The 72,089-nt window shown below is 38.0% G+C and overlaps 1 protein-coding gene and 1 pseudogene across 1 annotated transcript; both read left to right on the top strand.

Moving 5' to 3' along the window:
- The first annotated feature begins 13,318 nt into the window (after nucleotides 1-13,318).
- Nucleotides 13,319-14,300, top strand: LOC101596178 (probable G-protein coupled receptor 141). The gene has a single exon (XM_004668851.2). It carries the CDS (start codon nucleotides 13,319-13,321, stop codon nucleotides 14,234-14,236), a length of 918 nt encoding a protein of 305 aa, XP_004668908.1. The 3' UTR covers nucleotides 14,237-14,300.
- A 37,429-nt stretch (nucleotides 14,301-51,729) lies between these two features.
- On the top strand, nucleotides 51,730-52,618 carry LOC101595888 (annotated as a pseudogene).
- The last annotated feature ends 19,471 nt before the right edge of the window (nucleotides 52,619-72,089 follow it).

Below are 72,089 nucleotides of genomic sequence, written 5' to 3'. Positions count from 1 at the left end.
GTTCTCATTATCATTTGACTCTATAAATTTTTTGATTTCCTTTTTGATTTCTTCATTGACCCATTCATCATTTAGTAGTGTATTGTTTAGTTTCCATGATTTTGTGTATGCTCTATAGCCTTTCTTGTTACTGATTTGTAGTTTAATTCCATTGTGGTCATATAGAATGAAAGGAATTATTTCAATTTTCCTGAATTTGTTAAGATTTGCTTTGTGTCCTAATATATGGTCTATTTTAGAGAATGTTCCATGTGCTGCTGAAAAGAATGTATATACTACAGCCTTTGGATGAAATGTCCTGTATATATCTGTTAGGTCCATTCCTTCTATGACCTCGTTTAGTCCAGATGCCTCTCTGTTTATTTTTTCCCGGGATGACCTGTCAATTGATGAGAGTGGGGTGTTAAAGTCACCCACCACCACTGTGTTTGATGTTATCTGTGACCTTAGTTCTAATAGTGTTTGTTTGATGGATTTGGGAGCCCCCATGTTAGGTGCATATATGTTTAGGATTGTAATGTCCTCCTGTTGGGTTCTGTTTGGGTATGAGAGGGAGGTACAGTGAATAACAGGATACCTTAAGCTCTAGGGAGAGTTTTCTTTCACTGTGTGGCTTCTGGGATAATGAGGTATGTGACAGTTTTACTTCCCTTCAGTTGCTTGTTTTGCTTATTCCAGAAATTTGTCTATAAGAACAAGAAGTAAAGATTGATAACTGATTGAAGTCATCTGGATATAAAGTAGTTTAAATCAATTTTCTAGGAATAGCTTAAATTAGAAAGCAAGAATCAACTTTTGACTTTAAGCAATACTTTATATATTTTCATGTAAATCAATTAGATACTATAAATTTATATCCAAATTATAAGCCCACTCTTTCTTTCTTGTTTACCACCTTTGGGAAATCAGGCAAAATATGTAAAATGCTTAACTCTCAAAACATTTTTCAAGGTTATTTATAACAGAAGTGTTAGAAATATACCAGCACTAAATAAAATATGAAAACCTCCACTTTGCTAAATAACTGTGGAGACATCTACTAGACGAGATGTTATATAGTCATTTAAAAGTATAGGTACCTCAAAGCTCTGTACTTTGATATATTGCTAGTGAATAATACGAGTTGAAAATTGAGATGCAATAGACTATAATTAGCACAGATGCATAGAAGGGTACTGACAAGAGATAAGCTAAGGTATTCTATCTATTACCTGTCTATCTATTTTCATCTATCTAATTATCTAATCTATCATCTATGTATCTATTTATCTATCATCTATGTATCTCTCTATCTATCATCTATGTATGATCCATCTATCATCAATCTACCTACCTGATGACATGTTGCATAGACTTAAGTTTATAGGCTTAAAAAACCAGAGGTCCTGAACAACTGCTAATTAGAGTCTGTTAGCCAGCGTGGAAATTTATAGGCTGTGAAACAACTCAGTACATGCCTGGGTCTGTAGATGTCAAAGTTCCATGATATAGATAAAAAAAATCATGTCTTCAAAATGTAGAATCAGAACCCTGGTCAGCTAAACAAAGAAGCTCAAAAGCTGAAAATACCCTGGGCAGGGTTACATTGTAACAGAGGGAAGATGGCACTTCCCCAATGTGAGAAATAAGAAAGACATTTAGTCTTTTCCATCACAGGGTTAGGTAAGATAGGGAAACATTTCTAGAGAACGCCATTTAGTGGAAAGCCCCTCCTGAGGCAACAGTTCTACAACCAAAGCTCAGCCAGTCATGTAAGAATGTGAGGCCAAGCTCTGAGTAAGCAGAGTGGAATCCAGGACCCTGTATTATTATGAAAACCCAGTGGTCTGCCCTCTGGGTGTGCTTGCTTGCCTGTCTTTGTGGCTGTGTAAACTTCTGCAGAAGAAAACATTGCCTTGCGGTCACTCTCAGACCCCAGACTTATTTCTAACAGTGGGAAAAATTCTGCTCATCATTTTTTTCTTTCTTTCTTTAATTCAGTTGCATTTTATATAATAAAATAAAAATACTGAAGCCCTGAGGAAAGAAAAGTAAAGGAAGTCCTTTGAGGTTCTATGAGGAAGTATAGCCAGTGTCAAAGCAGATGAACAAATGTTGGTCAGACACAAGAATCACCTGGTGTGAAGAAAGGAGGGTGATCCACTGAGATTCAGTAGATAGAGCTCAGAGGGAGTTCAGTGAAACAACCATGTGCCAACAGCTTTCTTTACTGATTTCTTGTTCTTACTTTGTGATGTTTTGGTGCTGCAGAGACCATGGAAAGACTTGAAGGTGGGACAAGCACAAGAATTCCTGAATACAGTAGTCCCATCTTATTTCTGGGGTTATACTCCATAATGCCTACTGGAAAGCCAAATCTGTAGGAAGTACCAGACACTATACCTCAGTGCCTTTTTCTTTTTTTTTCTTTTTCTTTTTTTAATTTATTAGTTTTCTTTTCAGTAAATACAGGCAGTTTGGTACCATTATTTAGGCTCATCTGTGATCTACCCCCTCCCATTAGACCCTCCTTGTTAATGAAAATGGGTCGTGCATTGTGGAGTTAGCCCCCAGTTATTGGTATGATAAATGTCTCTGCAAATCATGACCCAACATGTGACTCTGACATTCTTTCCGCCCCCTCTTCTGCAAAATTTCCCTGAGCCATGTTGGGTTCATTTTTGGTCTGCTTCAGTGCTGAGGTGTTGGGGGCCTCTGAGGTTCTGGTTCTCTGATTTGGTAGGAATTGATTTTTCTCTGCGTTGGTCTCCTTCCCCTTTGTGCTGGTATCCGGTTCACAGGAAAACATCACCCTTGCTTATTTCGCCAGTTGTCCTTAGTTTCAGTTGGGCCCCTTTTGAGGTATGTTGGGGCCGCTGTCTTCTTAGGATCTGCATCTATCTTGTCACCATAATTTCTGCAGTTCGAATCATGACATTTGAACTATTTCTTTGTCCTTCACAGTTTCATATACAAAACACTTTCTTATGTTGGATTTGAGCTCCCCCACCTTGGCATGAAATACCCTTCTATCCTTAAGTCACTAACAGTTGCCTTGTCAGTTAAAGGAAGCACTCTACAGCCCCTATTTGGCTTATCTGAGTTGCTAGCTTGGGCTTCATGGCCATCTTTAATTAAAATAACACTAAAGTGAGTGCAAGCAACTTTAGATCTGCTAACTAGTGGCTTTTCTGTGGCTAAGGGGCAGTTAGGGTACATGGCATGGACTTCAACATGCTGGGAAAAGGATGACTCATGTCCTAGGATGGAGGAGTGAGATCTTATTGTGCTTTTCACAATGGCATGTAATTTAAAGTTTACATTTAAAAAATTTGGACTTTTCAATTGAACATTTTTGGACTGTAATTGTCTGAACAATTGAAAATGTGGAAAGCAAAACCATAGGAAAGGAGGACTGAGTGAAGTTTTGTCTGTCTGAAACCCTCCTCTCTTAAATGTTTATGCAAACATGTTTATTTGACATATGGTTTATCTGTTGCGTGAAGTTAGAGAACTCAGTAATGAGGGTGTCAAGTAGGCCATGGCAGCCCTGCACACTGTAGATTTCTGGGCATAATACTGCATAGATTTTTTGTTTATTTATTTGTTATTTGCACGTGTGTGTGTGTGTGTGTGTGTGTGTGTGTGTGTGTGTGTATGAATGGACCAGGACTTCCTGTCATTGCAAAAGAAAAAAACTAGCCAGATGCATGCACCACCTTTTGCGTCCAGTTTTATGTGGGTGGCTTGGGATCTAAACCTGGGCCAGTAGGCTTAGCAAGCAAGTACCTTTAACCACTGGGCCATATTTCCAGCCTCAGTATTACATCTCTTAAAAAAAAAAAAAAAACTATAAGTTTTTTTATTTATTTGCAAGCAGAAAGATAAGAGAGAGAGAGAGAGAGGAGAGAGAGAGAGAATGGGTGTGATAGACTATAGCCACTACAGATGAACTCCAGATGCATGCACTACTTTGTGCATCTGGCTTATATGGGTACTGGGAAATTGAATCCAGGTCATTAGGCACTGGAGGAAAGTGCCTTAGCTGCTAAGCCATCTCTCCAGCCTCCGATTTACTTCTTGACAACACATCCCAACCACTGGACAAGAAGAGGACTGAGGAACATCTGTGGGGATCAGAACCCACAGTGCATCTCAGCAACTCTGATCTGTTCGAAGCTCCCCCAGAAATGGAAAGAACGCAGGGACTTCTTCGTGTGGAGAAGAAGGGCAACTAGCATACCTTATGGAGCACAGTGTCTTGTTCAAATGCAAAGCCTGTGATTTTCCAACTCATGTGGCTTAGTGGCCAGCTTCTACTTCCCTTCCAGGTAACAAAAAGGTACAGCCACACCAGTTACAAGGACAGCATGCTTAGCTTCCCCATTGACAGGAAGTAATAGCTGAACCAGAATTCATTTTTTTTAATGGAATGGAATTTTAAAAAGTTGCAATTATCTATTTGCAAAAAGAGAGACTGGCATGCCAAGGCCTCTTGCTTCTACAAATAAACTCCAGGTGCATCTGGCTTTATGGTGGGTACTGGGGAATTGAATCTAAGCCATTAGGCTTTGCAAGAAAATGCCTTTAAAATACTGAGTCATCTCTTCCAGCCCTGGGATTAAAAAATATTTTATTTTTATAGAGAGAAAGAGAAAAAAAGAATTGGCTGGCCAGGGCCTCAGCCACTGCAGTAGAATTCAGGGCACTTGTGACACCTAGAGAGCATGAGACCTTGTACTTGTCTTATCTTTGTGCCTCTGGTTAACATGGAATCTGGAAAGTAAAACCTGGGTCCTTAGGCTTTGCAGGCATGCTCCTTAACCACGAAGGCATCTCTCCAGCCCCCGGGATTTTTGATTAAGGGGATAGATCTCACCTCACTGAAAGCTCCTCCAAGCTAACTTTTCTTTTCTTTTTTTTTGAGGTAGGGTCTCATGCTAGCCCAGGCAAACCTATAATTCACTGTGTAGTCTCAGGGTGGCCTTGAACTCATGACTATCCTCCTACCTCTGCCTTCCGGGTGCTGGGATTAAAGAGTGTGCCACCATGCCCCACTAACTTTTCATTTTTAATCATTGATGCTGAAGACCCAAAAATTCATTTCAAACATGAATAAGTGTTCGTGAAATTATGAAAAAATTTTGTAGGATGGGGAAACTTTTTATATGCTATGTAGGTATAGAAGCCAATCAAATGGATATTTAGAGGTTGTTAGATCTGCTGACTTTTATTATTTCCTCTTTAAATATATCTTTTACGGATGTTTGCTTGTTTTGGTCCTTGCTGATTTTGGAGAGATTTGTGTGTCTCATGTCATTCTCATAATGTGTAAGTCACATATGCAACTTCTGTTCACCAAGTTATTGCTCATTAAATGAGTTGAAACTTGTACTTCTTACTTTCTTTACCCTTAAATAATAATGTTGGTCCCCCTTCCTGGTGAAACTAAAATCTTAGCATGCATTTTTAATCTTATTTTTTTTCACTAATACCATGTTTCAGTCAATGGATATTTTGGTTTTGTGTAGTTATTAACATTTTAGTTTTGTATATCACTTATACTTTGGCTCATTAATATATATTTTTTATAACCTATGTATTCTCTATAAGTTCTTTTCCATTTTTCTAAAATATGCATTAAAAGTTTTGAGAGGGGCTACAGAGATGGCTTAGTGGTAAAGAGCTTGCCTATGAAGCCCAAGGACTTCAGTTTGAGGCTCAATTCCCCAGGACCCATGGAAGCCAGATGCATAAGGGGGCCCATGCATCTGGAGTGTGTTTGCAGTGGCTAGAAGCCCTGGTGTGCCCATTCTCTCTCTATCTGCCTCTTTTTCTATCTGTCTGTCACTCTCAAATAAATAAAATAAACAACAGAAAAAGAAGTTTGGGGAGAATGTGAGGTAATTAAACTGAGGGTTTATGTATCAGAAAATTACTCTCCTCTGCTCTTCTCAATACTAGTTTAGTTGAAGGCCGACTTCTAAATTAAAAATATCCTTTCAAAACCATACATATTTTAAACATGTCCAAAATCTGATGACAATTTATTTCTAATTTTTTCTAGATTATCTGGTCGTTCTACATGACAGCTTATAAGATATTGATTCCATTCATTCAAGACTTGCTTATTGAGAAGATATAAACGACTGAAGAAGTGACCTGTGACCAAAAGTATAAAGGAGGCAAGCAAGTTAGCAAGCAAGCATGCTATGTAGCTATCTGGGAAAGAGCAGACCTAAAGAAAGACCTTCACATACAAAGGCCCTGCTTCAGAGATGCCACCACGATGCGTGAAGAAAAGCAAGAGGTAATCAAGTTAATTTAGCAAATATAAATGAGGGAGGACATTGTAGAGGTGAGATTTTAGGCATAGAGGGTAGGAAGCACATGTACTCCACAGAACTCTTCAGAGTCCTGAAGCCTTGCAGCTTCTCCATTCTTCCCTTATTCCTGTGAGAACCTGACTTGAGCAGAGAAAGCAATGGATGAAGAAGCCTTTAGAGTTTAGGTTCAAACAACTATGTCTACTCTGGCTGAATCAATGCTGTCATCTATATCTTCCTATAGAAAACACAGTACAACAAACTTTGGCCTGCAAGATCAACATGACACCAATGAGATCAAAATTCAAATGAAAATTTTTTGTAGATTTCAGTGTTTCTCCTTCAATTTGGCATATGCAATTTTTTTAGTGTGTTATTGGCCCTGCGTGTCTGCCTTTTCTTATAGATCAGAGAAAGCACTATTGTGACTGTACAGCTTTAGTTTCATGTGAGGAATATACACTCAGGTGGGGAGGTCACTGGGTTACTGTCTAATTCTGCTGGTGTGACATTGCTGCCTAGTCATTGCCACATGGGAGAATGCTAATTAATGCACATGAGAAAATGAGTTACCTCTCTGAGGAATAAAAAGGGAAAGGTTTTCAGGGGCTGGAGAGATGGCTTAGTGGTTAAGCACTTGCTTGTGAAGCCTAAGGACACTGGTTCAAGGCTCGATCCTCCAGGACCCACATAAGCCAGATGCACAAGTTGGCACATGCATCTGAAGTTCATTTACAGTGGCTAGAGGCTGTGGTGTGCCCATTCTCTCTCTCTCTCTCTCTCTCTCTCTCTCTCTCTCTCTCTCTCTCTATTTGCCTTTTGTCTCTGTCTGTCTGTCGCTCTCAAATAAATAAACAAAAAAAAAAAATTTGAAGAAAAGCTTTTCAGGCCAACCAATTGAAAAGTACCAAAAATCTCTAGAGTTACATGATGTGTGTATCAGAAGACTTCTTGGATACATATATTCCTTTTATCTGAACCCAGGCCCAGACTCTCATGTCATCTTCCTTAACACCTTTTAAAGCAGATAGCTTCTCATGGTTGGGACAGAAAATTTGATTAGAAGCAGCTAGTGGAAGAAAAAGGTTTATTTCCAGCTTACAGTTTTGAGAGAAGTTTTATCATGCCAGGAAAGCATAGCAAGAGCAGACAGCCCATCAAACATCACATCTTCATATCAGCATGAAGAAGTAGTATGGGTACTGAGCTTGGAGCTGGGCTATATTACCCCAAAACCCACTCAGTGACACCCCTCTTCCCAAGGGCCCTAAAACTTTCCTAAATTGCCACCATCTGGAGACCAAGTATTCAAAGCACATGAGCCTATGAGGGACATTTCATTCAAACCACCACATCTGTGATCTCTAAAGGATTTACTGTCCCACTGTCTTCTTCCTTGGCTGGTGAGCCATCTTAGAGATAGGTGTTCATCACACAGAATGAAATTATTTTTCAACGCAACAGTCAGAAAGCACGTGCCTTCTGAAAAGAGGAAGGAAATTTTTCTTTTTTAAAAAAGCACATACTAGGGGCTGGATAGATGGCTTAGCAGTTGAGTGATTGCCTGTGAAGCCCAAGGACCCTGGTTGGAGGCTCGATGCCCCAGGACCCATATAAACCAGATGCTCCAAGTGGTGCATACATCTGGAGTTCATTTTCAGCGGCTGGAGGCCCTGGCATGCTCATTTTTTCTCGCTCTCTCTCTGCCTCTTTCTCTCTATCACTCTCAAATAAATAAATAATAAACAGAGAAAAAAGTACACACTAGTCAGAAAGTGGTTTTCAACTTCTTTTTTTTTCTCATTTCATTCATTACCCAGGTCCATCAAAGTCTGGCTAGTTGGGCATAATATAAAGTGACAGTGGGCCCCCAGCAGGCAGATCTGGAGAAAGCAGGCATAGCTTAGTCATGGGTTGTTTTGGCTGAGCTCTATGGGGCAGAAGGGAGAAGCTGGTGGATGGGGCTAAGCATCTGGCACAGTGTCCTTAGAGTGGGCAATGCAGTGCAAATGCAGGCAACATGCTCCATCCAGGAAGCATATAGAAACTCCTCATCAGTGTGTGGGGGGCATTCTGATGAATCCTAAGGTTTTACATTGAGGAAAAGACCATCATCTGGAAACTACATTTTTACAAAAACAAAATACCCAGAACTTAATATTAAATTATTATCAATTCCACAAATCAAAATCATAGAAAACCAAGAGAAAAAAATCCACAGTTACCAGTGAAAAGGCATTGAAAATAAAATGATTAAAATATTTAAGAATTAGAAAACAATGAAGATTAAATAGATTATGAGAAAATTCTTAATAAAAGTTAACTCATAAATCAAAATGACTACATATTCTAGAATTGAAAACATTTCATAGCTGACATGATAAACTCAGATGGCTTAACAGACATACTGCTTATCATAGACATAGTGAATAAGACCCAACTGAAGATATCCAAACGGAAGAAGAGATGACAAAAGGTTATATAGAATTCAGCAAAAAGTAGAGGTGAAAGATAAACAGTAAAATGTTTATATAAGTATAATTGAGTTCTGAGAGGACAGAACAAGTTGGGAAAATAATATTTATGGGAGTAATGGTAAGAATTTCCCTAAAGTGATTATGATATCAACCCATAAATTTAAGGAATGGAGATCCCGAGCAAGTTAACATGGAAAAATTTCACCAACACTAAATTGTGATAAACACAAAGAAAATCTTTTCACTTTAAAATTTGTTAAATTTTTACTTACTTACTTACTTACTCATTCATTTATTTATTTAGGGGGGGGGGGTCTCCAGCCATTGCAAATGGACTCGAAATGCATGAGCCACCTTGTACATCTGGCTTTTGTGGATACTGGGGAATTGAACCTGGGTCCTTTGGCTTTGCAGAAAAGAGCCTTACCTGCTAAACCATCTCTCCAGCCCTTTAAAAATTATTTTATTTTAAACTATTTTTTTTCTTTTCAATAAAACAAAAACAGCATACAATGTTAATAAATGTAGGAGTTAAGCTGATGTAAAGCTAGAATATATTGTAATAACATCTTCAAAATACTGGAAGAAAGAGTTATCTCCTACTTTTTTACATTGAAATGAAATTTAAAATTAAAATGAACTTTAAAATGAAAGTGAAATTTAAAATGAAAATGAAATGAAAACATTTTTAGATGCATACACATGAAAGCTGAGAATGCTGGCTTGTACTTGGTAGAAATATTAAATGAAGTTTCCAGGAAAAGGAAAGCTAGCCTGAATAGAAGCCAGGAAGAGTAAGAAGTAAAGAGCAACAGATAAGTACATTTAGTAAATAAATATAAATAGGTAAAAGTGAGACATTAATGGTAATACTGCATGAAGTAGAAGGTGAAACATTGATTATGATACCACATGAGGTAGAAGGTGAGACATTAGCAGTAATACTACATAAGGTAGAAGGTGAGGTATTAATGGTGATATCACATGTGGTGGAAGCTGAGACATTAGTAATACTACATGAGGTCAAAACGTAAGTAGAATTTGCCCATCATGTATAAGATGAATAGAACCAGAGGCTATAGCAGGGGCAAAGTGTGGGATCAGACAAGATGGCTTGGCTGCCCTGTCAGGAATACTCAGCATTGGTTGACAGAACCAATTCCTAGTATAAATGTAAACCAGAAGAGAATAATGCCTGCTTATTTCATGTGGTCACTGTTGTCCCCAGAATTCCCTCCTTGAGGTAGAGTTTTTCAAATTTGTACCATTCTTTTTCAAGAATACCCAATAGAAAATAATGTGAGAGGATTATGATCCAATTATATTAAGTACATGTATGAAAATTGTAAATAAAAGGGAGACAAAGATAACACCCAGTGGTAGCTCCTGAAGTATATTTCATGACCAAAATCTATTATTATACTGTAGATAAGTTGGGAAGAATATGTTTAGCTATTTTGAAAGCTAAGTGATACCCAACCCTGCAGATTTTCACTTCTGTTAAGTGCTGCTTACCTAGGTGGTCATTAGTTATAGATATAAGAGAAGAGCATGGTGCTTAGGAACCCTGGCCCATAGACATGGTTTGAGAACGGACTAAGCCACCAGCCATGAATGGCGAGTCAGCCAATCAGATTGTTAGGTATGCTTCACTTCTGCTCTGTCAATACATCTTCCTTGCTATTTGCATTTAATAGTCACAACCTTAGAAATATCACATAATAAAGGCTAGACAATATCAGTCCTATGATAATGAAATGATCCTGATTCACTGTTGTAAAAGTAGGAGCAGAGGTTGGAAGTATCATTTGGATTATTATCCAATATTTAAAACCAGTGGTTTTCTCTTTTTAATCATATGACTAGTCACAGCTGAATGAGAAGGCATTGTGAAAGATCTAAGTTGTCAGGTCAGATGCAGTGTGGGGGTGCTTTGCTTTATTCCTTTTTGAGAAGAAACTGAGTTTGTTTTTAATTTTATAGGCTGCCCTCTATCTTTAGACTGATCTCAAAACTTTGGATTAAAAGCAGGTCAACTCAAGTTTTCTAGCTAATTTAAGAAAGGGAAGACTGGCTTTCAAAATACACTGATCTATAACCATATGAGTAGAACCAAGTTTGTTCATGGATTTCCTTTCTCTTTACAGAGAGAAAGAGAGAGAGTGATATTAAATGATTTATCCTATACAGGGCTCAGTTTTTCCATTTAAAATTCAATGTTGCAATGAGAGTTAAATTAAGTAACACAACATATTGTAGTCCTGGCATATAGAAATTTTTTATCATGTGTTTCTGATATTCAAAAGGCAAAGATCATGGTAGTTTGAAAAGAACAGTGACTCTAGACAATGAGACACTATTGATTATACTCTTGTTTTTTCAGAAACCAATCTGATTAGGCTACCAGCCAAAGGAAAAACTGAACAGACATTGTGGAGGCATATACCTTCTTGACTTATGTGAAGACACAAAATAATTTCTACTAGGTGTACCTACTCTGTTACAGAGAAAAAATAAAAGGCAAGTAGAGATATTGCACAGTATAACCAAACTATCTGTTTCAAAGTTCTTAAGAAAACAATTAATTAATTGGTTCACAATTCTCAAAATATTGTGTTACATGCTCACACAAACATAGATTTTCTGGAGTTAGACTTATTAATTTTTTAAGTTCAATAATTTTATTGAATATACTAGAAACTTTTCTTTGCTACAATAAATACTCTGCCTCCTGAGTGCTGGAATTAAAGGCGTGCACCACCACACCTGGCTCCTTTTGAAATTTTAATACTACAGATATAGCTGTTGATCTGGTTAGGTACTATATATGTGCCTTTCCCTTATACACAGAATAATAGATTTTACACCCCAACACCAACTCTTTTCCTCCTTCAGGATCACTATCTCCTCACTGAAAAGTCACATGATGTAATATTCTTGAGATTTATAGATACTGAACATATCATTCATTTTAGTAATTGGTTTATAATGTGAGTTAATTATACATTGTGTGAAGAGATGATCAAGAAGTAAGTAAATGTTTTACAAATGTCATGTACTGAGTGATTAATTCAGTTACTGTTCTTGCTCAGTCTGAGTCTTCACAGTATCAGTAAGCAGAGCTCTGCACTGTGATGTAATCATCCAAGTCCAAAAACTATGCTTGACTAAGACTCTACTTCTTCAATCAATGTTTGCACCGTAACTTAGAACATTCTGCACATTTGAGAATACTGGTCTTCATTTTAAAGAGGTGGGAAGATCTAAAAGATTTAAATGGGAAGTTCAACATCACTTGTTTAGTGAAATTTAAAAGTTTAAAAATATTTACTAATAATGAGTTAGAATTTGAAACATGGATTAGAAGGGATTAAGTATTTGAGGACATATTCCTTCAGGAGCCCAGAGGAGAAATAACAGTGAGTCTTTTATGAATTTGAAAAGCATTTGAAGACAGGGAGTGGGAGGCAGGTGACACACCACATTTTCAATGTGAAGCACTTAGTCAAGGTCTTTCTGCTAGATATTATAACTACAATGAGAAATGCAAAAAAAAAAAAAAACTTCATATAACTGTTCTCATTCCTTGAATTTGCTGACCTTTTGTCAAATGAAACAATATCCTAGATGAATTAAATATGAATATTCTTGGGTTATTTGCTAATTAGTTAGAAAATGTGGACATTTGTGACCATGTGTAAAAGATTTTGTGATTCTTCATCCATTCCCTCAGCTTTCCATCCATCTGATGTTCTTTGCAGTGGTTGCTCCAGTTCTCAGGCATATGTTAGCACCACATTGTCTGCAACCCTCAAAAAAGTAGTGCAAATTATTTTGCATATTTATACTTATATAGGGAAAATTATAAATATATGTGTGTCACTACATTTAAAACTTATAAATTCATATCTATACATTCTCTGAGGCCATCTCAACTATGAAATTAGATGCTGTTTCTATTGAAAATCAACAGCTGCTATGGTTTAGATTTGGTTTGACTGAAACATCAGTTTTATGCATTGATGCTAAATCCCCATTGTGAGATATTAAGAGGTTGGAAACAATCCAGCTATAGTGTTTATGGTGAGAATTTGGGTTAGATTTTATCTTTAGGGTGTAATCCCCATGATTCAGTACAAGTGGCTCTAGAAAAAGAGGGAGAGAGATTAGACACATGCACATCCACTGTGTCCTATTTCCACCCTGAAACTCTGCCAGAAAGATGTGTGGTTCCATGACCTTGGGCTTTCAGAACTATGAGCCAAACTGAACCTCTTTTTATAAAGTTATTTAGCCAGTGATATTATGTTATTAGTGATATAAAATAGAATAATGAAATGGCTTACTATTTTAGACCTAGGGTATAACCAACATGCAGATGATATTAGCCTCATTCGTAAAGCACATAAGATTATATCATGAAAATAGGATAAGCTGCAAATCTACCTTGCTAGTGCCTTGGAGGATCTCTATAGAAAGCTAAGGAAGCTTGCTGAGTATACCAGTGCTTTTTCTTTTCCAGGGAATGCTTGAAGGATGGCTGGTTACAATTCCTCTGGGAATTCCTCTTGTGATCCTATATTTACACCCCACTTAGCCAGGCTCTACTTTGTAGTGCTTATTGGTGGACTAGCAGGCGTCATCTCCATCCTGTTCCTGCTGGTGAAAATGAACTCTCGCTCTGTGACCACCATGGCAGTAATTAACCTGGTGGTGGTCCATGGAGTCTTTCTGCTCACAGTACCTTTCCGTTTAACATATCTCATCAAGAAGACTTGGACATTTGGGCTACCCTTCTGCAAGTTTGTGAGTGCCATGCTACATATACATATGTACCTCACCTTCCTCTTCTATGTGGTGATCCTGGTCATCAGGTACCTCATCTTCTTCAAGCGCAAGGACAAGGTGGAATTTTACAGAAAACTGCACGCCATTGCGGCCAGTACTGCCATGTGGCTTTCAGTGATTGTCATTGTGGTGCCCCTTGTGGTTTCTCAGTATGGAAGTCATGGGGATTACAATGAACAACATTGCTTTAAATTCCATACAGAACTTGCCCGTGAGTATGTGCAAGTCATCAACTACATGATAGTTGCTGCTGTTATCATGACCGCTGTATTCCTCCTGGTCTTTCAGGCTTTCATCATTGTATCAATGGTACGGAAGCTACGCCACTCCTTACTCTCCCACCAGGAGTTCTGGGCTCAACTGAAAAACTTGTTTTTTATAGGCATCATCCTTATATGTTTCCTCCCTTACCAGTTCTTCAGGATTTATTACTTGTATGTTGTGGCACATTCCAAGGATTGTAACCACAACATTGCATTTTACAATGAAATCTTTCTGAGCATAACAGCAATTAGCTGCTATGATCTACTGATCTTTGTTTTGGGGGGTAGCCATTGGTTTAAACAAAAGATAATTGACCTATGGAATTGTCTTTTGTGTCGTTAGCCAAGACTGCAATGATCATTCTTTATATTTGGCATGAAAATGGGCAAGTGATCAGAACCAAGCTTTCTCCCAGACAAACACAAAGTACTATAAGACATCAGAGTACTCAGCCCACTCTTGGTTTGCTCCCTGGCATCTCTGAGGGATGCCTACAAAAATGGGTGTATGTGAGCCCATACAAAGCTACAACACTGCAGAGGCATATTCCAGCAAACAGTGTCCTCTTGGCCCATCCAGATGAGATGGGTCCAAAGATGCTATGGTTTGATTAGTACATTCTGACTTCCCGGGGTTAAAACATGATCTGTTTTTAGACTTTGACTTGATTTAGATGACAAGGTGTTTTCACTATGCTTTATCTTAGGAGGTGGAAAGTTCTGATCACAAAACAGATCCAAAAAGATAAACTCTGCCTAGCTCACCAGACAAGTTGACCTGTTCAGGTCACACCCTGTATAAAGGTTGGAAGGAGGGAAGGAAAAGAAAGGAACAATAAGAATTTTTAAATTTTTCTTAATTTGGGAGGAGAATCTATTTTCTAGAAATCAATACAAACCAAACTTGGACTTCTGATATAACAAGCTATTCTAGATTTTTCTTTTTAAGGGTTGTATTTAAGGACATGGGGATCAACAGTTCAATATGACCAATTGTATTGTTCCTCCCAAAATCATGTATAAGCATGCTGACCACACCTAAATAATAGTGAATTGTAACATAGAAAATGTTCCTGGCCAATTACTTAATGAATTCCTAAGAATGATTAATTTCATTTTTTATCTGTTTCTTTATTTTGAAATACATTTTTAGATATCTTGGGCAATAATTAATACAAAATTTCTTTAGTGATAGAAGGCTATACTGAAATCTTTAGAACTGCCTTCCACTTTAAATATATATACCTTTAAATAAATGTAAGCTACATGTTAAGAGAAGAACTCTTAAGAGATATATGGGATGATTCTTAGTTTGGAATTTGTGAGATTATACTGTAGTAAAGTTTTCTGAGTATTTGAAAAATAAATGGATATATGTATTTGCAAGAAAAAAAATGTCATAACCCTATAAAATATTACTTATATTTTATTTCCAAATTCTGAGGAATATGAACTTCTTTTCCATGGACTAGTCATGGTTAAGTTTATTGATAGGCCCTGTTTTTTTTTTTTTTTATTTCTTGAAACTTTTCAAAGAATGAACCTGGCTTCACATTTAAGACTTCAGCAAAGCCTCAGGTAATTAATGGTATGAATAGAAGAACAAATTAATTGTGAATGTTTATTTCCAGGAGGAATGTCTTCTTCATGATTAAAAAATATGGGCTTTTCTCTAGTTGTCTTACTCTATGGATCATGAGTTCATGTGAGGAAGACGCGCCCTGTGAGTTGCTGCCACACTGAGGCGATCACTGCAGCGTAGACTCTTAATTGTGAACAACAAAAACAAGCAACACACTGTAAACAAACAGGACTTGTTTCCAGTTTTTTCCATTTTAAAAGAGAAAAATGGACAAACAAAGGAATTTAAAACATCATTTTTTTTACATATTTCTCTTTCCTAACTGTCATAATTTATACCTCATAAATGAACATGTAGATTGAACTGTGGTCTTCTAGATTTTAGCTATGTTAGTACCAAGTAATTATGCTTCTCTCTGTATCACAATATGTTGTAATAAAAGGCTTATTTCTTTTGGCTTCTACATAGAATTATGTAAAATAAATATAGAAACTCAACACTCTCTAATCTAAAATATCTTGACCATTAGTATTCGCAGAATAGCAAGTTTTCAGATTGCTTGGTCTTTATCTTTACTTTATATAGAAATGAATCTAATGTAGGAATAGAGGGTGAAATTAGCCTCTAGCACCATTTTTAGATGAAACAATAATAAGAAGTACTTGGTGATGAGGTCAGTGAGTAGGTATTCTGCCTTACATATAGAAAAAAGAATTAACTAGTGCTGCTTTGTATTTGAATAATCTGTCAGAAACTCATGAAGTGAAATATATGGGTGATAATAAGAGCAAATAGTTAATTTTATTCCATTTGTGTTTTTGGATTTGGATTTGGAATTTTCTGGGAATACAAATACTATGGATATCAGGGGAAGATTTTATGGTTGTTGCCACAGAATGTTACCTAGAGTGGTTCATTACCTTAGAAAAATCACATCATTTTTATTATTTCTGATATCAAAATACAATCCAATAGTCCCGTAAGTGATAATTCTAGTTGTCTAATTCATATGGCTACTACATATGGGGAGCAATATCAGACAGTCTTATTTTGTTTCTTCTGTGATTATAATTGAGTATATGCTGAAATACATATTGTTTTATTACATATGCCATATTTTAGTATAGGAAGGCTATAAAATATTTTAGAATGATAAAATTATCTACAATCTACAATTTATGATGGAGAAATGTTACCTAATATTTGTGATCAAAAGGATTTATTTGGGGTTCAGAAGGCTGAGAAACTCTGAACAGGATCAATATAACAGGGAGTTTGCCAATGTCAACATTATGAACAGGAAAAATGTTTCCTATATTTTGAGAATACTTACTTCAAGTTGATAAAATTTTCAATTATGTCTGTAGCATTTCAATTAAAATTTTAGGAAAATGCCAGAGAAATCTGCACATGTGTTGCAATATATATATATATATATATATATATATACATATATATATATATATATATATATATATATATACATACATACATACACACACACACATACATACACATATGCACATACACACAAATATATATGTATATATATGTGTATATATATGTATGTATGTATGTATACATACATATATTCAATCAATTCTCTAAGCAACATAACTGGGCTGGGTCCATTAGGTTGTGAACCCAGAGATAATGTCAATATTTGAAATATATTCTAGTACTCATTAAAAGTTACCTTGCTCAGCTGTTGCTCATTTCTTAATTTTCTTGTAAAAAACATCATTGAATTAAGGAGAAAGAAACTCTGCTTACTTGTACATGAAACAAATTGTGTGGAGAGAATCAAGAAATTTCCAAATCTCTCCTGCCTTCCACAATGCATGTCTTTCTGAAAGCAAGTGTCAGTGAAATCTATTCTCACATCATCTTTCGGGTGTCAAGTCAATGACAGAAACATTTGTGAGGCTGTCATATCTTAAACTGGATGTGTGTTGCCTATTTACCTGTAGGAAGATCAGGAACAAGGCCTCAGACAAAAACTGTCCCACCTGTTGGCACTCACTGGAATGAGGAAATCCTCCTGTGATAGGGGCTCTGAGCAGCAATCAGGAACAGGCTGGTCATGTGAGCCTGGCAAAGGACATAGTAATGTGGGCGCTGCTTTGATAATGCCCAGAAAGCTTAGCCTGCAAGGCAGCTTCATGAATCAGAGATCTGGGGAAATGAGTCCCAGATCTGAGAAGCTGAAATTGAGGGCAGAAGGGCATAGAGGAGGCTTTTTCATCAACTCGGAGTAAGTAGGAAACACTGCTTGTAAGGCAAACAAGGATGGCAGCAGGGCTAATAAGAGGCTGGAGACCACTGTTTGTCCTATTTTAAGTTTATCTTAATGTTTTATGTTATTAGCACTGAACAGTTTCTGGCCATTTAAAAAAAAAAATCTCGGCTATAGATCTCTTAGAAATCAGAGTGTTGGTACAAAGATGAGACCATTTGGTCAGTGAGTTTGAACAAGACTCTTCAGTTAACCCCTAAGTGAAGTCAAGAAAGAAACCTTTAGTATTCAAAGAGGAGTCATAAAGAATTTGTCTTTGTTCTTAGAAAAGCATAGTCTTAAATGTCAAGAGCAGCAAAGTCTACACCTGCCTCCTGGAAAACCCTCAAATCTGCCTGTCTTCTTGTAGGTAGGTATACAGAATCTCAAGTACAAGAGATCCTACAGAGACATCTAGCCAGCTCTGAATGATGTTCAACATGTTTCACCACAATCCAATGGGCTGACCTGCTCTCCAATGTGTCCACTGCCTTTCATAATTTCACCAGGAGCATTGTACTTGGCAAGAAACACAGTGCCAAAATGTATACCCAAAACTGGCCAAGATGTCAATTCATGCATTTTGACAGTTGTTATCTTCCCATGTAAGAATGCTGAGTGCAGGACAAGAAATTGTAATGGCTTAACATCTAGATATACTGGAGATTGTTTTAAAATTTAAACCAAGAATACTAACACTAGGCAAGGTGAATGTTTACCATAAAAGAAACAAAATAACTAGGACTATGTTAAGTATGTTCTTTCACAGTATATTACCAGAAGATGAGTGGTAAGGGATAGAATAGATCAATACCTATTGGAATGTGATTGAAATCATTATGGCTACAATAAGATATATCTTACCTTAGGTACCTGCTATGGGACTCTATAAGAAAGCAAATTGCTGTGTGTGCTCCATCTAAATGTGGAGCTTTTGGACATTTTCTTCTTAGGAGATATTGCCCCAGAGCCATTGCTTTCCCAACACCAAGGGCTTCTCAAGACAGCGAGTTCCTCATATTTCAGGAAGCAAAATGCTGGCAAGTTCCGCATTTTCATTTTGACTACAATCCATTAAGCACCGAGTCTGGAAGAAAATGATTTTAGCAGAAATTCAGTGTTCCTCGGCTTCTAGCTTCTTGTGCTCATGTTCTGTGCCCTAAATATGTTACTGTCCCTTTGGTGAGATCCATTAGAATTGGAAGAGAGCCAGATCTATGTCTCAATTTATATTCCCTTTTCCACATGGAAACATCTTCAAAAATTTATGTTGCATGAATATTTTTAATGCATGTTAAACTTCATAAAATTACATTTATTATTTATAATTTTGAGCATGAATGTATGCATGTGGTATGTGTGTTGAGGTATGTGTGTCATGTGTATATGTAGTATATGGACATGTGTACACATATGCCCATGTGCCATACATATGCATGCAGAGGCCAGTGGAGAATATTGTGTCTTCTCCTCTGTAACTCATCTGTATTGCTTCATTGAGTTAAGAGTCTCCCACTGAATCTGGAGTTTCTGGTTTCAGTCAGACTGAACAGCAAGTCCCAGTGATTCTCTAGTCTCCAGCTCCCTCAGGGCTGGGGTTATAGATGTGTGAGGCCATACATGAATTTTTTATTACCTGCATGCCTGGGATTCAACTTAAGCTCTCTAGGTCCACTATATTCATGGGGTAATCATTCTTACTCAGATTTCCTCCCCCAACTCCTATGTTTACATTTTTTATCATTAATTTACAAACTATAATTTCAGATTTAACCTCTTATATTTTGAAATTTATAAATAGTTCAAAATTAACCAATCCTGCCATAATTTATTTCTGCCTCATTCAGAGAGTTTTACTCAAGAGTGCTTTCATATGACTTGGTCACAGTTGTCTTTTCCCCCACTCTCCTATTTGTTAGAAGTTGAGACAAGTCGGAATATTTATGACAGAGAAGTTAGACTTTATATGAGTACTGTTGGAGAAACACTTCACATCTCTGCAGTGGAGACTAGGAATGAGAGCTGTCTGCCCAGCATTGGGCCAGAGGTATTTCATGTTCAAGGAGACAGGGAAGAGAGAAGGATTAGAAAATGTGAAGGAAATGAACTCATTTGAACTTTTTTATTCCCAGATACCAGCCAAGTATCTGGCTCCCTTGGGTTTATTGAAATGGCATGGGGTGGGGGGTCAGTCTCTGGTTAGACTTCTTGTTGGTCAGCAGAAGTATGATGAATTTCTTGGAGCCTCAAAGAGATTCACTCACTCCTTTACTTGTCCTCAATGATAAGAGATCACCTGTTACCCCTGCTAGTGACTTCTTAGCAAGGCAGGAAGCTGTCCATTACCAGGGTGCTGGGGAGGTCATAAAAGCCTTACAGGTCTGCATCTTTGTGCTTGGGATTACTACGACCATTGTGTTCAGTGGACATCCTGTGTACCCAGAACAACTACAGGGTAATGGAATGGCCCCTGTTCTTGTATACAAACTTCCTCCACTGTCAAGACAAAATGCACAGCTTTCACCTCAAATAGAATAAGAGATAACTTTATTCAGGAGCCAAGTATGAGTGAACATGTTTACCCCAATTTCATGTTCCAACATGTCAACAATTTCATTAAGGTTATATTTACAGAAGAAAGCCATAAATCAAGGCACTTTTCAAATACTCTGGGTGAAACTTTTAGGTAGGTAGTTTACAGAAAAACAAGGAAATCTCAGTTTGGAGAGATGGCTTAGCGGTTAAGGCATTTGCCTGCAAAGCCAAAGGATCCCGGTTCAACTCTCCAGGACCCACATAAGCCAGATGCACAAGGTGGCACATGCATCTGGAGTTCGTATGCAGTGGGTGGAGGCCCTGGCATGCCCACCCTCTCCCTCTCTCTCACACACACACAAATAAATAAATAAAATCTATTAAAAACAAGGAAATCTCCACTATATGTCCTCAGTGCTATCTGATGACATTCTTGGCCCTTGGGTAGGTAGAAGCTGGTGGTTTGTAATATATTCCAAAATATCAAATTTGATTAAATGATAGTCACCAGGATCTTAGGTCAGACACATAGGTGGACAATAAAAAGCTATTAAGAGGCAAAGGGGCATTTAGCTCTTATCCTGAAATATTCCATCTCTCTGTGATCACAGGAGTTTTATCCTGTGTCATTTTAGCCTTTTTTGAAGTAGACACAGCATTTTTCCAGAAACTTTAGTTCATAACTCAATGATAATGAGCTGAGTGGAATGTGGGTGTGTAACAGAGAAGATGATGCACAAGAAAAATGTTTTCTGTTGAGGGCACTGATAAATGCCACAAAAATGTCATGAGTCTTTCTGAGAGGGAGTCAGGGAGCTTTGTTAGAGAGGAAAGCAAGAAGCAGGAATGTTTTTTGGCCTCTCTTTGCAGTCTACACTTTGCTAGAGATCAAAGTATTATCTGACTTATCTCTTCCCTGGATCTGTTAGTCTACAACCTGAGCCCCACCTGGGAAGGAGGCCTTTCCTAGGATTTAAATATAATCCTAGTATTGTGGTTGGTCAAGTTCAGGCCCAGGAATTTGATGTCATGGCTAGCCTCTTCCTGAGACTGTCCCTAGCCCAGACCAATAGTTGTCTCTCTAGTTCACCTGAGCCAGAAGGTAGGGCTCACCACCATAAGGCTATAAATAGATGTGTGTGAGGGGAAAAAACATCTTTCTTGGCAGCAGGTTCATCACTTATGGTGAGTTTCCCCCTTATCTCTGTCCAGCTGGGGCAAGATGAGGGGAGAACCCCCTAACCCTCCTTTCACATGGGGTCTTTACCCTCTCCTGCTTTCCACATGGCAGGAGCCCTTTGCACTCTTTTCTGCCCTCTACATGGTTTTCTAGATCCACCACATGGGCTCTCAAGCCATGTGGGTGTATTCATTTTCTTTCCCTTGGTTCTGTACCTACATATAAAAATATACTAATTTAATAATTAAATTTCAGTCTTATTTTATTAAATTATTTGGTTAAAAGTAGACATGAATCTACAGTTTGGGGTTCAATGACCTTCCTGAACTCCTAGTACCTGGTTTCGTTTTCTAAAGTGACATATATTGAATGCCATATTGTTAAATATAGTTGTATAACTCACTGCATCTGTATCATAATGTTGGTATTGTCCTGCATACCTGGATGGACATGAAATGATCATGTAATACACAAGGTTGCATCTGAAGGAGGGCCAGGGGACTCTTCCGGAATGAAGCTCCAAGCTGACTTTACTCACGGCTTTTATTGAGAGTGTTAGACAGTAGAAGACTGAACTGAAAAAAAAGTTTATCATTCTCAGCATAAGGCAGATCATGAGTTGTAGCCTTAAAATTTTTATTTTGGAACATATTTATCACATTAGGACACAGTTGTAGAAGCTGTTGTGTTCCTTGTGTCCAAAGAGCTTACACAAACGTGCAGATATTTTTTATGTCCCCAGACTTTGTGTAAAAATTAACCTGTTTTGGTTGAGCATAAAATCCATACCATGACATCATGGTGTAGTATAACAAATATTAATTATGGAATGTGACCTGCACTGTGGAAAGAACACAGAGATAATTGCCTTGATAACATCCATCAATTTTCCATCTTTGGGCATCTTGGTGTATCATGGAGGTAAAAAGGGCTATGTCTGCTATTGTTATTGCCAACATTATCCTAGATGGCACAGTCTTTCACAAAATCTGTCAGAATTCAATGAGCATATGTGATATTGAAGTTATTTGCAAACATCCAAGAAGTGAACACGCACCCAACTGTTTTGAAAGGACTTCTGAAATTCTTAGTATTTTGAAATGAATTCCGTCTCATTGATATAAAAGATTAAGAATGCTAAGCTTGTTCTAGTTGGCTTGGAATGTTTAAATATTCTTAAAAATCCTGACAAGCTAAGGATGTGTTTTTCATGAATTGTGGTGTGGTTAAGTTCACAGAAATGCATGACAAGAATAATAAACCCAGCCTCACAAGGAGCAGTTGCTAGGAAATATGACAGTCCACCAGAACTTTCCTGTCTCTCTCCACACACTTCCTAAAGAGATCCCGCACTATCCTGTGACTATAAATGTCACCTGTAAGGTGATTTCTCCATTCATATCTCTTGCCTTGTCCACCTTCCTGGGTTCCAGCCATAAATACAAAACTACAAACTTGAAACTACCACTTATAAGCAGCTTCAATTTAATGTAAACAGAGATGAACACTTAATTTCTTCTCTTCAGTAGCCTTTCACATCTCAGTAAATAGCACCACTTTTTGCTTATTTGCTCAGAGAAAATACCAGGAAATTATTATAATCACTATTCTTTGTATCCATCAAAGTATAATCAGGAGATAGAAACTATAGCAGAAGTTTTGGGCCTTCTTGTCAATGCAGCAATAAATCAAGGTACCAAATTTAGTGTGCCCTGGATTCTTAAGAATTTAAAGAATTAAATCCAAAGACCCGGAGGGTAAAATTTAGGGAGACCATATTAGATTAAGGGGAGAAGGAAAAAACAGAGAGCTCCTGCTGTGTGGAATGGAGGTGGGGATGGGGAGCCCATGTGGGAATAGGGCAGGGGGTCCCATCCCCCCCTCAGCCCATTAGGGCTGAGATGAAGGGGTCTTACAATAGCTTGAACCTGGGAGTTCAGGAGAGGTGAAAAGCCAACCAGAGGCCTTGCTTATCCAGTAAGGATGTAGTTGTAATTTTATGGTTATGGGCTTTACCCTCACACTCAGGTGGATCAAGAGAGCTGATTGATAGGGACTCAGGAGCTGGCTCAGGAGTAAGGTCTGAAAGAGCTGACTGGATAGGCTGGATCAGACAGTGAACTCTGGTTCTTCTAAGCTATCTCACATGGTGTTCCCTCTTTGGTTCTACTCTCCTGTCTGGCTATCTAATTTCCCCTCAGAAACCACATGGTACTTAATAAGGAATGAGTTAATACAGTAAGTCATTAGTGTAAAGATTTCAGGAACCTTTTCCACCACCCCCACTCTTTCCTCTAGCCCTGTTCTAACTTGCCTGAAGAATTTATTTCCTGTTATGGAAATGAGGTTTAAAGAGTTAATTTTGTTTGCACCCCTCTCAGTAAGTAAATTCAAACTAGATCTGAGATTTTAGAATCAGCACCTTCTATAATGGTAGTTCATTAGCCCTTTTGTACCTGAGCTAATAGGGAAAATAATTCCTCTCCGCCATCACACTGACACAAAATAGAGATGAAAACCCTGCTTCTCAGAATGAGGTCATGAGGCTCCAGCAAAATGCCTACCTGCTGTGAACCAGACACCATTTATATCTTACATCTCCTTAGGAAGACTTAAAACCTTTCCCTTGTACTAGGTTAGAGCCTTCTTTCTTCTTCCTTACTTGGATCCCTGCCACTCTATTGTTTGCATTAATAAAACTTTAGGCCCAAGGAAACTGTTGGCTAAATGGTCTAATTCCAAACCTGGACAATTGTGAACAACAAAATACTGAAGTAATAAGGAGGTAGCTACAATGAGGTAAAGAGCATTCTAAAGAAGATAGGAATTAGAACATATGGGCGCTGGTTTCAAGTGTAAGGCAGAGAATGCAAAGAGAAATTGTATCTGAATAGGGCCCTTCCTTCCCACTCACACTCAGAACTGAAATTCAGACAAATGTTGATCTTTTCTCACTGAATGAGGAGAAAGTTCACAATGGTTGTTTGTTTGTTGCTATCATAATAATTTCTTGTTGGTGGAACTTCCTAGAAATCTACCCATAGAGCTGTTAAGACAGCCTATACCAAGGGAGGGATAATTGCATATGAGATCATGCTGGGAATCTGCCTAAAGAGTTGGTTTCTATTTTTATTTTTTTATTTTTTCATTTATTTACAAGGGTCGGAGGAGAAATGAGCACACCAAGTTTCCTACCACTGCAACTGAATTCCAAATGCATGTGCCACTTGAGCATCTGGCTTTACTTGGATACTGGCAAATCAAACTGGCACCTTTAGGATTTGCATGCAAGCACCCTAAACTGCTGAGAGGAGTTGGATGTCACCTTCTGAGGTGCAGAGAAAGCTGCAGAGTGACGTGATGCATACAATTATAAGCACCTGCTGTGGGAGATCACCAGGGTGACAGTCTATTTCTCCACAATATCTCATTTGCAGTAAAGACAGTTTACCAATAAGTTTATTGGCAAGAGAAATACTTTCTAACTTCACAGCAGGGCATCTTTCACAACTTCATGCCTTCCATGACACAATACTGACTCTGCCTTGGATATATGACCTATATCTCTGATCCTTGCTCACTCAGCTCGCAGCTACTAACCTGTGTGGCTACCAGAACAGCCTCTCTTTGCCTACTCAAATTCTACTGTTCCTACCATATATGTAACTTATCATTTAGATGTATGAGTTAGCTATTGTTAGTGCTCACTGAAAAGTTCCCAGTGGCTTTCCATGCCACACAGCTTAGAATATAAACTTCATGACCAGACCCCTCCTTTCTCCCACAGGCTTCTTGGTCTGTTTGTAGCTTGATTGGCCACTGAGGCTTTGCTGTTTGCTTTGGCTGGCTGCCTATGTTCCCTTGGCTGGCTGGTTCTTCCATATCATCCACATCTTCAATGTGGCCTCAGAAAGACCACTTGGATTCCTCTCTCTACAGAGCCACATTTCCTCCCTTTTAGACTAATTTATAGTCTTGAGCATTATCATTACTCACATTGTAACCTTATTTTCTGATATTGTTCTATTTCATTCACTATAACTTAAGTTTTAGGAAAGAAGTACTTTTTAAAATTTTAAAACTCATTTGCTATTATGAACTAGGTAGTAGTGGCATTTAATAAACACATATTCAAAGAATGAATGGATGGGTGAGAGAGTAACTGGTTTATATCCTCCATCAGCCATTTATAAGCATATAAAATTCCAGATCTTTCAGAGTTTCTGCATCTTAAGTGCCTTTAATCTGAACTAGTTATTCACAAAATTCAAATTGATACTCTCTAGGGGTTTTGGAGTCCAATTAAGGATTTAAAAGTCAGGAAAGGGTTTCTTTTTCTCGTTTTTTTTTTTTAATTTTTTTGTTCACTTTTTATTTATTTATTTGAGAGCGACAGACACAGAGAGAAAGGCAGACAGAGAGAGAGAGAGAGAGAGAGAGAGAGAGAGAGAGAGAGAGAGAGAGAATGGGCGCGCCAGGGCCTCCAGCCACTGCAAACGAACTCCAGACGCGTGCGCCCCCTTGTGCATCTGGCTAACGTGGGTCCTGGGGAATCAAGCCTCGAACCGGGGTCCTTAGGCTTCACAGGCAAGCGCTTAACCACTAAGCCATCTATCCAGCCCAGGAAAGGGTTTCTTAAGAGAACAGTTTATTTTAAAACACTAGGTAAAGAAAGCAGAGAGAACACAAACTTCTCTGGGAGGAGGGGATTTCAAAGCTGAAAAATCCATAAAATAAAATTCCAGGGCCAGAGGGATTGCTTAGTGGTTAAGCACTTGCCTGTGAAGCCTAAGAACCCTGGTTCAAGGCTTAATTCCCTAGGACCCACCTTAGCCAGATGCACAAGGGGGCACACACATCTGGAGTTCGCTTGCAGTGTCTGGAGGCCCTGGCATACCAGTTTTCTCTCTCTCTCTCCCATAAATAAATTAAAAACTAAAAAAATATTTAAAATTCCATAAAAATGCAAGAGATCCCAGGTTTGTGGCCCTCTAAATTTGTGTCTTTGCCTAAGTGAGCAAAGAAATGAAAACATAGACTCAGAGGAGAGTGAATTATGAATTATAAGTTTTATTTTATGGAGAGTTAAGACCAGAGAGAAGACTAGCAGGGAAGCCCAAGCTAGGAAAGGAGACTGAGAAACATGTGTGCCCAGATGGATCCTGAGAAAGAAGAGGGACCAAGAGATTTAAACATGTAGTTAGGATCCTTTGTATGAATGATGAGGCACATCATCAGACTCAGTGGAGATCTGATTGGTTGGTGGTCTCCAGATGCTGGCTCAGGAGGGGCCAGCTCACTCCCATATACTAAGCTTGAAGAAGGAAGCACTGCTGAATAGTTGCTTGCAGCCAGACTGAGTCAGATGCAAGTTCTAGCCCTCCAGGACAGGAAAAATGGCATCTTTGGGCATCTGTCCCTGGATATCTTTCTCCTGTTCTAGATCCTGTAGTTTCGCAAACTTCCAGAACATTACTGTCGGAATTCATTCAAAACATTAGTATCAGCTGGTGATCAAGAAAAACACTTAGAAAAATGTAAATTGGAGTGACATTCTAAAAAGCTTGGGTAGGGCTGGGTGGTTTTAAAGTGGGTTGTTAATGTGGCAAATTGATGGATTGGGCAGAATAATTACATAACTGCTACTGCAGGTACAATAGGATGAAGCAGTGGGAATGAATTAAAATGTGTGAGCTGTCAGCACTACTGGGTAAATGATTGGGCTGGTTCAAAGACTTACACAGCTGGTCTTCTCCATCATCTACAGGTGTCTCTATATAGCCACAGGTTTTGTTTTTGTGGTTTCCAAGTGCAAGGTCAAACTATTTTAGAGGAAAAATTACTTTTTAGAAATAAATTACTTCATTTTATTCATTTGTTTGCAATCTGAGATACACACAGAGAGAGGGAGCACTGTGGGTATACTAGGGCCTCTAACCAGTGCAAACAAACTCCAGACGCATGTACTGATTTGTGCATTGGGCTTACATTGGTAATGAGGAATCATACCCAGGTTGTTAGGCTTTGCAGAGAAGTGCCTTGTCTCCATCCCTGAAAAATTATTATTATTATTATTATTTAAAATTTTTTATTTATTTATTTGAGAGCTACAGACATAGAGAGAAAGACAGATAGAGGGAGAGAGAGAGAATGGGCGCGCCAGGGCTTCCAGCCTCTGCAAACGAACTCCAGATGCGTGCGCCCCCTTGTGCATCTGGCTAACGTGGGACCTGGGGAACTGAGCCTCGAACCAGGGTCCTTAGGCTTCACAGGCAAGCGCTTAACCGCTAAGCCATCTCTCCAGCCCTGAAAAATTATTTTTATTCCAATCATATACAAACTTTTTTCTTATCATGTCATTATTTCTTAAACAACACAATGTAACACAAGGTATTTATACAATTCTTTTATTGAGTATTAGAAGGATTCTAAATATGATAAAGTATCTGGAAGGGTATGTGTAGGTTATATGAATGTCCTATGCAATTTTATAGAAGGGATTTTATTATCCAGAGATTTTGAAATCAGAGGGAGGTTGTGAAACCATTTCTACATATACTAAGATACAGCTGCATTCCAAGAGCAAAGATAAGTAACTGAGTTATGTCTGCCTGTTCTCAGTATGGGTTAGTAAAGAAACAGGAGTAGCACTTTATCTCATATTTGTTTAGCAGAACAGTGACAAAATCTGCTCTGCAGTTCTGCTTAATAGACTGTGAATCATTCTGGTTCCATATATGAAGAGAGATGGTATGATCGCTCTACATAAACTCACGTGTTTTGAATGCTTGGTCCCCAGTTCATGGCAATTTGGGAGGTAGAGCCTTACTGGAATAGGTGTGTTGGTGGAGGTGGGCTTTGAGATGTTATAGGCAGCTCCCCCTGACCAGAGTTCAGCTTACTGTCTTGCTTCTGTTTTCCACCTATTGTGACAGAATTGATGTCCAACCTTTGCTTCTTCCATGTTTCCTCCTGACATCATGAAACTTCCCTTAAAGGCCTTATGCCAAAATAAGTCCTCTCCTGCTTTTGGTCAGGTGTTTTATCCCAGCAATGCAAGCGTTACTGTAGCAGATGACATATGTGAGGTGTGGGGGCAGTGTTCACCACTGGAGTTAGTTGACATAGAACAGAGCATGAATGTATGAATACATGTGTGAATTTCCCTGCAGTGGAACTATTTATAATCTGCTTAGAATGAAGCATAATGCTAAGGTTTTGTAAAGTTCTTTTTACATCAACAAAATGTTCTTCTGTCTCTTATGGAAGATTTAAAATTATTCTTTCTGAGGTGATAAGTTGTTTACCTGTAGAAATTACATTTCTCATGAGTTTTAATGAGCTTTCTTAAAGTTTTTGAGTTGGTCCAGTATGGCACAATTCTACAGAGTGCTCTAGGCTTTCATAAGCTATGTTCTTGCTTTAATAATTTTGACAAAATTGTTAAAGGTATTTTAATTCGACAGTCTCAGGGAATTTCATTAAAATTTAAATTTAATAACATCCACAGGTACACAAAACAGTCATGTCATAAACTAGAGAGGGGTGCTTATTTTTGATTAGTTTTGCAAGCTAGGAATGAGTCGATGCTTACTGTGGGAGTGCATCAGCTACCCAGAATATCAAATAATGTTCACCTTTGTCTTTTGCAACACAGAACTCATTGTGAAATGTGAGTTTTAATACATAAAAGAAGAAATACAATAACACCCAAGACAGTTAAAAGTGAGGATGATACTAACAACAACTAAGGCTGGTTCTCAGATTGCTGACAATTTGAAAAGACATGCTCAGTCGAGGAGGACATTATAATGACATTGTCTGCCTTATCATCTTGTTGATAATTGTAATGCTTCTCTGAGTTTGAGTGGGATATAGAACTATTATACAGGCAAGGAGGTTGAATCGTGCATATAGAATTGTAAATATCATGTCTATATAATTACGTAAGTCTTAAGCTAATTTTTTCTGATTTTACTTGTGGTTCTCAGAAAGAGGAATTCATATTACAGAGAAGTAAATAAAATTGAGAGAATGCACATGACTTTAACATACCAATGCATTCTTAGCCACTCAACAATTAAGCTACAGAAAATAAGAAAATGCCCTCAAACATTCCAGTATTATTTATTGAAAGGGTTTTTGTAATTGTTAAAAATCAGGTTGAAATATTACATGTTCCATTGGAACCTTGTAGAGTTGTTTTCAGACACTTATTATTTCTACACCTGGCCCCTCATCTACAAAATTGTGCTTATCAGATGGGCTTGGCTACCATAGATGTATGCTAATAAGGTGTGGAGTGGGGACCAGGTCAGGGTAGCCTCCAAACCCTGGTCTTCACCTAACTCAAGGAGAGCCAACTTACTCTGGGCCTCTCCTCATATGGAGAAGAGGCTTCCTTACAAAGCTCACAACAGGCTCTCCCAGGAGAGAGCACCAGTAACAGAAATTTTATGCTCTGATGGGTGGCATTCACAATGTATCAAACATGATGAAAAGGAACTAACTTGATTCTTCCAATAGCACTTAGGTGTTGTCATTATTCCCTTTTGCCAAGTGAAGAAATCAGAGAATAAATACATAAGCAGCTTTCCTAAGGCCACAGGGCTAGTACAGAGAAGAGCAGAAATTTGAAACCAGGAAATTTGACTTTGGAGTTAGGATTCAAATTTAGACAGCTCATTTCCAGAAACTATAACATTTCTTTTATTATGCTGAAAGTTTTTCAGATTTATTTTTGTACATAGATTCAACATATATGACTATCCAGTAAGCAGTTTTATTTGACACTTTATTTAGGAAATCTTATTGTTCACCATTATTTCTTGATTTCCTGAACTTTTGAGAATGTTTGGCTCTTGCACATAAAGGTGTTGTAGCAGTTACCTTCTCATTGCTAAGACAGAACATCCAATCCAATGCAGCTTATGGAAGGAAAAGGTTTATTTGGGCTTACAGAGTCAAGAGGAAGTTTCATTACGGCAGGGAAAGCATGGCAGGTCTAAGCAGGAAGCCTGGTTCACATCTCCACATCAATATAAAGGAAGTAGTCTAAGTTCTGGGCTTAGAGCTGGGGTATATTCCTTCAAAGTTCTCCCCCAGCACACCTCTTCCAGCAAACCTTCATCTCCCCAAGGCCCCACAAGTTTCCAAAGTTGCTACCTGCTGGGACCAAGTATTCAAAACACATGATCCTATGGGGGATGCTTTACTCAAAACACTAGTGACATTTCTAGAATGTTTTAAAAATATTTATTCTTATTTGAGAGATAATGAGCAAGAAAAAGAAGACAGAGAGAATAGACATGCTAGGGCCTCCTGACACTGCAAATGAACTCAAGATGCATGTGCCACTTTGTGCATCTGGCTTTATGTGGATACTGGGTAGTTGAACTCAGGTCATCAGGTCCTGCAAGCCACCTTATCCACTAACCTATCTCTCCAGCCTCATTTCCAGGAATTTTATTTGATTTGTGGGGAGGTTGAAGCCATCAGTCTTTTGGGAAAAGGGGGCTAGGAGACTTAAAAGTTGTGACCACCATTTCCATTGTTTTAGTTAGGAGCTGTGTTTAAGTTACTTAGAGGAACCAATACACATTATTTTTAATTGTTAAATGGCTCTACCTCCATGCCTTGTGGCATACCCAACTAACTTTATATCTGAACAGTACCTAAGGGTAGTCATAGATAGGCATAAAATATGGCTAACTTTCCTGGACTGTCAGAACTGTAGAAATAATGTTCCCCCTTTCTCTTGAATTGATATTGCTGTGTGAAACAGGTCAATATAAACTCTGTGATAAGTCCTGTGTGGTATGTGTGTATGTGGGAAGGAATGGGGATGCTGTCTATTGAGCAACCCATGATAAACACTATTCGGGAATTTTACTAGGTTAGTTTTCATGTTTATTTACCAGGGTAAATCTATGTTTATTTTTCAAGGTTTTATTATTTTATTTTAAGTACCCATACTTGAATTTTTTCATTAAACCTTTATTTTACTTCAGATATTTCTTTCTTAAATATTCAATATTTTAGCTCATTTTATTCATACATTCAAGGAAAACTAATCATAACAAGGTTGGATTATCTTTGTTTTCTATGATTTTATGGTCTCCTAATTATATTAACATTCTCATTGAATTCACTTAAAGCAATTTCCTTAAACCTATCTTATATTCTTATTCATTTCTAAAATTTAATATATATTTCACCATATAGTATTTATAGTTTTTTTTCTTTTATTTCTTTTCTAAGTTTTGACAAGTCATTTTTCTCCCACTTTACAGCAACAGTTTGTTTGAACTTTAAATTTTTTAAAATTATTTATTTATTTATTTGAGAGCGACAGACACAGAGAGAAAGACAGATAGAGGGAGAGAGAGAGAATGGGTGCACCAGGGCTTCCAGCCTCTGCAAATGAACTCCAGACGCGTGCGCCCCCTTGTGCATCTGGCTAATGTGGGACCTGGGGAACCGAGCCTCGAACTGGGGTCCTTAGGCTTCACAGGCAAGCGCTTAACCACTAAGCCATCTCTCCAGCCCTGAACTTTAAATTTTATTACACTCTCTTCTAAAGTCCTCCACCTCTACCTCTTCCCACTTTCTCTCTCTTCTCCTTCCTCTTTTTGCTATTTTTGAGATAAAATCTCACTTTATAACTAAGACTAGTCTCAAAGTCATGACAATCCTACCTCAGCCTTCAAGGGCTAGGATTACTGGTATGAGCCACTATGCTCAGCTAGAGAGTTCTTTCTGCTTAATATGTTTTGAGACCCATGGACCTTTATTTTATCTGAAGGGGCCTCTATCACAATTTGTAATATCTGTTCAGAATAATGTCTTTTCCCTTGTCATGGGTTTGTATGTGTTTCCTCCTCTTTGCAAGATCATGGCTATGCTATAAAACTAGAGATGGCCTCCTCAATTCCTATGGACTACACAAGGGGCCATCTGTTTGTAAAACAACAATGTGGAACTAAGTTGAAAAGGGTAGCTTCTCTGTTTTGATTCATCTGCCAAGGAGCACTTTCTTTCTTTAAAACACTTAGGTTTGTTGATTTGGATTTATTCTCTTGCGAAACACACTACCACATATTCTGGGAACACATGACACCATGCTTTTCAGGATTGTAGTCAAGCTCTTGCTTTCACTTGGGTGTTTTTAGGTCACTATGTTTTGGATGATTCGTGCTTGTGCTAGGTGCTTCCCTGAAAGAACATTAAAGCTGAGTTTTGCAGAGCATGAAACTAAGACAGCAGCTCCATGTCCTTTACTGTTTAGCTGGCAAAGGTTTGGAAACAGATTGGTATTGAGGAATCGTGAAACCTCTAGTTGAGCTGGGCTGACAACAAAATTCTTCCGACTTCATCCTTGTTGAACACATGAGTGTACCTTGCTGTAGAGGCAAGTCGAAACTGTGGTCTGGTTGTTTGGGCAGCAGGAAGTGGAGGTCAGGGTAAAGAATGCTGCATGCTTCAGCAGTGGTGATTATTTATATTTTGGTATTACTGTCTTCTAGCTCACCAATGATCCAATTTTCTTTTATTAAATAATTTCTGATTTGATATACATTTCTGACTTAGTGTTGATCTTATTATCCTCTTACTTCAGGTGCTGGAAATGGAAACCAGAGTTATTCAATGTTAGACCCAAGGACACAAGGCAGAATATAACAAAAATAGAATTCAACACAAGTGTCTGGCTGAAAAACTGTGCTCAGACTCTATATACCATAGGTGAAGAAAATTGTTTGTTACTAAATGAAAGAAAATCACAGTGAAATTGAGGAGCAGAAATAATTTGAAAAGGAATTCAAATGATATTCTCAAGGATATCTGAATTTTGCTGAGGAATGAAGACAATTACAAGCTAAGACTGGGCAATGTGTTCAGATAAGGTACACTGTGGACCCTGCAAAGTCTTTGCTTCTTTCTAGAGCAGGAACTAAATCCCCTTTTCTTCTTTCATCCGTATGATCAGAAAGAGTGATAAAGATGATGGCACTAATTAAAGACAAAACTTACCAAAGATATATATATAGTAGGATTCAAACACAGAGTTAGATTTGCTAGCACATTTTAATTTATATTCTCAAAAAAAAGTTTCTTAAATTGAAAAAGTGTTATGCAAGGCCCTGGAGACTGTATGACATAAATACTTTTTTGCTCTTTCTAGGTGGAAAGTAAAAGGAAGACATGTACCCTGAATATAACCAGCTGAACATCCCCACAAGAAATCAAACACAGACAGGTCTACCCTTGTCACTCCCCTACTTACAATATGACACTGTCTGTACCCTTAGAAGCTTATGAATCTTCTCAGAGTGCCTGTAAGTTGCTGTATATGCCTTGTGTACATGTATCTCACAGTGTAGAATCCATATCTCTCTAGGGTTTCAAGGAAGCTCTGACATAAAGGGTACATGCCACCTTCTCCATTGCGGTCTGAATCACTTGATGATGGTGCTGTTGCCTACTTTTCTTACTTTTAAAATAATGTACACTGAAAATGTATAGGTTGATTTTGATATAAATATATGTATATAGTAACATTGTTGCTATTCAATAAATCAGCATATTCACCCCTCTTCATTTTGGGGGTGGTGGAAATGTACACAATCAATTGTATTAGGAGATTTTCAGTGTAGAGTACAACATTGTTAACTCAGTTTTTTGGCAGATATACTGGACCTGTAGACATTCATCCTCTATAACTGCAACTTTGTACCCTTTGACTAACCTCCCTATAGTATCTTTCTACCAACACCCCCAGTACTGGACCAACTTCCTTTATTTCAACCACTTCCCCAACTCTCTTTCTGTGAGCTCAGCTACTTTTTAAAACAATTTTGGCTTGCTGGCAGTGAGGGTGGTGGTGGTGGATGTAAATGAAATCACATACTGTGTTTCTTTAGTATCCAATTTATTTCATTTAGCAGTTTCCTTAGGTGCATCCATGTAGTTAGTTACAAATGGAAGAATCTTTGTCTTTTAGAAGCTGAATAATATTCCATTGAATAGATGTATGCTACAATTTTTTTATCCAACTTAGGTTGTTCCCATAGCTATTGGGAATAATTTGGAGTAAATATAGGAGTGTAGGGATTTCATTATATACAAGTATATATCACTGATATAGGTATTTCTTAACCCAGTTGAACAACATCTATATTGTGATGACCAAACTATTTTAAATTTGCACTAAGCATGCTCTACATGCTTGCCAATTCTTGCCAAGATATGTCTTGTCATTCTGGCAGCACTATATTAACAGGTGTGAGGTAATATCTCCTTGTGGTTTTGGCTTATATTTCTCCAATGATTAGTGATGTTGAGATTCTTTTTAGCTACTAGTATGAATTCATTGAAAAACTATACATTCAGTTCTTTTGCCCATTTATTAATCTAGTTGTTTATATAATTGAGCTATTTGAATTTCTTATACATACTTGGTAATGATACCTTATTAGAGATATACAGTAGAAGCATTTTCTTCTATCCCCAAGCTGACTTTGTATTTTACTGACTTTCCCTTTCTTCTGCATAGCATTTTAGGTGGGAAGGGCCTCACTTGCTTACTTTTACTTCTGCTGTGTGATGTGTGATGCCCAGCCTGGCATCCAGGGGCTTTTTCTTGATGTTTTACTGTGAGTGGGTTTGCTTTCAGTTCTTCTTCATGTTTTCAATTCATTCTGAGTGATTCTTGTGATGGTTTAAAGTAGCTGTAACTGTGCTGCTTTAATATCGAGTCGTTGATGTGAAAATCCTGGAAGATTATCTCTTCAAGGAGAGATTGTAGCAAAGCTTACCACCTCTCTAGCTTTGATGCCTTATAGTGTCATCAGTTGCTGAAATGGATTATCAATAGGTTTCATTGCAATACCCATGATTTTATGATGTATTTTTTCTGTCAGCAATTATAGTTCTGAAATTTGTGTTTGGTATCCAAGTATCCAGAATTTTTAAATAATTTTTGGTACAATTTTTCATTGTTCTTTATTATAATTTTTGTTTAAAAAGCACAGAAAAATACTTGTGACAAGTATTCAATTTAGGATTATTTTAATATTGTAATCACACTTCATTTCTTTAATTTTGCCAAAGGCAAGAGAAAGCCAGAATACAGACATCACTGGAGATACAAACACCTTCAAGAACATGAATTAGACAGCAAGATTATCAAACTTAAGTGACACAAAGAAGTTTATGTTTAGATGAACTATATTATATACACAATATAAGTGTTCTTGTGGGCATGTGAAACAACATGACTTAATATCACCTCAAGATCAGAAGCCAGACTACTTTTTTTTTGGCTTTTCGAGGTAGGGTCTCACTCTAGCCCAGGCTAGCCTGGAATTCACTAAGTAGTCTCAGGCTGGCCTCGAGCTCACAGTGATCCTCCTACCTCTGCCTCCTGAGTGCTGGGATTAAAGGTGTGTGCCACCACGCCTGGCTCAGACTACTTTTTAATAGCATTTTCTGAAGCACTTACTCTTGAAGGAGGAAATCTTTTAGAGGTGCAATATCTAACTGAATCTTGATAAAATGAAATAAGGAAATTGGAAGGACCGTTGGTCTTTAAAAGGAAAAGGGGAAAGCATCAAAGTTAAGGAATAAAGATAATGTGTCTGAATCTAAGCATTGAGGACACATAGAGAAGACCTGACATGCAGGGTCATGTGCTGAAGTTATCATCTATGTCAGAGTAGGATCATGGGAGAACAGGCAGTGCTCTGAGTTATAGTTGGAGCTTAGTTCTCTGATATAACTTGAAAACCACCACTGGGCAGTGCACTAATTGCAAAGAAATCATGCAACAACTTCAATGTGGCTTAGTTCCAGCATGTAGAATTGTTGGAGAGGATGAGTAAAACCACTGACTGTTGCCGTCTAGATTTGCTGGCTCCCTCATACAACACTCACTGTATCATAGTACTTCACTGGTTGCCAGTATGCTCGGGCAAGAGAAAGCGAGCTCCAGCTAAGGTGAATGAAGTGTAGCAGTCCTAAGACATAGAAATCAACAAGAATCTATTCTGAAAATTGAAGTTTAACATCAGGTTTTGGCAAGGCTTTCCTTCCTGATACAAACAATCACCAGGGGGCGGGGATATAATTGCTTTCTGTTCTTTCCAGGTGACCATGAGAGGGCTTGAAAACTGAAGTAGATATCACCATTTTGCAACATGAACAAAACCTATGAGTGTCACATGGAACATAGCCCATAGCTCTGCTATGCTTGAATGCTATATGAAAAACTCCCTTGGGGCTGTCCTCCCTGAATCTCTAGTGATATGCAGTGAAAACTTTACACTTGATTCAAGGTATTGGTATTGTTCCTTGAAGGCAACTCCTGGTTATAAATATGAAGTGGGGCTAGTTTAGGCATGGTGAATCTCCTTACAACAGACTTCCCTGTGTTGAATCTCTCTAAGAGCCATCTTTAGACAATAGCTTTTGGACCATGATCAGGCTGGATGTGTGGTCTGAAATGTATGAAGTGAACGTACCTGGCTGGATCCTGAAATAAAGGTTTTATCCACAAAACTGTGACTTCACTTCTGTTTCTTCTCTACAATGCCAGCTTCATTTTTAAGGGGTCATGAAGTGAACCCTTACTCTTTCATGTGCTACCCTAATGTCTAGAATGATGAAGGGGTGCTTTGACCAAGAACATCATAATGACCTTGGGTATGCTCAAAAGTGTGGATGCCTAGTGTATCTATTGCACAGACTGTCAGGCCGCGGCATGCCAGTGGCCCATGCAGATGACAGTGATGTGGCTTCAACCAAACCTCTCACTCCCTCTGCTTGCTGTTCCACTGGGCTGAGAATGAGTGAGCATGTCGTCAGGCCTGTGGCCTTCTCCTGATTTCATCTAGGTTCCACCCCCTGACTTCATTTACTCCAGCCTCTTTCCAGTCCCAGCATCCCTGATATGCCACTCTGAGAAGCTGCTGCACTGTGCCCAGCTGCCCCATGAGGCAGCTCTCAGTGGAGTCTGCGGCCTTGGTCTGACTTTCCTATGTCAATCTCTCTCCTGAGTGCCTGAATTTAAGCTAAACCATCCCCTAGGCCCAAATGAGTCACTAGTTAGTTATAAGGCACACAGAGATGTCTTAATTACTTAAAACAAAGAGAGGAGTTGAGGAAATTGTTCAGTGCCTAAAGTAGTTGTCACTGTATACTGAATATTTGAGTTCAATCCCCAGGCCCCTCACTTAAAAGCCAAAAGCCATGGTATGCTTCCATAATCCTGGCAAGCTGATGGTGGACTATGAGGCAGAAATGGAAGAATTTTTCCAAAGTTTGTAGATTAGCTAGCCCAGCAGTGAACTCCAACAGTGAGAATGAGGGAAAGAGACACCCAGCCTCAAATGAGATGGAAGGTTAAGATTGACCTGACAGTTACCGTCAGACCTTAACCCAAGTGCTGTAACACATGCCCACAGTCACATACAGACACACACCACAATTAAAAAAAAAAAAGTTAGCTGTACACTTAGATAAGGCTTGGAGAATGACCTAGGGCAATATTGCAGTAATCTTATTTTTAATTTACTTATTTGCAAGCTGTGTGTGTGTGTGTGGTGAGGGGGCTCATACTGTTACTAACGAATTCCAGAACTATGCACCACTGTGCACCTGGCTTTACTTAGTACTGGAAAATCAAACCTAGGCCATCAGGCTTTGTAAGCAAGTGCCTTTAGCTACTGAACCACCTTCCCAGCCACATTACACAAATCTTAGAGAATGAAGATATGTTTTATCTCTTGCATTTCTTCCTATAAACATTTATATACTGTTTATTTTTATAGTACAAGGATATGAAGGTATGCCTAAATTCTCAGAGCACCTATCCACCCATCTGAGCCCAAATTTCTATCATCTTACTTCTCTCAAGAGTCTATTCAAAAAGTATGTCAGCCATCCATCATGTAACATAGGCATAAGAATGCAATGATATTGTGGAGAAAGTCATGTTCTAAGAGGACTGGAGGCCTGTGCTTTCTGGGGAAAGGAACCTCATGTATCCAGCTGGTGATGGTCATTGCTGCTCATTGATAGTTACATGCTTTTGTGTGCTCTTTTAATTATGAATAACATGGAAACTAATGGAATTTTCAGAAGTTTTATTTCCTCTGAAAGAAGAATGCCCTCTGTACTTAATTAGGACTGCTTTTCACACCTTGAACAAGATGTCAGGTTCCAGTTTGCAAAATCTCATAGAGTATAGTCTCTTCCCGAAAACGGGGTTGATATTTTAAGGGTCTGATTAAATTTTGAGCAAAAAGTCATTAGTGAAATTGCTCTTCATCCTATCAGAAGCCCATAAAAGAGCCATGAATTTTGTAGCCACTGGTATACTAATGACAAAGTAATTATGTTTCTACTTAGCTAGAAGGAGCTGTGAAGTGTCTTTGGAAGTGTAAGTTCTGCTGTTTGGTGCCAGAGACTCTGATTCTTTCATAGCTAGTGGTATTTATTTGAGCTCTCTGAGCCATCAGTGCACAAAGTAGGCCACATGAGGCATGTTTTGATTGGTCATTCAAAACCAGTTTTCAGGGCTAATTTCCCTGTGGCAAAAGACAGTTTTGAATTCATATACATGTGCATGAAGCCTCTAATCCTAAAAGTCCTTGCTTGATCCTATGTTCTGCACAATACTTCTTACTCTGTTTACCTCCCCATAATCGGTGGATAGTTTTCAAAAGTTAGCTTACTTTTCCTCTCAGTAACATTTGTCTGAGTTGATCATACCTTTCTGGAAATCCTCTCATTGCTACAATTGAGATGGAGAGAGATACCAGTGATGAGAAATTATTTTATAGATTGTGTTTTCTTGGGTAATGCTACTCAAAGGAATTTTCTTAGAAGAAGGACTTGAAATGTGTCTCATGTGAATTAGGAAGAGATCTTATATATTTTCCTTATTATTTGAAGCAGCTACACGTGCCAATGGCTACTACATATACAGTACAGTGTGGTCTTGCTGCACTATTGTGTTCCATAGACCAATAGCTTGGGTGTGAGTTAGAAATAAGAATCTCAGGTCCCTGAAAGGTTGAGCTAGAATGTTCCTCTTAACAAGATCCCAGGCAATTCTAAGAACAGTGATGCTATAGAATCTTTCTCTAGGAAGGTTATTTTCAAGACACTACTGTGGGACATGAGTGCTACCTGTTTATATTCCAGCCTGCTTCTGGTTGTTATTACACCCTAAAAAAGGCTATATCTATGAATGTTTACCAAGTCTCCCTTGAAACATTAATCAGATAAATTTTGAAACGTATCTCATTTGAATTCTCTCTGGATGTTAAAAAAGTTATGATAATATGATTTCAGGAAACAGTTGAGTTTAATCTATTGATCTATGTCTTGTGCTTTATTAAACCTGCCAGTTCCTTTCCTGTTTCTGTGAAGAAATCTTTCTTTCATTAAAAAAGCAGAATAGAAAATAAACTAAACAATGCTGTATAGCAACTTTAAGAAGTAATCTTTACTTTGTATACTAAAATCACACTGGACCCCTAAAGCACAGAGATGATTCCCACACAACTTCAGGAATCTGAAATCACAAAGACCAGAGGAAGAGTCTGTGTTGAACAAAATATTTTCCCCTTCTTGATTGAATATATCCATGCTTTGGGGAGATTCCAAAATAGATTACCATGCAGTATCATAAAAATAGGAAAGGTCTTTTGGAATATGAGCCAAGTTCCTACTGAAGTGGTCTTTTGATTAAAGCTATGGGCTTCAGTGCAGGACAGGAAAAAAAGTGGGCCTGGAAATCTCAGAGTAAGGTTCACTGTGAAACCTCTAATCAGGGCTGCTCCCAGGCTCAGTTTCTTACTGTATGAAGGAAAACTTGGATGTGGTAAAGCCTCTGCCAGATCAGCATCATCTCTCCCATGCAACTCTGCCCAAGAAACCCAGAAACGCTACATGAACCATACTGAAATGAAGATGTAGTTACCACCAAAGGAGGATTAGCTCACAGCCACTCATGTGTTTCCACAGTCAACCAAAGTGTCGATTAATTCAGTAACATATGCTAGGCATTCATCAGGGGCACTGGGAAATAATAAGCAACACGCCCAGGGCCCTGAGAAAGTAAGTAAACCAGCAGTTCTAATTTTCAAACCTCTGACAAGGACCAGAACTTCAAAACGTCACAGGCTAAGCCCACGGAGGAAGAACATTTCAAAAGAGAAGAAGGTAATAAACCATGATGAATAATTTGAGAATGAAAGCTTCAAGAAAGCACTCATGAAGAATCCAAACAGGGCAGGCAGTGTGTTAGTACCTGAACAGTTTCCTAGCATTGTGGCAGTCAGAGTGGGGTTCCCTGACGAAGTGATTTCATAACTGAGAAGTGAACAACAGGAGACAGCCTGACATTCAGTAGTGAGAAAAGCAGTCGGAAGAAAGACCCTCAGGTATAAAGGACACAGTGCACAAAGACCTGGGTGGACTCGAAGAATGAAGAGAAGCCCAAGGGATGGTGTATGGGCTGCTGTGAAGTAAGGGCATTTCTTTTTGCCTTCAGTGCAGAGTTCTTAGTTTTTCTTCATCTGTTTTGTCCTACTTAAAATCTTTACCCTTTTTCCAGATACAAAGAAAGCTTCTTAATTTTTTTAAAAAAATTATTTACAAAATAGAGAGGGAGAAATAGAGAGAGAATATGGGTGCACCAGAGCCTCTAGCTACTGCAAATGAATTTCAGACACATTTGCCACCATGTGCATCTGGCTTACCTGGGTACTGGGAATTGTCCTGAGACTGGGCAGGCAAGTGTCTTAACTGCTAAGACATCTGTCCAGCCCAAGATTACCTTTTCAAGACAAGATATACAGCCCTTGGTGTCCTTGGAGGATTCGTTCCAGAACCAGTTGGTCCTTGGATATCAAAAGCCATGGTTCTCAGTTCTCCTGTGCATTATATAAAATAGGGTAGCATTTGTGTTTGACCACCTCACTTACACCTGTATGCTTTAAACCAATTACAATACCTAATAAAATGTAAATCCTACATAAATTTATATTCTTAAAGAATAACAATAAAAAGTTTACACATGTTTACAACAAACATATTTTCCCACATGCTTTCAACCCAAAGCTGAAATATGACCACGTGGAGCCCACAAATGTAAAAAGTGCAAATTGTCTATTCTTATATATTCAGTGATTAATATCTATGATTCTAACCATCTAAGACTTTTCTGCACCAACTGTGGTTTTTTCATTCGAGACTATATGTGCAAGAAAATAAATGTCAGAGAATATGTTTACTTTTATAAATAGTATTTTTGTTTGCTTGACTCTTAAAGATGCTTAGAAATGCTGACCTTGGGCATTTTAGCTGTAGGAAGAGTGTGATGAAAAGAATGACTTTCCTGGGTCTGCACACAAGATGGTGAGGATAATCTACCTTTATATTTTTCATTAAAAATCATGTGTCTCCATGAAAGGAGACCTAGCTGTGCCTATGAAAGAAACAGATGAAAGCACATACATCCCAGTCTTTCAGGAATATAAACTGCCCACCAGTGGACATCTTTAAAAATGTCCACTTTCCCACATAAGGGGAGAGGTGGGTAATACGGTGGTACCTTTAGTTGCATCTACTTCCAATGTATCCCTGACAAGGACAGATAGTCTTCTGAAAAGTAACAGGCTAATCATTAATGTTTATGTCTGACTCTAATTGTTGGGGTGAGAAAAAAACTATGTTTAAAGAATCTTGATTCTGTAGAATTAAAAGAATATTTTATTTAAAATTGTTAACTTATTTGAGAATATTAGTACATCCATATACTGTAATTTGATCATAACCATCTCTCTCATTACCCTCTTTCTTTATATGCACATCTACCCCTATTCCACCAAACCGCCTTTCTTTCCAAGTAGTTCTATTTTGATATCTCATTCTCTTTATCTTCCTCTATTGTCTATGTTATAGTGACGATGGGCTCTATATTGTGCAGGACTTGTGGAGGTAGCAATATCTAATGTAAGATCATGAATACATATGGCAGTTTAATTCTGTACATAGCTTGTTAACATGTGTATCAAATGATCACAAATTCCTATAATTATGAAGAAAACAAACAATAATAAATGCTAGTAGGAATGTAAAGAATAAAAGAATCTATATGTGTATCAATTAGTGTAGGCACCATGGAAATTAGCATTTAGTTTCCTGAAAAAATTAGAATTAGAGCTACCATATGGTCACTCCTGGGTATATCCTCAGCAGGCTTTCCAAAGGGATCTAAGCCAGCATGCCACAGAGACAGACACATACATTATGGATTTATTATTCTACTAGCCACAATAGGAAATAGAATCAGTTTAGATATCAATCAACAGATTGAGCGATAAAGTAAAAGTGATATATATATATATATCAGAGAGAGAGATACTTTTACTTATTCATAACATATGAGTCCCTGTCATCTTCAGGAGAAATAAATGATACTGCAAGTCATTATGCTGGTTGAAATAAAGCCCACCCAGACAGATTAACATTGTATATTATCTCTGACATAAAGAATATAACATATGTATTTAGAACATGGATGTAGAAATGAAACTTGGGATACTTTGAGAGGAAGATGAGGACAAATAGAATGGCAGATCTGGGTTCAAGGGAAGATAACATGGGTGAATTTGAGTAAATTCATGATATACATGTATGAAAACATCATAATGGAACTCATCACTTTTTATGATGCATACATATTAACTAAAGTTATAAACAAACAGCACAAAAAATATTCCTAGGTGTAAACTTCAACTTTATTACTACTGGGGGACAGAAAAGACATTTCAGAAGGCCAGATTAAAAAGGTAATTTTGAGAAAATAAGTAATTGCCTTTTACTTGCATCCTACTAAATTCAGCTTACTCAATAGCAGTGCCTTTTTCACATTTAATTTTCACAATGATCTTAAACATATAGAAATAATTAGCCCTTCCTAACAAAGGAACAACCAAAGTTTAAGAAGACAAAAAAATTTGCACAAGGTCCCACTAGCCAGTTGAAGGACCAGTGCCTGAAGCTTACATATTTCTTTTCTTTTTTCTTTTTTCTTTTTTTTTTTTTTTTTTTGGTTTTTTGAGGTAGGGTCTCACTGTAGCCCAGGCTGACCTGGAAGTCACTATGGAGTCTCAGGGTGGCCTTATACTCACCACGATCCTCCTACCTCTGCCTCCTAAGTGCTGGAATTAAAGGCGTACGCCACCATGTCCAGTAAAGCTTACGTATTTCTTCAGAAAAAATATTTTTAAAGTAAAAAGAAATTCTTATAACATGTGAATAATTGTGCAGTGGAAAAGGAAATTTGGAACACAAACCATAAATTTTATCCTCATCGACTCTCTGAATGAGGTTGGCTTCATTTATTATAAAAATTGTATTAGTCTAAGGTAAGTTACCATTAAGTTCTCTCATTGAAGATGGCTTATTTTTCTTTAAAGAACTGTAATGTTTTCCTGGAGAAAAAGTTAATTTTCAGAAGTATGGCTATGTGTGTTCTCCTAGCTGTATTATGAATGTAGCACATATACCTCAGAAGAAACCCTATGTAATCCATAACTGTGCTGCTCACAGAATTAACTTGTTTTATTTTCATGATCCACTTTTGGTGACAACTAATTTACTTCCAAGTTTTAGTTCATCAAACAGCCCCTAAATTTGGCATGGTTCTGTGGGAACACACTTTATCTTAAGATTCCTGGAACACATTTTACCTGAAAAATAATTATTACATTAATATATCCAAATCTGGGCCTATAACCTAGATTTTATATTTTAAATCGATTTGATTTATAGTGAGATTTATTTTTAACTTAGCTTTTTGAGGTAGTGTCTCACTCTAGTCCAGTCTGACCTGGAACTCACTCTATAGGCCCAGGCTGGCCTTGAAGTCACAGTGATCCTTCTACCTCTGCCTCCTGAGTGCTAGGATTTAAAGGTGTGTGCTACCACACCTGGCTTAAAGTGAAATTTTAAAAAATTGGTTGAAAATCAGTTTCCATATTACTTTTCCAGCTGAGATAAGTTGATAAAAACCTGATATAATTAGTTGATATTTTGTCTTTTGTACATTTTTTTAAAATAAGCATTTATCTCTGTTACATTTAGGTTCTGTTGGTTTCTGTTTTTGTGGCTATAAACACTGTGAGATCATCCTATAGCAGATGGTATAAGGGGAATGATATTCTCTGCCAATGCAATTATAAGTTTTATCAAGCTGGGCATGGTAGTGCACGCCTTTAATTCCAGTATGTGGGAGGCAGAGGTAGAAGGACCACTGTGAATTTGAGCTCAACCTAGAAATACAGAGTGAGTTTTAGTCAGCCTAGGCTAGAGTGAGAACCCACCTCAAAAAACAACAACAATAAAAAAAAAAAATGTTGCATCAGTTGGTAGTTGAGTGTTGGCCGTAATGAACTTGTATCACAGGTGATAGAATTTCAATTGTTTTTAACGTTTTTTGTAGTTGACTATTACTCGGTTGAGGCCTGGTTTTGCCTGCAACTGCTCAATATGCACTGGTCACTTTTGTCTTGATGTCTTATTTGTCAGTTCTTTAACATTACCCTTTGTTTTAGGATACTTAAATCTGACTGTGAAGTTAGGACAGGAGGTGAGATAATGTAAGAAACTGAATCTTTTGAGAGCAGCAAACCTTCTGTTGACATTCCATCACCATAGGGTCAAGCTTCAAAAGAATCTCATCTCCAAATGGCAGCAAAGATAGCAAAAGGTGCCTTTGGAAGTCCAAGTACAAGTTATAAGTATTCTGAGCTTATACCAAGATGAAAGTGGTGTAGGAAGTAAGTACTTCCTCACACCATTCTTATTCTGAATGTGAAACATTTTCTGCAGTATATAAAAGTAGGATGAGAAATAACACTAGAAAACTCTAAGTTTTTTTCATTTTAACAAGAAAAAACTCAAACAAGTTATTGAAAGTGAAAATGAAAGTCTTTACTTATAGGAAGATGTTTAAACTTGTTCCTCTATTGTTGCACAGATAAACATCCCATGTGGCTCAGATAGATGGCTAATCAAAACTGTCCGTTTTGGCTGCTTAGATTTTTAAGTCTTCAGTCTAAATTTGGGCTATTCCTTCAGTTTGGTATTCTTCCCATGGGTTCATTTGACTGCTATAGTTAATGGAATCTTGCTTCTAGAAAACTGTGGATTGCCTGCCTGCCATACATCAACAAGTAACCACAGTGTCTTGTTTCCCACAGAAGCAAATTACAACAGGAAAAGAGCAAGTGAGTACATTTAGTCTTTTGTTTATGGAAAGATGTGTATCTAGAAATTTCAGTACTTGGTTTTAAAGGGCAAAGAAATGCCTAGAACTTTGGGCTTCTGGAGAATATTAAAACTAGTGGTGTAGTCACCAGAGAAAACAGAGCTGAAAGAAAAAGAAAGTTGCCACCTGACTTCTCCCTTCCCTATGACTTATTCCATGAATTTAAAAGTTTTAGGAAAATTCTGGAAAGCAACAACAAAATATCTCAGGAGTTGTGTTTATAAAACATCTTTGTGAACATCATGGAGGGAGAATAGACATGGACACTTTGATGACATGTAATATGTCAGAGAATCTGTTAGGACTAGCCCTTTAGTGGAACGTGGACAGGGAAGAGAGAAATGGTGGTACCAACACATGATGTGTCCATACCAGGTTTCTACTTAATAAGGAGAGAGAGAAAGTAAAGGAGTTTACTAACATAGATAAGGGTAATATAAATACTTTATTAAAATGGGAACAAGTTAAAATAATAAATAACTTTATAAAACCAAAAATCGGTTTTATTTTTTTATTAGTTTTCTATTCTGTAAGTACAGGCAGTTTGGTACCATTATTAGGCTCATCCGTGACCTACGCCCTCCCCATTGGTTCCTCCTTGTTGAGGTATATGGGTCATGCATTGTGGAGTTAGCCCACAGTTATTGGTACGATAAATGTCTCTGTATATCATGACCCAACATGTGGCTCTGACATTCTTTCTGCCCCCTCTTCTGCAAAATTTCCCTGAGCCATGTTGGGTTCATTTTTGGTCTGCTTCAGTAATGAGGTGTTGGGGGCCTCTGGGGCTCTGGCTCTCTGATTTGGTAGGAGTTGATTTTTCTCTGTGTTGGTTTCCTTCCCCCTTGTGCTGGTATCTGGTTCATCAGGAAAGCAGCACCCTTGCTTGCTCCACCAATTTTCCTTAGTTTCAGCCAGGGTCCTTTTGAGGTATGATGGGGTGGCTCTTTCCTTAGGATCTGCATCTATCTGAAAAAGAGAAGCAGATTCTCCAACAGAGAGTAAGTGAGCACCAAGACAAATGATATAGCCCTTAGTTTTTTATAGAGAATTTAATTCGTGTAGGCCCTCTAGTACCCCATGATTGATGGTAGCTTGATATTGGAGAGTGGTCTTATGTTTGTATGGTTCTGACTTGTTTCCCAGCTCCAGCTATGGGTGTCGTACCACTGAGGGGATCAGTTAGCTGAATCAAGAGCAAAAATTGGTTTTAAATTAGTATATCAAGTAATGTGTTTCATTGTGTCATTTTCATAATATGTATAATTATCATTTGTTCTAGTTCATCCCCTTACCCCACTGCTTCCCCTGTCCTCACCTCCTACAGACCTCTGATTCCTTCCTTACCCCAAATTGTTTCTCCTTTCCATTCTATTACCTTGTCTTTTGTCCTTGTCCTCAGTTAACATTTTCTCCACTCCTGTAATCCCTTTTCTAAACTCACAACCACAGGCAGGTGGGTTTTGGGGGTTCAGGGAAAATCCTTGAACTCCACACCCTGGGGTTTTATTTGTCTTTAACAAAGAATTGAAACTAATAGACTGAGAAGGATAGGTTATAAACTATTACATTTATTCAGGGAAGTATGAGGAGTGAGGGTGAGTCTGCAAACCAAGGAAAGGGTCTGAGAGCACACGAGGGAGCTGAGCATGAGTTTGGGAAGAAATGTGAAGGGGGTTTCTCAGGGCGATCTTACAAGGCTAGTGCTTTAAAAAAAAATGAAAAGGCCAAAATGGAAAGAGAAGATCCTTTCTGACTTTGGCAGCCAAGACATGATTTTACCTCTGTTGGGACCCCTCAGGGTCAAGTGTGGAAAGATGAACAGCCAAGTAGCATGAAATAGACAGTGGAGGGTGCCCCCCGCAAAGAAACTCTATTTATTGAGTTCAGGGGACTGACACAAGAAAAGGTTGGCACACCTGAGTAGAGCACAAAAGCCAATTGGCTTGGGATCAGGAAGGCTTCTGCACACTTGGGTGAGGTGCAAGAAAAGAGGGGGAGGAGAGAGTTGATTGGATGAAAATGGTTCCCGTTCTACTGCAGCAATGTGACATCCTTTGGGATACCTCTCTTGTAAGCCTTCTAACTGATTGCTTAATAAATCTATCTAATTAGTTCCCCCCTTCTCTCTCTCGCTTTCTCACACCAAGACATATGTGCACCCCCCCCCACAATCTAGGTTTTACACATCAGAAAAAAAAAACATGCAAAATATGTCTTTTTGGGTCTGTTTAACTTCATCTAAAATAATGATTTTCAATTCCACCCATTCTCCTACAAATATCATGATTTAACTTTTTAAAATTTATTTGAAAGAGGAAAAGTGGGGGAGAGAAAAAGGAGAGAGAGAGAGAGAATGAGTGCACCAAGGCTTTCAGCCACTGCAAATGAACTCCAGATGCACGTGTCACCATGTTCATCTGGGTTACGTGGTTCCTGGGGAATTGAACCAAGATCCTTTGGCTTTGGAGGCAAGCGTCTTAACAGCTAAACCATCTCTCCAACCCATGATTTAACTTTTCGTGGTTACAATTTAATTTACTTCTCACAAAAATCTTGCAAAGAGGCAGGAGAGATAGCTTAATGACACTTGCCTGCAAAACCTAAGGATCCAGTTTTGATTTCCCTGTACCCACATAAGCCAGATGCATATGGTGACACATGCATCTGAAGTTTGTTTGCAGTGGTTAGGGGCCCTGGAGTGCCCATTATCTTTCTAAATCTGTCTATTTATCACTCTTGTAAATAAATAAATAGGTAAATAAATAAAAAATCTTGGGCTGGAGGTATGGCTTAGCAATTAAGGCATTTGTCTGCAAAGCCAAAGGACCCAGGTTCAATTCCCCAGGACCCACGTAAGCCAGATGCACAAGGGGGTGCATGCGTCTGGAGTTCATTTGCAATGCTGGAGCCCTGGTGTGCCCATTTTTTCGCTCTCTCTCGCTCTCTCCCTCTTTCTTTCTGTCAAAAAAATAAAACAAACAAAAATAAAATATTTAAATAAATAAAAACCCTGCAAAGCATATGGCATCCCAATCCTTTTAAAATATTTATTGATTTGAGAGGGATAGGGAATGTGTGCACCAGGGCCTCCTGCAATAGCAAACAAACTCCAGATGCAACTGGCTTTCAACCCAGGGTCATCAGACATTGCAAGAAAGTGCCTTTAACCACTGAACAATCCTTCCATACCACCATTCCAGTATTTATAGCTATAGGGAGCTTCAAGTGTCTGCTCTGTTCCTCCCCAGCCCCAAGCACAGTGCTGAGTGACTGTTTCCAATCATCATTCTACCTTGGGAGATATGGCCATTTACAGTGGGACACTGATCAACCATTTGCGTTTTCATTGCTTTCACATGGTTTCAAAATTAAATCTTACCTATTTAGGCTTGAATATAAACAGAATTTAGCAACTAAATTTTTATCTTATTTGTTGTTCTTAAAATCATATACAACCATAGCTTCACATATATAAAATATGTTTTATATGTTTGTACTGTATTAAAATGCTTATTTCACCTATAAAATTAATATAAACATTAATATAAAATTAGTGTTTGTACATTACAGTATAATCTTACTGAGGGTAATAAGTCTGCTGGAGCAATTAGAATTAAAAATAATAGTTATTCTCTCCAAGCAAAATAGTATACTAGTATAAAAACTGAGTTGTTTATATTTATATGTAAATGACTTGCTGAAATACAAATGATTCTGCTCTTGCCAAGTGAGACAGAGGCACATGAGGAAATAGTACAGATTTCTCCAGAAAGAGAAGCTTAAGCTATTCATGTCTGGGACTTATACTGTGGGAAGGTGTTCTGAAGATTATTACCATTTTCAGTATTCTGAGATTTATTAAACAGTTGTTGATGCAGAAGCATATTTATGTAAACTAAAACAAGAGCAAAAATATTTTAGAGTTTACCCTTAAGAATAATAACATTTATATAGCTTTAAAAATTATAAAGCTATCTGCAGCACATGAGCTCAATGGATTTTCAAACAGTTATTTAATCCAGGCAGTGCACCCACCTCACATCATAGCTCAAGCTCCAGGAACTTGTGGCTCGCACCCATTCCCTTGGTGTCTAAATATAGAAGTGCATGTAACACAGGGTGACAGGTGGTTCAACACTCCTTCTTACTGCATGCCACAGATCACTGCTCCTCAAAGTCTCAAATAGCAGATCGTCTTCAAACTGCTTTTCACTAAAACCCAGCACAGCTACGCAAGAAGATGAAAGAGACACAGGGAGTATGCAAGCTTCAGGTTGCTTTCTGCTCAAAAGATGTTTCCAGAAAGGAATTTAAAATCTTTGACAATTCATATGGTTGACATGGTTTCCCTACAGTATCCAAAGTTAATATGCCTTACAATACAGGAGATATATATATATATATATATATATATATATATTTATTTATTTGAAGCGACAGACACAGAGAGAAAGACAGATAGAGGAAGAGAGAGAGAATGGGCGCGCCAGGGCTTCCAGCCTCTGCAAACGAACTCCAGACGCGTGCGCCCCCCCTTGTGCATCTGGCTAACGTGGGACCTGGGGAACCGAGCCTCGAACCAGGGTCCTTAGGCTTCACAGGCAAGCGCTTAACCGCTAAGCCATCTCTCCAGCTCAAGTATATATATTTTTTAAATCTAATCTGTTTCTTAGATCCTGACTTTATGTAAGATTTTGTTTGTTTGCTCATCATGAATTTTTGCATCATTTTTATCTTAAAAAACACCATATTAGAGGCTGGAGAGATGGCTTAGTGTTTAAGGCATGGTTAAGGTGCTTGCCTGCAAAGGCTTATGACCTGAGTTCAATTCCTCAGTACTGATGTAAAGCCACATACACAAAGTAGCACATGCACCTGGAATTGTTTTGCAGAAGTTGGAGGCCCAGATGTTCCTATTTTTTCTGTCTCTTTAATCACTTTCTGCTTGCAAATAAATAATTAAAAATATTTTAGGAATTGGGGAGATGTGCAAAAATGCTGCTTTTTCAGTGAACCTGATAATCAGCACAAGGGGAAGGATATAGACACTGAGGACACTCAACACCTGCCAAAGCAGAGATCCAGAGGCTCCTAAGAGCCCATCACTGAATTACCCTTAAAACATACACAGTGTGTCTCAGGGAAATTTGTGGAAGAAGGGGTAGAAAGATTGGTAGAGTCACAAGGTGGGACATTATGCACAGAGGCATTGCCTCTCCCCCATGAATACACAACTCACAATCCCTATGGTGATAACCTGCATCCCCTTTGGAAAAAGGGCAGGGGTGAGGACAAGGAGGATACCAACATGTGTTGTTTACATAATAATTATGTCTATACTAATAAAATAAATTAAATTTTAAAAATTAGAAAAATAATATTATTTATTTGATTACTGAAGGGGTTTTGTCTCTCTTTTTAAAAATATTTTATTGTTATTTATTTATTGGATAGAGAAAGAGGGAGAAAGAGAGAGAGAGAGGAGAGAGAGAGAGAGAGAGAGAGAGACAGACAATGGGCATGCCAGGGCTCCAGCCACTGCAAACGAACTCCAGATGCATGCACTCCCTTGTGCATCTGGCTAACATGGGTCCTGGGGAATCGACCCTGGGCCCTTTGACTTCGCAGACAAATGCCTTAACTACTAAGCCATCCATCCAGCCCTTTTTAATCTCTTAAATTATATACCTGACGTTGTTAACATCTCTCATGCTACCTCTTGCCTTGACATGTATGCATAAACATGTTTGCTAGGATACCTGTGTGCACAGCTGTGGAGTTTACATTCAAACAAAATTTTCTTGCTTCCTACATAGTCTCAGTACATAAACTATATTTGTTCACTTCCTACGTAGTCTCAGTACACATAGCATAATTTTGCCATGCTTTTGATTCAACAGCTTCTAACTTCTTTGTGAATGGAAGTGAAGAATATATTCATCCTGTCAAACATCTCAAACGTGGACCTGGACCACTGTGATGCACACTGCAGGACAATTCTGACAGCAGTCTACAGCACGGTTTTACTTGGTGGCACAACTGGAATAGTCATGATGTCATGCATGATGTTGAAAAGGAACAGTCAATCTGTCATTGCCACCATTATCCTTAATATTATGGTGCTGCACTCCATCCTCCTGGCCAGCCTTCCATTCCGCCTCAGCTACTATCTCTCAGTGGTCTGGGAGCTTGGACCCTTTACCTGCCGAGTGGTGAGCAGTGTCATATATGGCCACATGTATCTCATCTTTGTTTTCTATGTGGCCATCATCACTCTTCGATTACTCATCTATTTTAAGAAACTAAAAATGCAACAATTACAGAAGTGCCGTGCAGTAGTTTTAAGCATTGTTATTTGGATGGTGGGTAGCGTCATATTTTTGCCAATTTTTTTTTTTACAATATGGCACAGACCCAAGCTACTCAGAGCAAAGGCGATGCTTTGAGTTCTACAAAGATCTCAGCTACATGGGCGTCACCATCATTAACTACTCCATGATTGCTGTCATGATGAGCACCGTTCTGGCTCTCTTCCTAATACAGGTGGTGGTCATCTTTCAGTTGATCAGGGCCTTCTGGCCTGACATGTGGGCTCATCAAGAGTACAGAGCCCAGATGAAGAGTTTCTTCTTCCTGATAGTGATAGTTGTCTGTTTTATTCCCCACCATGCATTTAGGGCATACTTAATTCACAATTATTCAGAGAGTGAAAATTCTAAATTAGTTCTTTATAATGAAATTTGTGTTGCTTTAACAACCGTCTGTTGCTTTGATATGCTGTGTTTTATAGGAGGAGTCATCCATTAAGCCAGTCCCTAAAGCTGGCCTTAGAATCAGTTTCTATGCCATGACAAAATAATCTCAGTTGAGCAGCTACTGTTGTAATTTGAAATTTTTCCACTCTCTGCTCTGAAACATGCAATTAATTGTTGGACCACTCTTAATCAGATGATTTTCTACACAAAGATAATGAAGGTTGATTGTTCTCTTTTCTGAAAAGAACACTTCAGTTCCTCAATTTGCCTCAGAATATGTTCTCTTAGCTATAGAAAAATTAACCACATAATTCCTTCATTTTTTGTTTCCTTTCATTTGGTAGGTATTTACTTCACCTAAGTACATTTATTGGTGTTCTCCGTACTCTCTGAACATTTACTCTTGACAAGCTCTGATTTAGGAGAATGTTTTTTTTTCTACATTTCTGCCCTTCAAGATCCCATAACCTATGGATAGGAACTCTATAGATAAGCTGAGCTCTAGAAAAGCCTTAATTCATTCCACTTGAGATAGCTGCCTGTTAAAAATGGTTGGTTCTCTGTAGAGCTATAGTTGCAAGCATTGTAGTTAGAAAGAAATGTTGAGACAAAGTGCTCAAAGGAGTTGGAGGAAATTCTTCCAGGAGATACTGGGCGTTGGTGTGGTTCAATTATCATCAGGGCATAGAAGCAATTTGGGAGCAGTGACTTCCTCCAACATCTATGTTTACAAATATCAATCTATTAAGCAAGAAAAATTGAACGAGGTAAAAAGAAACTGGATATAGTCTGAGTACACCAACAGACTTTTAAGAGACCAAACCTTTGAGAAATGTGGGACTGTTTGTATGGTTTTCCAAATCAACATATACAAGCAAGTGGTGTAGTAAAATTAAAATTAACACATGTATCAGTTAAGTTAAATAAAAACAATGAAGTCAATTGTGGTAGTTTATATATATGGTCCCCAATATATTCAACATTTTATTAAAGTTTGTAATTGAGATCTACAGCCACCTGGGTAGAGGAGGTGTCACTGGAAGGCTTCTAGGTTCCAACCCTAAGGTGTGAAGGTAGATTTGAAATTCCAGTCTAAAGCTATGCAAAATGCCTAAGCATTGCCTGGCATTCCTAAGTGTGCTGTGTGGTGTGGCTTTTGGCTTTTTGGTGGTGACTTTTCTCTCTCTGCTTAGAGTTGTGAGAGCAGGCAGGCTTCTTCTGCCATTATGGAACTTCCCTGGATCTGTCAGCTTCAGTAAAATTCCTTTCTTCCATAACAGTGCCTGGTTTAAAAGTTCATCCCAGCAACCTAAAGCTAACTGCTACACCAATCAAATTGAATTTTATTCATAAGATATTGACTTTTTCATATACTTATACTTTACTTAAATAATACTACATTTTCTACTGTATTTGATTACCTTTGTAGCTCCTCTGGAATGCTTTCAAGGCCAAAAAGAGAACATCATTCATGAAAAGAAGTTTGGGGGTCATCTGGAAATATGAAGGAGCAAACTGTTTAGTAACCATGTAGCTTTGTTCAGACATGCATAGTCTTCCTTAAGTTTCTGTGTTAGAGGGTATAGTGAGGCTGAACAATATACAAACATGTGGAAATTGGCAGAGGCCCTGGCATGTGGTATGAATTCTTTTCCTAATTTGAGGACATCTGTTTTGCAAGAAAAAAGGTTAATACAGGGCTGTTATGCAGTGTCCTCTCAAATGGCTCATGTGTTGAAAACTTGGTCCTCATTTTGGCAGGTTCTGGAAATATTGGGTGGTAGGACCTATTTGGAAGAATCTCATTGGGGTCAGTTATTTTTTATGCATTATCCCTGGCTCATTCCTGCTCATTATCTGCTTTCTATCTTCCAAGACATGAAGAATTTTCTTTGCCATACACTCATGATAACATGATATTCTGTCCAAGTGCATAGAGCATGTGACCATGGACTGAAACCTGAGACATTGTTTGGTCATATATTTGATTTCAGTACCACAAAAGTGAACAGGACAGAAAATTTGTACCACAGAAGTGTAGTCACTGCTAGGACTACTTCTAAACATGTTCTTCTTAGGCCTTTGTAACTGGTTTATGGAAGGACCTGGGGATGTAGGATGGAGGACCTGAACTATTGTAAGCAGGTAAGAAGGGAACAGCTAAGGTCAGATTTAGGGGGTTTCCAGGTGGGGGCAAGAATTCTGTTGGGAATTATACCAGAAGCCATTCATATTAAACTCTGTCAAAGAATTTGTCTACATTTTGTCTATGTCATGAAATTTTGTGGGAAGCTAAAAGTTTAAAGGTAATGAACCGTTGAATTTGGCAGATTGAATTTTGACACAGTATAACATTCAGACCATAGCATAATTGTTGCTGCATGTGCCTAGTTGAATTTATAGTGAGCTCTGGGAATTACAAACAGACCAGAAGGATTTGAAAAAATATGCATTGCGCCAGGCATGGTGGCATATGTCTTTAATCCCAGCACTAGGGAGACAGAGGTAGGAGGATTGCCATGAGTTTAAGGCCATTTTGAGACTACATAGTGAATTCCAGATCTGTTTGAACTAGAGTGAAACCCTACCTCAAAACAACAATAACAAAAAAAAAAAAAAAAGTGCATTGTGGTTAGAAAAGGAACAAGTTAAAAGTTAAGGACAAGGAAGACACCATCGTTGAGATTAGCAACAGTAAAAAGAAACTAAATTCTTTACTCTGGGATGAAAGGACAGGTACATTGTAGGCATATCAAGCACTGGCTAGAGTTTACTCATTAGTTATGGTTTGAATATAGCCTGACCGCGGTCCCGCCCTCCCCCCCCCCAAAGGCTCACATGTTTGAACACTTGGTCCCTGGCTGGTGGCACTGTTGGAAAGGCTATGGAACTTGTCAGAGTGTAGTCTTACTGGAGGAAGTAGGTCTCTGGGGAAAATAAAGTAGGTCAGTGGGGATGGATTCTTGAAGATTAGTATCTCTGGCCCATTCTGGTCTTGCTTTATGCTTTTCATCTGCCAAGGAGGAAAGATGTTCTTGCTCCCATTGGGCCAATGTGCATTGGACCAAGTGGCCATGGATGCTGAGAGACAAAATAAATACTTTCTTCCTTAAGCTGTTTCCTCAGAAGTGGATCACAGTGATGCAAAGGCAATAGAAGTCCCAAAGTCCCAAAAAATATTGTTGCATTTAAAAATATATTTTAAGGCTTGAAATGTTATTGATGAATGTTGATCGCATGCCATTAAATCAATTATAAAATCAATATCTAAATGAGTTCTTATTTCCATTCCCATTTTGATAGTAAAAACTTGCCATTGTTACTAACACACTGTAATTATTAACTGCACTTCAAAATAATATAATGTAATTATTTTAAAGAAGCTTTTAGAACACCAAACAGACAAAACCTGGAAATAATTTCTCTTCTTCATGTTATAATTAAACTTCTAAACACACAAACCAAAGAAAATACACTGAAAGCAGCTAGAGAGAAAATGCAACTCACCTGCAAAGGCAAGCCCATGAGAATAACTGCAGATTACTCAACACAAATTTTAAAAGACAGAAGGTATTGGCATGATGTATTTCAAGTTCTGGAAGATAACAACTGTCAACCAAGATTACTTTATCCTGCAAAGCTATCTATCCAAATTGATGGAGAAATAAAGGCATTCCACAACAAAAACAGGCTAAAGGAATTTATGACTAAGCTGGCTCTACAGAAAATACTTGAAGGAATTCTTATTGCTGAAAAGAAAGCAAAACACACAGGAGGAAATAGGAAAAAATAAACCACACTCAAGTAATAGTTAAAACAAATAAGCAAAGGGAAAACAGGAAACAATACAAAATAAGAAGAATGGTGAAAATAAATACATACCTTTCAATAATAACTCTTAATATCAGTGGCCACAATGCACCAACCAAAAGACACAGTATTGCAGATTGGATGAAAAGGCAGGATTCTGCCATTGGTTGCCTCCAGAAAACTCAGATCTCAATAAAAGATAGACACTGTCTTAGGGTGAAAGCATGGAAAATGGTATTTCAAGAAATTGAGCCTAGGAAACAAGCAGGGGTTGCTATCCTAATATCTGACAGGATAGACTTCAAACCAATATTAGTGAGGAAATATAAAGAAGGTCATTTTATACTGCCTAAAGAAACACTCCAATAGGACGACATTACAATCCTAAACATATATGCACCTAACTTGGGGGCTCCCAGTTTCATCAAACAAATAGTATTAGACTTAATGTCACAGATAACATCAAACACAATTTGGAGTGTGTGACTTAAAAACCCCACTCTTACAAATTGACAGGTCATTCTAGGCAAAAAATAAATAGAGCGACATCTGAATTAAATGATGTTATGGAACAATTGAACCTAACAAATATCTATAGAACCTTCCATCCAAATGCTGCAGATTATACATTTTTTCTTAGCAGCACATAGAATATTCTCTAAAATAGACCATATATTATGACACAAAGCAAATCTCAACAAATACAGGAAAATTGAAATAATCCCTTATACTCTATCTGACCACAATGGGATTACCTGCAAATCAGCAACAAGAAAAGCTACAGAGCATACAGAAATTCATGGAGACCAAACAGTACACTATTGAATGATCCATGAGTCATTGAAGAAATCAAAAAGGAAATCAATAAATTCATAGAATCATGTGATGATATCCAACATTCCAAAAACTTTGGGACATAATGAAGGCAGTCCTAAGAAGGAAATTTACAGCTCTAAGTGCCCATATTAAGAAATTATAACATTCACAAATAAACAATTTGATTCTTCACCTTAAGGCCTTGGGAAAAGAAGAACAGGCAAACCAAAAATCAATAGATGAGAAGAAATAATAAATATTAGGGCAGAAATTAATGAAATATAAACCAGAAAAAAATCCCAAAAACAATAAAACAAAGAGTTGGTTCCTTGAAAGAATAAACAATATTGATAAACTCTTAGCAAATTTGACCAGAAGAAAGAGAGAAGACAAAAATTACTAAAATTAGAGATGAAAAAGGCACAATTACAACAGATAGTAAAGGGATTCAGAAAAATCACAAGGACATACTTTAAGAACCTTGTATGCCTCTAAGTTTGAAAATGTGAAATAAATGGATGGTGTCCTTGATTCATGTGACCTACCAAAATTAAATCAAGATGAGATAGACCATTTAAATAGACTTCTTACAAGGATGGACATACAAGCAGTTATAAAAAGTCTCCCAACTAAAAAAAGTCCAGGCCCCCATGGATTCACTGGTGAACTTTAAAAGTCCTTTATCAAAGAACAGCACTGCTTCTCAAACTTCTCCATAAAATAGAAAAGGGAGGAATTCTACCAAACTCTTCTGAAGCCAGCATCACCCTCATACCAAAACCAGACAAAGACAGAAAAAAAAAACAAACACACACACACACACACAAGAAAATTACAGACCAATCTCCCTATATGGACATAGATAAACAAAATTCTCAACAAAATATTGGCAAACAGAGTACAAGAAAACATCAAAAAGATTATTCACCCTGACCAAGTTAGCTTTACCCCAGGGATGTAGGGATGGGTGAACATATGCAAATCGATAAATGTAGTATGTCATATAAATGGTTTGAAGGACAAAAATCACAAGATCATCTCAATAGATGCAGAAAAGGCACTCAACAAAACCCAACATCCTTTCATATTAAAAATATTACAGAAACTGTAAATAGAAGGAACATATCTTAATAAAAGCTATTTATGACAAGCCTACAGTCAACATAATACTAAATGGTAAAAACTTGGAGCTTTTTCACTAAATTCAGGAACAAAACAAGGGTTTACACTGCCCCGACTTTTATTTAATATAGTACTGGAAGTCTTAGATATAGCAGTAAGGCAAGAGACACTCATAAAAGGGATACAAATTAGAAAGGAATAGATTAAGTTATTATTTGCAGATGATATGATTCTATACAAAAAAGTCCCTAAAGACTACCAGCAAATTTCTAGAGCTGATAAACACTTTTAGCAACATAGCAGGATACAAAATAAATACAACAGAAATCATTAGTTTTCCTATATACTAACAACAAGCATGCAGAGGATAAATCAAGGAATCTCCCCATAAACGTATGTCTCAAAAAAAAAAAAAGTACCATGGAATAAACTTAACCAAGGAAGTGAAGGATCTCTACAATGAGAACTTTAAAACACTCAAGCAAGAAATTGCAGAAGACACAAGGAAATGTAAGGACATCTCATGTTCTTTGATTGGATGAATCAATATTGTGACAATGTCAATCTTACCAAAAGCAATCTACACATTTAATATAATCCCCATTAATATTCCAATGACATTATTCACAGAAATAGAAAAAATAATCCTAAAATTCATTTGGAAGTAAAAAATACCTCGATAGCCAAAACAATTTTGATCAATAAAAATAAGGGTAGTGGTATCACCATACCTGATTTTAAGCTATATTACAAAACTATGGTAACAAAACAGTATGGTATTGGCACAAAGACAGACATGTAGATAAATGGAACAGAATAGAGAATCCAGATGTTAATCCAGGCAGCTATAGCCATCTGGTTTGTTTTATTTTATTTTTTTTACAAAAATGCCAAAAAATATTCATTGGAGAAAAGACAGCCTGTTCAACAAGTGGTGCTGGGAAAAGTGGCCATCTATATGTAGAAGGATGAAAGTAGGTCCTTGTCTTTCTCCATGCACAAGAATCCAATCCAAGTGGATCAGGGACCCTAATATTAGACCTGAAATTCTGAAACTGCTGGAGGAAAAGTTTGGGGAAACCCTTCAACATATTGGCATAGGTAATAACTTTCTGAATACAATCCCAATTGCTCCGAAAATAAAACTACTAATCAACCACTGGAATCTCATTAAATGACAAAGCTTTTGTACAGAAAAGAACATTTGAATAGAGCAAAGAGACAGCCTACAGAATGGGAGAATATCTTTGCCATCTACACATCTGACAGAGGATTAATATCCAGAATATCCAAGTGACTCAAAAAATATAACAATAAGAAATCAAACAACCCAAATAAAAATGGGCTATGGGGCTGGAGAGATGGCTTAGCAGTTAGGTGTTTGCCTGTGAAGCCTAAGGACCCTGGTTAGAGGCTTGATTCCCCAGGACCCACGTTGGCCAGATGCACAAGGGGGCGCATGCATCTGGAGTTCGTTTGCAGTGGCTGGAAGCTCTGGTGTGCCCATTCTCTCTCTCTCTCTCTCTCTCTCTCTCTCTCTCTCTCTCTCTCTCTCTGTCACTCTCAAATAAATAAATAAAAATGAACAAAAAATATTTTAAAAATGGGCTATGGAACTAAACTAAATACGTATTTCTTCACTGGAAGAAATACAGATGGCATATAAACATCTAAAAAGTGTTCTACATCCTTAGTTATCAGGGAAATGCAAATTAAAACTATTTTGAGATTCCATCTCTCTCCTGTCAGAATGGCTACCATCAAGAAAACAGATGACAATAAATATTGGTGAGGATGTGGTAAAAGGTGAACCCTTCTACACTGCCGGTGGGAAAGTAATCTGGTACAGTCATTGAGGAAATCAGTGAGGAGGTTCTTGAGACAGGTAAAAATAGATTTACCATATGATCCAGCTATATTACTTCTAGGCATATATGATAATGACTCTTCTTACTACCTTAGAGATACTTGCACAACCATGTTTATTGCTGCTCTATTCACAATAGCTACGAAATAGAACCAGCCTAGATGTCCCTCAACAGGTGAATGGATAATAAAGATGTGGTACGTTTACATAATGGAGTTCTATTCAGCAGTAAAGAAAAATGAAATTATGAAATTTGCAGGACAATGGATGGATCTGGAATGGATTATACTAAGTGAGGTAACCCAGGCCCAGAATGCCAAACATCACATGTTCTCTCTCATATGTGTATCCTAGCTACAAATGTACAGACTTGTGTGTGATCTGGAACCAGAAATCAGTAGCAGAAGCCCATAAGCTAGCAAAATGCTGTAAGGGAGGGAGGAGAGGGAAGGTCTTAAGGAGATGGTATTGTACATATGTAAGTAGAAGAACAGATTACAGGGAGGGGAAAAGCCTAAGCAAAGTCAGGGAAGAGATTGTATAAAAGAAGGGCAAGGGGGAGGGTCATCAAAATTCAAGATATTCTGAATAAGACATAAAATCTACTTTTTTGAATGGCACATCCAGAAGCCAGAGATTGTTACTAGAAAATTTTCAGTGCCAGGGATGGGATACCTTCCAGTGAGTTGTTTGCCAGGGAGGTCCTTGTTGTCTCCAAAATGTTACAGGCTATCACCAGAGTCCTTGGTTTCCTATGACATGACTGAATGGCAAAGTCACTGAGAAATCAAGCTGGTGCTGAGCAGAAAACTTTCTCCCTGTAGCCCATCCAACTGAAAGCTGGGAAAAGCTGCACTGGATGCAGCCTTATGGGAGACTGAAGTCATCAGCCACAAAAACAGTGGACACTGGAAGCCTCAAGTTTGGCCAGGCAGGCCAAATGACTGAGCAAGTGCAATAGTGGCATGTCTGCTCTGGGGGAAAACAACTGCTCTCTAACTGGACTGAAGGCCCCACTCTATGGGAGGGACTACATGCCTGGTACTGAAAACCTAATGAAAACCTATGGGGGAGGTCAAGAGCCTTAGGGGCATAAAGCCCAGTCTTGTCTGGATAAATGCATATATTACTCTAACCAAATTGCCATGAAAGCACTAGACTTAATGTTCATATTCATATATTAATGCTAATCTCACTTCTGGTTAGATAAGCTTCTCTTTTCAGATGGCGATGACCACTGGCATGGCCCCAAAGGCAAAATACTGCTGCAAAGAAGAGATAGAGGAGTGTCCATCACTGAAACATCACACACTTTCCAAGGCTCAGGGTACATTTCAGAAGAGGTGGTGGAAAGAATGTATGAGCCAGAGGAAGGGTACTACTCCTTACATGCAACTGTCCAGAAAGATATTGGCTCTGATATCCAAGACCTCTCAGTGCCTAGAAATACATACACAATCACTCATAATAGGAGCAAAAGATAATGACATCAAATTAAAAGAGAGACTAATGGAGAGAGGGAGGGTTTGTGATGGAGAGCACAGTTATGATGGGGAAAGTGGGGGAGGGGGAAATACCATGGTTTGTTTTCTGTAAGTATAGAAGTTGTTAATAAACTTTGATCCTTGTAGAATATGGGTGTTGGACACATGACAGAACATGGAGGCACAGTGTAATCATTGGATTTGTGTCTTTTCATATTTTACTTAGTAATATGCAGTTAAATTTCCCCTGTTACGTTTTCATAGCTTGATATAATTCCTTTTTGTACTGAATAATATTTTACCATCTGAATGTTTATTCACCTGCAAACATCTTGGTTGCTTCCAAATTTTGGTAATTTTTAATAATGCTACTGTAAATTTCCACATCCAGGTTATTATATGGACACACGTTTTCAGTTAATAGGACAACATACTAAGAAGCTACATTATAAGATAAAACTTCATTTTCCTAGGCAAGAAACTGTTTATGGTGGTTTCAGTCCACTATTAGCAGTTAGAAAGTGACTATATCATATTTTTAACTCCCAGAAATAAGGAATCAGGAGTTTTTGTTGTTAGTGTTGTGGAATTTGGCCATTAAAATAGATGTGTAGTGGGCTGGAGAGATGGCTTGGCGGTTAAGCATTTGCCTGTGAAGCCTAAGGACCCTGGTTCGAGGCTCCATTCCCCAGGACCCACATTAGCCAGATGCACAAGGGGGCGCACATGTCTGGAGTTTATTTGCAGTGGCTGGAGGCCCTGGCATGCTCATTCTCTCTCTCTGCCTCTTTCTCTGTCTGTCGCTATCAAATAAATACATAAAAAATAGGTGTGTAGTGATATCTCAGTGTTTTTATTTTATTGTCCTGATAGCATGTGATTTAAAACATATTTTCCTGTGCTTAGTTACCATCTGCTTATCTTCTTTGATGAAGTATTTATTGAACTTTTTCTCAAGTTTTTGTTTTGTTTTACTTATTGTTGAGTTCTAAACATTCTCTGAACAGTTTGGATAAGGGTATTTCATCCAACACATCTATAAATATTTTCTCCTAGTTATTACTTGACATTTTATTCTGTTATGGTTTTCACAGCAAAAATTTATGCTTTTAAATATTTATATGAGTACATGCACTTAATTTTAGTTAAGCTTCTCCCCCAACCCCTCCTCTGCCCATGTTCTGGCCTGTCTACACTGATCTCACCCTCCCACTCCTGGAAGCAATCTTTGACTTTTGTGACACTTACACAGGAAAATGATTGGGCTCATTTTATTTGATAGTGAGGTAAAATGTGACCTCAAAATGCCAAGTAGTGATACAGGAATTTGTGGTGCTTTGAATGTGATGGAGCAATTCTTCACTCTTAGGTAGGCTTTTAACTCAAGATTCAGTGGCCTCCTTGTTCTTGGGTCCACAAGTGAAATTCATGGGCCACAGAGAGTGAGCTTGAGAAAGATTTTATTATGGAGTTTAAAAGAAGGAAAGAATACAAAACTTGTGTATAGGAGGAGGGCTCCCCAGAAATGGGATACTGTTGAAGACAATAAAGCAGATGGCTCCTGAATTGGGAAGGGCTGATAAAACATGTGGTGACTCAGATTAGGGTTCTTACAGAAATAACGCTCTGCTAGATGGGGAGAGGAGCTGGCAAGTCTAGTTCCCATAGGTGTAGATGTCAATGTACCTTGCATTTTTGTCATATTACATGTCTGGTTTCTAGGAAAGGAGAAATAGAGATAAGGAAAAAACAGATTGCCCCTTTACAGGCTCAAGAAAAATTTCCACTTTTAAACAAGAAAAAACATTTTCCTTTCACAGCATTGTTGCATTAAACTGCCCATCCAATTTCTATCTCCTATCATTCATCACTCCCTCCATCAAACAGGTAACCTTGCCTGCAGTTAGGGAATTGGGATGAAAACTGATCTGGCTTCTTCAAACTGAGTGGGCTAGTCTGGTGTGACAGTTGGTGTATTACTCCAGTGGGCCAATCCAAAGGATCCCAAAAGTGCATTTGTGGTTTGCTCTGTATAACTGTTAGGTGTAATGTGAGAAGAAAGTCTTTGGTTTCTTACCCTCTGTGGTCTGTGGATACCAAGAGCAAGCAGAAACAGGGAGAAGTGGAAACTGAGTAAACTGGGGTTCCAATGGGTTTTAGTGTTTCAATTTTTGTAGACTTTCTGACCTTGGAGTGTAATTGAGGGGACCCAAGTAGATGGATTTATAATATCTGAGGGGCATATGAGTGGGGGCTAAACTAGAAGAGATAAACTTCCAAGAACAGTGGAAGGCTGGAGAGATGTCTCAGCAGTTAAGGTACTTGCCGCAAAACCTAATGACCTGGGGTCTGGCTCTCCAGCACCCATGTAAAGTAAGATGCACAAAGTAGCATACTCATCTGGAGTTCACTTGCAATAGCTAGAGGTCCTGCCATGCCCCATAGTGTATTTCTCTCTCTTTATCCCTCTGCTTGAAAATAAATAAATAAAATAATTTTTAAAATAAGAGCAGTTGAGTAAATAAGGTACCAAAATGAACAAAATTTCTGTTCAGGTTATATAGACCATAATTGCCTTTCACCATCAAGATTCAGAAATCCATTTCCCAAGCTGTTCACCAAATTGCATAATGGTGTCTGACATGGTTTGAATTTGTTCTTATAGATTTTTTAAAGCAGATGAGACATTAGAAGAATTATCTGGCATCTATACACAGCCTTTAGCCTTGATAATAGTACATGTCTTTCCCTGTGCTGATCTCAGGCTATCTAAAGCCATAGTTTAGCACAATTGCCTGGTCAATTATTTGAACTTCAGAATTAAGAAGGACAATTTTCTGGACTGCATTGTTTAAAGCTTTTAGGGCATGATCTATGAGAGGGTAGAAAATACACTTATTTTTCTTTGTAAATTCACATTAATTATGAATTACTTTATTCTTTGGTTAAATTTTCTTGCTAGGTATTTAAGACCATATAAGTAGACAAAATTTAAATCAAGGTCAGTTGTGGCTCTTTAGGAGTGTTTTTTAAGGATCTAGGAAGAACTCCATGGCTCCTTTAGCATTTGTGTCATTTTATGGGATAGACCATGTACCTTCTCTTGAAAATATTAAAGTTCTTTTAATGTTTTGACCCTCCTCGTGCAGACAGTGTACTGGTTGGAGTCCTTTAGGACTCCATGACCTCTCTGATCAAGAGGACAAGTGTCTCATTGGAGCTGTAGGACCCTTTAGAGGTGCCCTATAATTTCCTGGGGACTGATAGACCTGTGAGTTGGGACCAAAATATTGGTTTGCCTTTTAGCCCCAATATCCTCATTGGCTTTGGCTTCTACATATGGTTATTGAATACTCAGAAGGACAGTTATATCAGTCTTGAAGAACAGTATGGATACAGGGCATACTTAATTGTCTTTTTTTTTTTTTTTTTTTTTTTTGGTTTTTCGAGGTAGGGTCTCACTCTGGCTCAGGCTGACCTGGAATTCACTATGGAGTCTCAGGGTGGCCTTGAACTCTCGGCGATCCTCCTACCTCTGCCTCCCGAGTGCTGGGATTAAAGGCGTGCGCCACCACGCCTGGCCTCGATTGTCTTTTGTCTTTAATAAACAGATCTAGTTTAAAGGATGTAAAAGTAAAGGAATAAAATCTTAAATTGATTTTGTCTAATGTATGACTTAGGTTCCCTGATGAAATTGTAAGCCATATCTGAAAATATAAAATACATATATATCTTACCTTTAAATGCTTGACAGGTTTAAATACAGGGAAAACATAACAGCACTGGAAACAATTTTTACTAACAAATTTAAGTTAACTGATTTGATAAAGACTTTGTAAAAACTCAGAAATTGTTTTTATTTAAAAAGCAACTACTTCAGAATAAAGTCCAGATCTCTCTGTTTTAAACATTTTCAATATTTGTATCTAAGTAAACAAGCACCTCAATCAGTCAAGGAGAGCAGGAAACGAAGATAAGTCAGTATAAAAATCTGTCTTGGAAATAAATATTGACTTTGATAAGACTTAGTTTCCCCAGTAGTTAAAAGACTGACAAATATAGAAACATAGAAACTTTAAAGCCAGTTTTTATAATTGATATGAGCAGATAAATATCAATAAACTGAATTTAAACCTTGATTTTGTAAGACAACTTATTTTAAAATGTTGAATCTGAGTTATATTTTGGAACATGTATAACAAAATAAGGATATCTATCTACATGTTAAAATAAAGGTGAATCTGAGTTATATTGTTGAACATGTATAACAAAATAAGGATATCTGACTACATGTTAAATTAAAGTTGAATATGAGTTATGTTTTTGAATGTGTATAGCAAAATAAGGATATTCGTCTACATGTTAAATTATAAAGTCTTTGTCTCAGAAACTGGTTGTCATTTGGATTTTTAAAAGGCTTTTATAAGCATTTTATATTTTTTTGGTCTCATTAAAGCCTGATAACTACATTTTAACAAGAGAGAACAGTTGTGGAGTCTTTGAACAGTGAATTTTATTGTAAGAAAAAAAAGCAAGAAATAAAATACAGAGAGCTAACTCTTCATGTTAACCTTTGTAACACAGGTATCTTTAGTATTTTTATATCATGGGCTAATTAATAATGTTCTGTATAATCAGACTGTATAATCAGACTTATGTTCAACTCTCAAAACCTTTTTATGTTAATGCTCATAACATTTATACAACCAACACATTTTAATCTTCCAATTTATCTCTATCAATATTTCCATTTGGAGCAATTTTTTACCTTATAAAATCTTTTCTTGTACAAAAATATGTCCCTTTTTATTCTTCATTATAACTCTATTCTGAAACAGGAATTGAGACATTATATCTTGGCTGGAGACATGGCTTAGTGGTTAAATGCTTGCCTGTGAAGCCTAAGGACCCCAGTTTGAGGCTTTATACCCTAGGACCCACATTAGCCAGATGCACAAGGAGGTGCATGTGTCTGGAGGTTGTTTGCAGTGACTGAAAACCCTGTCATGTCCATTCCCCTCTCTCTCTCCCTCTTTCTCTCTCTGTCACTCTCAAATAAATAAATAAATAAATAAATAAAAATAAACAAAAAAAGATATATCTTAAATATCCAACAGTTACTACTAGAGATAAAACACTTTAATAGTGTTGAGTTTCATTAATAAACTCAAATATTATCAATTTCTAAAATATTTAAATCATTACAATAAGCATTTAAAATATATCTAAAATTTTGATTTGTTAATTGAAAATGTAAGGCAATTTAAAAACCAGGATTGAGGTTTGGCATTTTTGTTCACCTGTAAGGAACATCTGTCTGCACTTGCTGTAAGCGTGATTAAGCATTTCCTTTTTAAAGGCAAAGGCACAAAGATAAATCATTTAAAATACATTGTACACCCATTTCTAGTAATTTAACATTGTCTTAAAGTACATCTGTGTACATGTGCACATTTTAATGGTCTAAACCCTTGAGCTGTTTATTGTTCTCTGTTCCCTTGTCACAGAGTCAGGAGGACAGACTGTCCCAGGATAAGGGTCTTGGAGGAAACATGAAATAAGCCTGATTAGATCTGAAATAGGGAAGCACTTACCCTGTTCTCAGAGCAAGTTGTCAACAAGTTTCAAAGGCACATGACAATTTCTTAAGATAATTTAAGTTATAGTGAGCAAAATGTGGGTAGGCACACAGAGACCCAAAAAATCCCAATATGTTAAGTCTGATTCAAAATCTCAATAGAGATTTATGTGAAATTTTCATTTCATTGGCAAAACAAGCAATTGAGAACTTTGGGATCATGGTTCTAGCTAGAGTTTGACACACATGGTCACTAGGCGGCCATTTTGGTCAGGTCTGCATCTAACCTTCTGATGTCTGGTCAATACCTATTTCTTCAATGGCAGGAGAGAAGGATGTAGTTGACGGGGAAGACTGGGGACCTGGGCAGGCTTTGAGTCCTCAGTGTAGGGAGGAGGGATGACTATTCTAGAGGTGGCTGCACCTTAAAAGGCCTTTGGCAGTTTGGGAGGTCCCTAGTGTGAGTACAGCCAAGAGCATAAGTCTGGTGGTCTCTTACAGCAAAGATAGCATGCACATGAAGCCCTTTAGACCACTTACCTCTCCCACTTAAACCTTTCTTTTACATAACAAATCTCATTGTGAAGTAGTATTAAAATGAATACTTCCCTTTGGAGGTCATTTTTCTCCATCCTCCAGTTTATATTCAGGAAAGGCTCAGAAAAAAAATACGGTATTTCTTTTTTAAGATTTTGTATTGGAGAGCTCCCAATGGGTAAGGTTACAGTCTTGGGGAGCCTATGTTGAAGGTGCATCCATCTATAAGATGATGCATTGAAATGTCTTCCATATCTCTCTGTTTCATTCTCCAGAGTATTCTCTGGAAACTTGTTTCTTTTCCTCTCTTTGTGTACAGCCATAAAGAAAGATGAAGTCTATCAGACCAGTCACTCTTACCAATGTTGCCTGGGTTCCCTGTATCCAGTTACTCTTCATTAATGACAATGAGAAAGGTGATGTCTACAGACTGTTAACTCTTACCATTGTGATCCTACATACCTCTTAATACTCTGTGGTCTACAAGAACTTTTTCTATATTTTTCCTGGTGGCTGATCTTAACCTGTCTGTGCAGGACTCTACATGAAAAAATTGTTTATTTTATGTAGGAATTTCTATATTCCTTATGTGTAAGGAATATCAGATAATTCCTCATAACTGCACGAGGCAGGGAGGCTCAAAGCATTCTTGTGGGTTGAGCATCTAATATTTTTAAAGCATTATCTTTGATCCTTTTCCTCAAATTGGTAATCGGCTATCTCCATATTATATTTTCAATTTAGAAAGGAGTTTGGACATCCTGGATTAGGAGTCTGGCAAAATCAGGTAATAGAAATTCTAAATAATACTGTCACTCCTAAAAAATAATAACAGAGATGTGTGTCCCTTTCAAACAACTCACAGGCCCACAGCTATAGAACATGATCTTCAGTAAATCTGCTCTCTAATATTACCAGTACTCACTCTGATATTCAAGACTGCTTGGGAAAGTAGTAGGTGATCATTACAGATCTGTTGAGATAAACCTATTCCATACATAGTCATGCTGCATTGTTGCAGTCCGGTTCGCATTGCTGGTAGAAATCACCCAACCAAGAGAAGCTTCTGGGAAAAAGAGTTTTATTTTGGCTTACAGGCTCGAGGGGAAGCTCCACAATGGCAGGGGAAAACAATGGCATGAGCAGAGGGTGGACATCACCCCCTGGCCAACATAAGGTGGACCATAGCAACAGGAGAGTGTGCCAAACACTGGCATGGGGAAACTGGCTATAAAGCCCATAAGCCCGCCCCCAACAATACACTCCCTGCAGGAGGCATTAATTCCCAAATATCCATCAGCTGGGATCCTAGCATTCAGAACACTTAAGTTTATGGAGGACACCTGAATCAAACCACCACATTCCGCCCCCGGCCCCCATAAACTGATATCCATACATGATGTAAAATGCAATGCATTCAATCTGACTTTAAAAGTCCCCATAGTTTTTTATCAATCCCAATGATGTTCATACATCCCCATAGTTCAAGATCTTTTAACTGAGCCATAATACCAAAAAATAGCCTCAAAAAACCCATAATGGCACAAAATAAATATTCACACTGCAAAAGATGGCACTGGGTATAGCAAAGAAACATTCAACCAATACCAGATTCAAAACAACCAGGGCAAATATCAAACTCTGTAGCTTCAAGTCCAACAACTCTAGCCAGTGACAAATCTTCAAGTCCTATAATTCTAACCAGCAACAAGTCTCTGGCATTCCAATTCCACCCCTCCAGCTAGGCTACTCACAGTCCTGGAAAAATTCATCAGGGCCGGCAGCTCCTTGGCAGCCATCTCATGGTCCCAGCATCTCCACTAGGTCTCCACTGCAAGCCACGGTTCATCTTCCTGGCCCCATGGGGTCTCTATGCAGGCAACCAGCAAACCCACTTCACACTGCCAATGGCCATTTCCAAAACACAAGACCATGTTGCAAACCCAATGACCCTCTTTCCCGCATTTCTTATACTCCACAATACCAGGTAGGGTGCCAATTTGTTAATCCAGGGGGGAATAAAGCAGACTTTGAAGAACAGGACACTCCTTGAGCACCCAGGCCCCTTCAAAAGAGTCTACATTTTTCTTGTTGCCCCAGCTCAGGTCAGCTAGCCCAGTCTCAAAGGTTGTAATCTCTCAGTTGCAGCTGAGCAGGCAACAGTTCACCCCAAAATTTTTCTTTCTGTGCCATATCCCTCTGCACACACCAGTTCATTTCTATGCAAAGCAACCCTGCACAACTTCTCAGGACATGGGCATAAGAGCAAGCTTCTCACACAAACTGCTAGCCCAGTCCAGGCAAAGCTCTTTCTCACCCTCATAAGCCAAACCTCACAGTCCATAGTTCTGACCAGAACAGTCCATCGAGCTGTACTTACAGCACTGCAAGGCATCTCTTAGGCCAAGGTTTCAACTCCTTCCACATTCCTCTTGAAAATCAGCTCCAAAAGGCCAAAGCCTCATAGTCAGGCGTCTAGCAGCAATCCCAATCCTCGGTACCACTTTACTGTTGCAGTCTGGTTCGCATTGCTGGTAGAAATCACCCAACCAAGAGCAGCTTCTGGGAAAAAGAGTTTTATTTTGGCTTACATGCTCAAGGGGAAGCTCCACGATGGCAGGGGAAAACGATGGCATGAGCAGAGGGTGGACATCACCCCCTGGCCAACATAAGGTGGACCATAGCAACAGGAGAGTGTGCCAAACACTGGCATGGGGAAACTGGCTATAAAGCCCATAAGCCTGCCCCCAACAATACACTCCCTGCAGGAGGCATTAATTCCCAAATATCCATCAGCTGGGATCCTAGCATTCAGAACACTTAAGTTTATGGGGGACACCTGAATCAAACCACCACATGCATTGAAACTGGGATTTCTGGGTTTCAGTCCCTTTGCTTACTACAATTCTTTTCTGATCCATCCATATCTTGAAGATTTTATAATTTAATTTTTATTTATTGGGAGTCAATGTCCATTATGAATATGTACCATATTTTAATTATCCATTCTTCTGCTGGTGGACATCTAGGCTGATTCCATTTCTTAGCTATTATAAATAGAGCAGTAATGAATATGGATGTGCAATTATCTCTATAATAGAGTGTAGTGCCCTTGGGTTATATACTCAGTGGTATGGCAGGGTCATATCACAGTTCTATTTCTTAAGTTTTAAGAAACTGCCACATTGATTTCCATATGTATCAAATACTTGAGCCTAAAACCTGAACACTGAACTACTAGAGGATAACATAGGAAATATATATGCATAGGCATGAATTTTTTAAACAGGACTCCAACAATACAGGAAGTAGCCCAAGACTATACAAATGGACAACATAAAATTAAAAAGCGTTGCACAGCAAAAGAAACCATCAGCAAAGCAAACAACCTTCAAAATGGGTGAATATCTTTACTAGCTATAGTTCAGACAGGAGCCTAAGATCCAGAATTTATAAAGATCTGCAAAACATCAAACATAAATAAATAATTCAGTCAATCATTAAATGGACTGGTGAAATGAATAGACAGTTCACAAAAGAAGAAAAACAAATGGCCAATAAGTATTTTTAAATATGTTTACATCCTTAGCAATTAGGGAAATGTGATCATAAAGTTGCTCACAAATGCTGATGGATGGAAATGCAAATTAGTACAGCCATTATGAAAGTCAACAAGGAGGTTTCAGTCTTAATTTTTTTAAAAATAAACATTATCGGGCTGGAGAAATGGCTTAGAGGTTAAGTGCTTGCCTGTGAAGCCTAAGGACCCCGGTTTGAGGCTCAATTCCCCAGGACCCATGTTAGCCAGATGCACAAGGGGGCACACGCATCTGGAGTTCCTTTGCAGTGGCTAGAAGCCCTGTCACGCCCATTCTCGCTCTCTCTCTATCTTCCTCTTTCTCTCTCTGTCACTCTCAAATAAATAAACAAAAATGAACAAAAAAATAAAAAACAATAAACATTATCTTAACAGCAAAATAGTGAATTGTAGTACTGTTTTGAATCAAAGGGTAACTTCTCCCATTTTCTGTTCTTATAAATGAACATCTGACTCCAGAAAACTTAAAAAGAATACAGGTACATTGACCCCATAAGCCATAGTGTTGATATCTGGAGAACTTTGTGAAGCACCAAATGGTATAGAGCATCACATGGGAAATAGAGAAATTATAGTTGGGTGAGTGCTTCTTCTTTTTCTAATAGAGCCCATTAATATCATCCTGGAAGTTCCATCCTCCTAACGTCACTTAAACCTGATTAGTTCCCAAAGAGCTCACTGCCAAATAACATTGACATATATCATGGGAAT

The sequence above is a fragment of the Jaculus jaculus genome, chromosome 16 (assembly GCF_020740685.1).
Source record: "Jaculus jaculus isolate mJacJac1 chromosome 16, mJacJac1.mat.Y.cur, whole genome shotgun sequence".
NCBI classification, from domain to species: domain Eukaryota; kingdom Metazoa; phylum Chordata; class Mammalia; order Rodentia; family Dipodidae; genus Jaculus; species Jaculus jaculus.
This window is presented reverse-complemented; position numbering and strand designations above follow the sequence as displayed.

Coding starts and splice junctions, on each gene's coding strand:
- LOC101596178 (XM_004668851.2), top strand. CDS start 13,319: ATGGCTGGTTACAATTCCTCTGGGAATTCCTCTTGTGATCCTATATTT.